The sequence below is a fragment of the Oryza brachyantha genome, chromosome 3 (genome assembly GCF_000231095.2).
Source record: "Oryza brachyantha chromosome 3, ObraRS2, whole genome shotgun sequence".
In the NCBI taxonomy this organism is placed as follows: Eukaryota; Viridiplantae; Streptophyta; class Magnoliopsida; order Poales; family Poaceae; genus Oryza; species Oryza brachyantha.
In genome coordinates this window covers 15297761-15369849 of record NC_023165.2, presented here as the reverse complement: position 1 = coordinate 15369849, position 72089 = coordinate 15297761, and the positions used below count along the sequence as shown (strand labels likewise).

The 72089-nt window shown below is 43.6% G+C and overlaps 1 protein-coding gene, 1 long non-coding RNA gene and 1 pseudogene across 3 annotated transcripts; 2 read left to right on the top strand and 1 right to left on the bottom strand.

Annotated features, from left to right (window-relative positions):
• The first annotated feature begins 2591 nt into the window (after nucleotides 1-2591).
• Nucleotides 2592-15317, top strand: LOC121053874. Its single transcript, XR_005811382.1, has 3 exons — nucleotides 2592-2970; nucleotides 3448-3521; nucleotides 14846-15317. It is a non-coding gene; the product is annotated as an uncharacterized LOC121053874 (long non-coding RNA).
• A 9340-nt stretch (nucleotides 15318-24657) lies between these two features.
• LOC107303774 lies at nucleotides 24658-48025 on the bottom strand (annotated as a pseudogene).
• Nucleotides 48026-57736: 9711 nt separating this feature from the next.
• Nucleotides 57737-64509, top strand: LOC102705327 (pyruvate, phosphate dikinase 2). 2 transcript variants are annotated; one of them, XM_006650159.2, is made up of 18 exons: nucleotides 57737-57909; nucleotides 57993-58361; nucleotides 59270-59432; nucleotides 59551-59786; nucleotides 60067-60195; nucleotides 60600-60779; nucleotides 61053-61190; nucleotides 61311-61475; nucleotides 61626-61787; nucleotides 61937-62026; nucleotides 62110-62248; nucleotides 62463-62640; nucleotides 62822-62951; nucleotides 63215-63343; nucleotides 63445-63582; nucleotides 63742-63819; nucleotides 63950-64041; nucleotides 64172-64509. In XM_006650159.2, exons 1-18 carry the CDS (start codon nucleotides 57808-57810, stop codon nucleotides 64212-64214), a joined length of 2661 nt encoding a protein of 886 aa, XP_006650222.2. In that variant the 5' UTR covers nucleotides 57737-57807; the 3' UTR covers nucleotides 64215-64509. The 2 variants fall into 2 exon arrangements, with proteins under 2 accessions (XP_006650222.2, XP_015690829.1); XM_015835343.2 differs by lacking the exons at nucleotides 57737-57909; nucleotides 57993-58361 and adding an exon at nucleotides 58712-58958.
• Nucleotides 64510-72089: the final 7580 nt, after the last annotated feature.

Genomic DNA, 72089 nt, shown 5'->3' with positions numbered 1-72089 from the left:
CGGGTAAGGGCGTAGGCGGCGGCATGCATAGGCAATGGCACACGGTAGCACATGACATGAGGAGTGAAGGTGGGCACATGTTAGAGGGCGGAAGAGGCGGCTGGTGCCACGCATGAAGGGATCAGAGAGGCGGTGGCCCATTGGGGGGAGAGGTAGCAGAGGCAGGAGGTGGGAGCGGGGAGAGGTGACGGCGAGCTCGGAGAAAGAGTCCCATGAATCCATCCTGTCAAGCTCGAGCTATGTGAGGGCTCCCAGTGTTGGTCGATTTTTTTGTTAGACACCGGATAAAAGAAATTAGAGATAGAGACTGGCTTAAAAAATTCGGAATCCACCATAATTGTTTTTTTACCGTGCCTTAATCCTACTCAAACAAGAATTAGAGATATAATAGGAGTTTGTTTTGGTGATCGGTAGAATCAGACTCTGTACCAAATACGAGATAAGCCCCCGACTCCCACTAGCGATATGAATACAGAGGAGGAGGGGACGCCCAAATCCAACGTACAAAATTCGTAACTCTAATGGCCCGATTGCTTGGAGCGCTAGAAGGGAGTCATGTAGTAATCTCAGGACATCGCAAGTAAAGAGCCAAAGGTCATCGATACCAGATCAAGGAGAGAACTCCTACTGCAAGAAAGATCAGAGAAAAGAAGAGGAGAAAACTGAGCAGGAGGATTAATTCAATCGCAATGACTTCTCAACCAGGTCAGTAAATCGATTTAATTTTGTATGAGCAGAGGTGATCAATATTAGCCTAAGATTAGAAATTAACGTTGGACAAGATAACCCAACACCCACTACCAGTGCCCACGCCGTTTGTCAAGCCAGGTGAGTCGATGGTCGGCAGCGGCGCCAATTATGTCTAGGATCATCGTCGTGCGACATCCACTCGTTTCGGGGTCTGTGTCTGCCGCTACTACCGCATCCACGGTCTTGCTCAACGTCACCCTTTGATTCAGTTCTTTTTCGTTTTTGCTCTTTCCTCTCTTTTGATCAGTTTGTGGTGATGACGATTGTCTTCGCTTCAACTGCAGCTAATGCTCAGGTCAACTTTGTTCTTGACTACTCTTGCTTTGCTTTGCTGACGACGTGTTGCTTACCGTGTGGTGTCTCGCTTCTGCTTATACTTATAAGCTAAAATTTTAATCTTGAATCTAGAATTTAGAGTTGATTTTAGGTTTTTCATTGTAATTTATTTTTAACCTCTGCTTTTATATAGTTAAGAACACTTATATGAAAATTTTATCCACAAATTATTTTTTGTTTACAAATATAATGTTTGACTTTTTTTTAGAGAAAAGGCCAAACAATGCAGGCCTATGTTTTCTGATATGCATTTAAAATTTTTAATAAGTAATTGTAACTTCTTTGAAGCAAATACTAGAATAGTTCTCCATTATGCAAAAAAATGCAAACATTCAGAATATAAGCATAGCGTATGCAAATTAATGCACGGGTTAATAAATTGGTTCAGTGGCGGAGCCACCTCCGAGAAGGTCGGGCAACTGCTCGGGCTGTCACCAGTATTTTCACTGTATTTACGTGATAATAAATGTAAAAATTTATACATTACTAGGACACACCTTGGCCCCGTTCGTTACCTCCCACTAATAACCCATATTTCCTCGTTTTTCGTGCGCATGTATCCCGACTATTAAACGGCGTATTTTTTGAAAGTTTTCTTTAGAAAAATTGCTTTAAAAATTCAAATTAAATATTTTTTAATTTTTCTAGTTAAAAATTAATTAACTATGTACTAATCTATTATCGTGTTTTTCGTGCCGGTTAACAAACGACCAGCAGAACGCAGCCCTAGTCACCCAGACAGCAAGATTTCACTGGCTCCACCACTGATTTGGTTTGTGTAGATATACTCACTCTATTCCAAATTGATCATCGTATAAGGTCTGGGTAAAAAGACTAAGAATCTATGTAATCAGCATTGGAAAAGTTATAGAGTCAAATCTCAAGCTCTACATATACATGCAAAATCAAAATTTGCAAATCACATCAAGATTGATTGGATAGATGCATATAAGTATTTAATGTACCTGTGAATCTGTGGAACCCTGATTTTTTATATCAGAATTACTCATGTTTAATTTTACCAATCCCTGGATCAAGTAGTTGGCACACACGAGTCAAGTTAAAGCATACACCTCCTAGTTCTAGATCTAGATCTAGATCTTGTCATATAAATACGAGAGAATAAAATTTTTAATGTACTAACTTGGCATGTCTGTTTAAAACAAATTAAAGTAATAATATTACGGTTTGTATATTTGTACGTACAATTACTATTTTTATTACAACTACCGTAGACATTTTCAAATTACAAAAATAAACTAAAAAGGATTTTGAAATAAATATATTCACATCTGTAACAATCTTCGTAGACGGATGGACCGTTTATGAAGATAGTTATGCCGTGTAGGGGTTACATCTTCGCAGGCGGACGGACCGCTTGCGAAGATAGTAAAAAATGGTCTTCGCAGGCGGGCGGTCTGCTGTCCGCATGCACAGATAGTTTCCCTATATAAGGCCCCGCCCGCGGCGCCAAAGTTTCTAAGCCCAGGCGGAAACCCTAAAAATTTTGACGCCGTCAGGCTGCCAATTTTTTTCGTCGCCGCATGCCGTCCTCCGCCGCCGCCCGCCTGCGCCATCGCCCTCCGACCGTCGTCCTCCGCCGCCATCCTCTGAGGCACAAGCAAACGACGGTGAGCTTCGGTCAGTGGGGCTTTGGCCGGCGCTCGGCGGTGGTCGAGGCGGCTGCGGCCCCTGCGGGCAGCGGGCAACAGGGGCGAGGTCGCTGTGACCTGTGGGCAGTGGGCATCGGGACAGGCGAGGAGCCGCCGATCGGCCGGTGGCGCCACGACGGCCGAATCCCGAGTTCCTGACTGCGGCGCCAACCGCCCGAATCCCCGAATCCCGTCCCGACGGCCAACAGCGGCGTGCTCCTGAGGAGGCGAGGTCTGCGGGCCTGAGGAGGCTATGGATTTTGCGTTCCTGTTTGGCTGTTTGGTTCTTGTAATCTTGTTTGATCTGTGGTAGTGTAGTGTGTAGGTACTAGGTGTTTGATGAATTGCTTGTGCGTGTGAGGGTAGCAAGCTCGCTTTTTTTCTTCACTGATCGCTACATCCTGTCCTCCTATTGTTTGAACAGGAGAGGAAAAGGAGCGATAGTCCTAGTTTTATGTTATAATTCGTTAGGTTAGCATGTGTTTAGGTTTATCGTTCTCAAATTTTGCACATCCGATCTATTGTTGGAACATTTGACATAAATTATTTAGGATATTTTGATTTTAATATACTGATCAGAGTATCAGTGGATACATGTTTTGTCTCAGCTTTAAGCTATGAGCTCATCATGCAAAGCAGTATTCTGGGTCCTTGTTAGTTGCCACTACTTGTTATTGATGAGTGTTGCATTCCATCTCATGTGTTTCAGGTTTCAAAGTACAAGAAGGGACTGAGGAATGAGCCAAAAGCCTTGAAGCCTGTTGCCGTAATTGTCCGCTGCAGGTAAGCTTCAGCCAATGCGTTTTCTGAAACCCTTTGCTGTTGTTTCATTGCGATAAATTCAATCTATATTCCAATTTAGTAAATTATGATATTGACTTCAATTTGTGTTAGATATGATATATCGTAACATCACTAAATGGTTGATGTTATACAAGTCAATCATTGAGATTTTAGGTATAAAATGTCTTTCTTAATCATTAACATTTCAAATACCCAACCTCTAAATCCTGCACCCGCTACTGCTTGCTTTATTTCATCTTTGTAGTACTAGTAATCGAAGGGCCATCAAGAACCAATATCATGTGGGTAGGAGTTTATATTAAAATGGAGGTCGTGATGCATCTGGTCGAGGCCCTGCAGCACCGTGCACATCCTACCGAAGGTAGGGTCTTGCTCACTCCGGGCAGACCGAAACCTACTGACCATGGAATTGGGTCCACGACCAGCGTGATACCGGTAAGCCGAATGCCGAAATGTCAGGTCGTGCCTAGCCCTGAGCGTTGTCATCAGACTGTAAGCAGCTTCCTGGCAGGCATGCTCATGCGAGGCTCCGGCTCCTTCTGCTTCCAAGTTAGGGAGGAAACCGGGGATTCCATGTAGCTCCAATCTGACTCTGTGGGGAAACTCGCCTTCAAGAGGGTGGATCATGGTGTACTCTGGCTCATAGGGGTATCCTGCCGTGAACGAGACTCTTGCCAACTCTGCCACGAATCCAGCCATTCCAAGTCCACGATGATACAAGGGGTGGTCAGCCATCTAAAGAACACAAGGATTTGGAATCAATAGATGCAAAATTTTGTTTCAAGATAAATAAATCACAAAAGAAACAAAGTAAATAAAGTTTTACCCGTAAATCGATTTACTCACGCTTTTCAACAAAAGGGGTATTGTCTTTTTAAATGACTCACGCTTTTGAAAAGCAATAACCCATTTTCAAAACACTCTAACTTTCGCAAACGATGCACAAACATGAATACAGGTAATTGAATACAGTAAAGGATAAGTAAATAACAGTTGTAAAATACCACAACACTGTCCAACGTTACACCACGTTGCAACAGGCCCAACCACTACTCAACGTTACACCACGTTGCAGTAGTCCCGAGTGAAAACCAGTTTACTCAAGTTATTAAAGGTTCGCTAATCACAGTGAAGCTGGGAGCTCGCCTGTAACCATGAGCACGGCTATTCGAATAGATTATACTCTGATCAGAGGTGCACTACTGTACCCACAAGACACGACTCCACTACACTTGAACGTGCGCCGACATACCACCATGGTATACCGGAAAGGAGACCGTGATAGAACCCGTCACATAATCCTCCCTATTTAATCGCACCACACTTCAGGTCTCACCCCCTCCTTTACACCAAGTCGGGCAGTCCCCGCTTGTGCTTTGGTAGATCCGGAAGCAGCAGAGGCTTTCGTTACACCACGATTGCCCGTCCATACTCCATCACGCCTACCCTTGCCTCGGTACGTCAAATAGTTCGAAGTCATGCTTCAAATCCCACCTTACCCATTTCGGCATGTGGTTAGCACTTAATTACTTCCAGGGTTTCCCGTGGACCAGTCCTTAATTGCCATGGGTGCGACTCTCAAAACCATGCACCCACAGCCCACCATTATCAATATTTTAGTTGACATTAACCTGAACCGGGTGTTGAATCATTATCTCAGCTATTCGGAACTAAGCATGATTAAATGTGATCCCATGAGCTACTTGTTCTAAGCACGGCTAAGCATTAACCTAGGCCTAACATTAATCAAGTTACCCCTGGTCTAGCAATGAATAAAGTTGGATAAACAACGGCATAGTAATAAGGTTTACCCGAAAATAACATTCAGTAAATACTTTAATTAAAACAATGCATATTTGAATAAATAAAGCGGGGAATTTGCAATAATGGGTTCAATATGATCAAAGATGAGTGTCACTTGCCTTGCTCTGGCCCCTGGGGAACTTCGGCGACGATCTCGAAGTAAACCGGCTCTTCGGCAGGGTCCGAATCTAAGAGACAAAGCACAAAAAATAAAAACAGGCACAAACTCTACTGAAACAGCAGAAGAAAGTATTTTTAATGGATTCTTGAAAATTTTATGAATTAAATGAAATTTGAATGGACCTAAACGGAGACTAGATGAATTACTTATGAATTTTAGAAGTTTTCTGGGTTTTTTAGCTAAACAGAAAAGTCCTAAATCAATTATTGCGCAATTAATGGGGCTGCTGACGTCAGCGAGGAGAGAGGAAGCGCTGACGGCTGACAGGTGGGGACCATTTGTCGGTGGGAGAGAGGGGAGAGGAGAGGCTGACACGCGGGCCCCACGGGAGGAGAGAGGGAGGAGGGGCGCGGGGCAACTGACGGGTGGGGCCCGCTCGTCAGCGAGGGGGGAAACAGAGAGGGGGAGGAGAGCGCGGCCGGCGGCGGGAGCTTCGGGCGGTGCGGCGGCGCTAGCGGATGGCGGCGGCGCCACGACGATGGCGACGCGGTGACGACCGCGCACGAATCAGCGACGCAAGGGCGCGGTCGAGAGGGGGAGCGGTGGCCGGCCAACACGACGGCGACGAGCACGCGACGCGCGCACGGCGGCGAGAGGTAGCAATGGGTGCCGGCAGCGGCGGCACGGCGACCGCGTGGTGAAGGCGGCAACGAGGGAAACACAGCAACGGCGGAGAGGTGGCGCACGACGCCCGGCGACGGCGCGGGTGGTCCGGCGGTGACGGCGAGGACAGAGGAGAGGAGGAGAGGGAGGTGGGGACGCTCACCGGCGGAGGCGAACGCGGCAGAGGGTCGGCGAGGAGGCGGGACAGGTGGCGACGTCCGACGGCGCGACGGCGACGACCGGGCGATGGGATCGGGTGGCAGTGGTGAGGTCGGGTGCGGCGGTGCGGCGAACGACGAGGGGATGCGCGGGCGCTGGAGATGCCCACCGTTGACGACGAAGGCGGCAGCAAGTCGGCGACGGCGATGCGGAGGTGATGACGCGGCTGGACGGCGGCGAAGGGCGTCTGGCAGCGAGATCGAACGGCGGCGGCGACGAGGCAGCGTGGCGGCGGCTCGGGCGGAGAGGAAAAGTGGGCGGCGGTGGGAATTTATAGTGCGGGGAGGCCGGCTAGGGCGGGGCCGAGGTTGGAGACCGAGTCGGGCGCGGCGAGGTCTCGGCGGCGGCCGTTGCGGCAGCGGCGGACTCGGACTCGGCCGGCGCGGCGCGGGCGAGCTGGCGAGAGCGCGCTCGCTGACAGGTGGGCCCCACCTGTTAGTGGCGCGAGGGAGGAGGGAGCGGCAACGGACTTCGCGGCGAGCGCGGCACGCGAGCTGGGCCGAGTGGCGGCCCAGGCGGAGGGAGGAGGCGCGCGCGGGAAGAGGCCGGCTCGGCTGGGCCGGCCCGGGAAGGAGGAGAGGAAAAAGGAAAAGGAAAAAGAAAAGGAAGGGAGGAAAATTGGACTTCGGCCCAATTTGAGAAGGAAGATAAAAAGAAAGGAAAAAGGAGGGAAAAAGGAAAACCCCACTTTTGCCGAGTTTTAAATTAACTTGTTTGGCCAAATTTTATACTTCTGAAATTTGAGTTTAAATCCAGTTAATCGATTTGCGAGCCTTGATTTAATTAAATTAAGTTCTTTTAGAGGGATTTCTTCCAGAGTTAATTAAGCCGATTGTTATTTACGAATTTCTTTTTACGATTTAAGGCTTAGGACAAAACTCCGGGTGTGACATAAACGAGTGGACCTGCGCCGATGAAAACATGCAAGCCTACTAACAAGAGGTGTGCAAACTTGAAAATAAGTTCGAAGGACTCGAGCTAGTCCATGTCCTACGGCACAACAACAAAGCCGCCGACGAACTAGCCAATTTCGGCTCAAAGCGGCTACAGGTGCCAACCGACATATTCATCAAACACCTCATAAAGCCTACAGTCGAGAAGAAGGGCGAACCTGAGCCAACCCCGGGTGAAGCAGAAGATGCAGGAGACAACGGCCAACCACCGAACTCCAACGACCGCACGGTCGCAGTCCTCACTTACGATTGGAGAACCCCGGTTATCAAGTTCCTCACAGAGGATGTTCTCCTGACTGATAAAGCTGAAGCTGAATGCGTCGGCCGACGAGACTATTGCTATATCATGTCAGACGGAGAGCTCCTCCGGCGAAGCGCGTCGGGCATTCTTATGCGTTGCATGCTCCCTGACGAGGGTAAACAAATACTCCAGTTGATCCACTCGGGCCTCTGTGGCAACCATGCCTCGGCCAAGACACTAGTCGAAAAGGCTTATAGGCAAGGGTTCTTCTGGCCAACCGCCGTCACAGACGCACAAGAGTTGGTCAGAAAGTGCGAAGGGTGTCAATTCTTCGCAAGGCAGACACACGTGCTAGCACAGGAACTGTAAACTATCCTGATCTCCTGGTCGTTCGCCGTCTGGGGACTCGACATTGTCGGGCCCTTCAAGCAGGCACCAAGAGGGTTCACCCACCTGTTTGTCGCAATCGATAAATTCACCGAGTGGATAGAAACAAAACCGGTCACCACGATCGACTCGGCACATGCGAGGGACTTCATACAAAGCATTATCTACTGCTTCGGCATTTTGAACCGTATCATTACGGACAACGGTAGGCAATTCATCTATGGAATCTTTCAGGATTTTTGCGAGGAGCGTGGGATCAAGATTTGCTACGCCTCCGTAGCACACCCGAAGAGCAATGGGCAGGTCGAGAGAGCTAACGGCATGACCCTTCAAGGAATCAAAACTAGAGTCTTCGACCGACTACATCCCTATGCCGGACGATGGGTGCAAGAGCTACCACCAGTGCTTTCGGCACTCGGCACATCCGTCACCGCGCTACAGGACGATTGCCTTTCTTCCTTGCGTACGAGGCAGAAGCAGTTCTACCCACCGAAATCGATCACGAGTCCTTCCCATACACAACTACAACGAATCCACGGCAGACACGGCCAGGGAAGACGACCTCAATAGGCGGGAAGAAGCCAGAGATATCGCGACCATCCAGTCGGCGCGCTACCTGCAAGGACTCCGCCAATACCACAACAGGAATGTTCGTGGGCGGGCATTCCTAGTCGGCGACCTGGTCTTACGCAAAATACAAACCATCGAGGATCGGTACAAGCTCCCCAATCTAGGAAGGGCCTTACGTCATAGCCCAGGTCACTCAGCCTGGCTCATACTAACTAAGGATGGAAGACGGAAGGCTGTTGGAGAATTCATGGAACATCGAACAGCTACGTCCCTTCCACACATAGTCGATATCGTGTAATTTTTTCTTTTTAAACATTCGACTGCCCTCGCCGAGTGGTCCCCACTCGGGAGACCAGTCGGGGGCCACAATGTACTCTACCTTCGGGTTCTTTTTAATAAAATCTACTGCCAATGAGCTCTCTAACTGTCGATTAATCGAAGTCTGGATGTGGTGGCACATCTACTCGGCCTCACCTTGCTTCCTACCAAACCGGGTAACACTACGCTAAGCTCCGCGCTGGCTAAGTCCGCTCGGGGGCTGTTGGGACAGGCACACGCCGAGAGGATAACTCTTCACATGACGACGAAACACACGATAGCAAAAGACTCTAAAGCAAATAGATCAAATGAAATCACATCACAATAATTCGCTTAGAACATGGTTAACTACTACAAGTTCTCCTACTTCTTTACAGGCCAAGGTCGTCTGCGACCGATTCTGCAGCCTTCTACGCCTCGTTGACGTACTTCATCGCCGTTGCCTCGTCGCAGTCGGCTGCAAACCCGTCGCAGACGGCATCAACCTCCACCCGGGGATACAACGACTTTACGATCGCGAGAGCATGCAGCTAGATGCCATCTTCGCTGTTTCTCGCAACTCAGCGCTGTGAGCCATAGGCATCTTCTCCAGCTGCTGGACTACCCCGTCTATGCTGATAGATGAGGAGGCTTGTGCCAACAGTGGCGTCGCCCTGAGCACATTAAGGGCAACTGTGACGAGACGGTCCCGAGCCAACTCGGCTTCCTGGGTCCTGGCCTCAGCAGCCTCCACCATAGACTTCGCCTGGGACTCTGCCTCTGCTAGTGGCATACGAGTCAGGGATCGCTCGGAAGGGAGAAACGAAGGAGGGGGCAAAGAAAAACTTACCCACAAGCTCGGCGATGGTGGTATCCTTAGCCTTCTTAAGACGAGTGCATTCGGCTTCTAGCACAACCCTCGAGGCCGATAGCCGGGAGCGCTCAGCTTCAAGCTCGGCCTTCACCGCCAGCAGCTTGGAGCACTCGGCCTGCAGCCCACTGTTCGCCTTCTTCAATTCCTTCTAGGCGGCATCTTGGTCTGGCAAAGGAAGATAAACTTCAGTCACGCAATGAAAAACAACAACCAGAGTCAGATCGTCGCACCTTTAATCCGGGTGTGACTCGATACTCACTCCACGTGGAGATCGGCTATCTCACCTTGCAGGCGGTTCTCCAACACCTTCGCTCGTTCCAGGATCTCGTCACGATCCTGACGTAGAGCGTTTATATCTCCCAGCTATGGATCAATCAAGCGAAGGGCCTCTGACTTTGCCTTGGAGCATGCCTCGATTCCCTAAACAGCGTGACATAAGCTAACGGGATCGCACACTTAGGGCAATGGTCGAAGAACATACCTTCATCAGCTTGACTGACTTCTCGATATACCGCTCGATCTTGGCAATGTCCTCCGAGTCATCCGACAGGTTGATCTTGACCTGCTCGGCGCGGCCCTCTCGGGCTCTCGGAGGGAGCACTGCCGGGATCGTCGCCATGACCAGCGTAGCGGAAGCCCCGACACTCGGTTCCACGGAATCTGTGGCCAGTGGCACTGCAACGGCATCCGGCTCCACGGTCGGCGCCGGGGTAGTAGCCGGGACGATCGCTAGTATCGCCTCGATGGGCGGCCCAGCAACAGGGTCAGCTGGCGAAGTGCGGATCGAGCCAGCGACGGCCGCAACAATGGCAGCCGGTGGACCCAGGGGCTGAATGTCCCCGGAGCCGGCCGGTGTGGCCGGGTCAATGTCGCTCGACTTCCTGAAAAAGTCAGGTGATATGATTTCAGCAAGCATAGAAATCCTAACCGGATCACGGCATAAAATTGAGTTGTGTTACCTCGGCCCCGTCTTGAAGGCGGGTCTCCTCAGGCACCTCAATAGAGACGGGCTCGGAGAGCGTGTCGAGGCCGGGGCGTCCTTGTCTGCTGGTGGCCCGGTAGGCTCCGCATCAGGATCAAATGCCAGTCGCTTGGCGGCGGGCTCGTCAGCCGAAGCTTCCGCCCCCCACTTGAGCACGGGTGAGGCCCAGCTTGGGGGGTAGGATAAGTATTGGTGGCGGTCCTGCAAAAAGGAAACATAACTTGAACACGACAAGTTGAAGAAAACATCCAACAAGCTGGAGGCGAACCACCCAGGAGAGACGAAGGACTCACCGGAGGGGGAGCATTCCCAGCATGAAACGGCGACGGGAAGCCGGCAGGGATAGCTGGAATGTTAGTGTTTGGGGCGAACAGCCATCGAGCCCTAGCTTGGATGGCCTCCCACCATACCACCTCTGCTGACTCCCGAGTCGGGTCTTCGCTCCCGGTATAGTCAAAGGCAAACCGGACCCGATCCTTCAGGGGTTGGATCCAGTGCCGAATGAAATGTCGGGTCACCCAGATGCCAGTTAAGCCAACAGACTTCAAGTTCTCAACCAGGTTGAGCAACGAGTTTACTTGCGGCATTTCTTCATTTGTCGGGAGTGACGATAAAAGCCTCCCGAGCAACAGGAGCATGGCCAACAAAGGAAGGAAGGGAGTCAGCAAGGTTAGAGCGATAAAACCAGGCCGCATGCCAGCCCTTAAGGGAGGTTTTCATGGGCAGAGATAGCCAAGCTTTCTTGCTCCCCTCACGGGGCTGAATACCGGCGTCGCCCACCACCGATGGATGATTCTGGTTCGGTTGAGGCTTAACGGTGAACAAATGGCGGAAGAGGTTGAAGTAAGGGGGGATTCCAAGGAAGGCTTCACAGGTATATACAAATACTGCAATCTGAAGAATGGAATTGGGATTCAAATGATGCAGTTCGATCCCATTAAAATCCAACAATCCCTGGAAAAAGGAAGACACCGGTAGCCGAAACCCGCTCAAAGAATGGCACGAATACAACTACTTCCCGTGAGTCGGGAGTAGGTAATTCCTCACTATAAGCGCCTTAGTACCCGGCCACCTCCTTGCTCTAAATCAAGCCAGCTCCAGAGAGGGCGGAGAGGTTCTGGTCGGTGACGATAGAGGATTGCCATGCGTGCAGTGGCAACATCTTCCCTGAATCCGCTGGAGAGGCCATTTGGGACTCTCTTCGGTAGGATTGAAGGGAAGTGTGGGTGCGATGGGCGGAGGAGAGGCTGGAGCTCTGGACGCGGAGGCTAGGGTTAGGTGCGCGAGAGATCGCGGGAGCGAATTAGGGCTACAGTGATTAGCAGGACGGAGAAGAAGATGAACGGACGGGGTAATTGTAAGCTTAAATAGCTGCTAGGCCTAATAGCTAGAAAATTCCGTTACCGGGCTAATTATTGTTATGTTCCCCTGCGGGTAAAGCGGGCCGAGATTTTTTGGTGCTGGCATAACCGATACCATGTTGTTTCTAAGGAGTGTCGTGAGTTTCATAATGGTAATATGAAATTCGTGATTTCCTTCAAAATCGGGAATCAACGGTACACCATACTCAGGCAGGCGTCAGTCGATATCGCCCATGGCACTTAACTGCGCACCTTAGCCTATGCCTAAACTTTGAGTAAGTCCGAATACACTCGGTGCTAACTACTCGGCTGTAACGGTTAAGCTAGTCGGCTAAACCTATCCCATGGGCAGAACATAGCTGAAGGCTATATGTCTGGAGAAACACAGCACAAGATCGTTTCTAAACCACTCAGGCCCGGAAGCATTTGAAACGGTGCAACTCGAGTCGGAAAAAATCTACTAGGTAACAATCCATAGATGACTCTATGTTTAATTCTTACATATTTAAGCATAGTGTCAGGGGCTACACCTATTAGGTGCATCTTAATGTCTTCTTCCGTTCGGAGCCATCCACAGCCTCTACAATCATCACAGAGTACTCGGGATCACTCGGGAAGCACTCGGGGAGCACCTGAAAAGCACTCGGGAAATGTCAAGCATATAGCGTTGGGATACACCTGATGATCAACGATCTGCATGGATGACTTGTGCTCCTCTGGACGACTCCGAGGGCTGCTACGGGATACCTATACCGGGGGTATCCGGAGACTATACAAATACGTACGGTCAATGGGGTACCGAATAGGAAGGAGAATATATCTGTATGGTGTTGGTTAGGAGCCCGGTACGTACCGGATTGCATGTCGTGTACTTCGGACCCGAGCCATAACCGAATTAGGATAGATCTTAGACTTACTAGATTAGGACTCTATCATATCTGTAACCCTTCCCCCACTATATAAGGGGTACGGGGTGCCCCCTTAAGGGCAAGAGAGATCCATCTGCGCAATACAATCGCCAAGCAGGAGTAAAGTATTATCTCAGCACGTCGAGAGCTTGAACCTGGGTAAACCCTCTCCCTCTTCATCATTAACCATCGAATTCGAAGCTTGGTAGCCACCCCCGTAAGATTATTGCCGACCCCGATCATCGACAGATACCAACTCTGTAGAACCTTGATTTTTTTTATACCAAAATTCCTCGTGTTTAATTGTACCAATCCCTGGATCAAGTAGTTGGCACACGCGAGTCGAGTTAAAGCATAGAGTAGCACATACATAACAGAGTCTCACATGACTTCATTACACGGGGCACTTGGCCGAATAAGAGGGTCTGAGCTTGGTAGCACATTATACAGAAGTAGTAGGAAAGCAAGATCTAGACAGTTGGACTCTACAAGCAATGACTGGAGGGCGAGGACCTCTAAGCCTCTTCTCCTTCGGTGAATTCTTCGTAGCACTCGTAAGGATCTACGACTGGTTCATCCTCAAGAGCTGGTGGTTGCTGTTTTAGCAAGAGTGAGTACAGGGTACTCAGCAAATCACCATGGAAATATGCATATGCAAGGCCACAACAAGGAAGGTTGTAGGGTTCTTTGGCATAAAAGTTGCTTTCTCAAATAGTTTTCACAAAATCTATTTCTAGCATTAGGTTCCATACCATGATTGTAACTAAATAGTCACGAAGGTTCCGTCTGTCATCCACTAATGGTTTTCCTTCATGGCATTCATGCTATCTTCAGAATAATTCAACACCTTACCTCTCAAGTGGTGGATTACCCAGACAACACGTATCATCTCTTATTTGCATCAACCATACTCATATTTTGGATTTTCCGGCTTGTTTCTCAGCCGAGAGGGGAGGGCGTTCCGGAGCAGAGGAGGGGGGAGAGGGATACCGGCGGTGACACAGTGGCGGCGGCGTGGCGCAACGGGGAGGCAGCGCGACAAGTGAGGCGAGAGGGGAGGGGCAGTGGCAAATGCTCGACTCGCTCCCCCTTTTATAGGCGAACCAGCGAGGGAGGGACGGTAAAGCAGCGGGGCGGTGAGGTGTCGGTGTTGTGGCGGCAGCAGTGAGGCGACATGGCAGCGGGGATGGAGATGGCTCACGGCGGCGGCTGACGCGGCGCGGGGGTAATCACGGCGGCCGTGGCGTGTGGGAGTGGCCGCGGGGCTGGTGACAGCAACAGCTCACAATAGCAGTTGGTGCGGCGCGGCGGAAATCGTGACGGCCAGGCTGGCGACAGCGATGACTAGTGGCGGCGGTGGCATGCTGGGCACGACGTGCATGTCGGCAGTGAGGCGGTGGCTCGGCGAGCATCGCGGGGTGACGACGGGACGACGGCGTGCACGGGGCCGACGACGCAACGGGTCAGGGCGCCGTGCCGAGGGGGTCGGCGTGGTGGCGTGCGGTGGTGGCAACAATGGCTGGACATCGGCGGCGGCGATGTGATGGTTCGACAGTGTGGCGTGCGGCGGGGGTGGCTGACGTGGTGGCATGCGGGGGTGGCGGCTGGCGTGGTGGTGTGTGGGGGTGCCGGCTGGTTCCCGTGCCGACCAGGGAAGGGGAGAGAAAAGGAAAGAAAAGAGAGGAAAAAAAGACGGAAAATTTTGAATAAATTGAAACAGAGATTTTGAGTTGAAAGGAAAATTTGCAAAATTTTCAGGATGTTAGAGAATCAAAGAGTTGTTCGCACTATAATTAATATATAATAGTCTTAATTCTCTTATATGATAATTGATTTGGGATGGAGAGAGTACATCTTTGTTAGTTTCTTTTGCTACTATCAGCTACTGATCAAGTCAAATCACTTTCTGCGCTAACGCACGAAGCCTCGGTGGCGATGACAATGGGTACTCAAAGATAAGAGGCCACTTGGTGGTGGTGAGTGGAGACCGTGGAATTGCTCATCTCCTCTCTTGCGCTAATTAACAAGATCAAGTATTAGTTCGTGCCAAAAGGGAGTCTAAAAAGGATGATGCTGACGTAGAGTCACTAATAAAAAAAAAAAAAAGGCTGCTTCCCTGGTTCGAATATTGGGGATTTGGGGGCGTTTGTTGGGCCCAACCACGGCACGTCCAGCATACGCGAAAGTTCACCTTTTGAGAGCAACAGATTGTGTAGGTACATGCACACACACACAGCAACAGCTTGCCAAGTTTTGGCTTCAAATTTTGGTCTGCAGATGAATCTAGCTATAGCTACATACTAACCGTACCAATGATGATGCAACTTTTAAGGCTGTTGTTTTCCCATTGCTGTCCTGTAATCCATTTCTTGTATGCTTCCCATGTTATGATGATTAAACATGGCTTTGGAATATATATATTTCTTTTTTTTAAAAGAAAAACTACTTGTATCTTGCACCATGTGGTTTCTTCTTGTTCAACGATTTAACATCGTCATGTTTTATCTATTCCTTAATTGCATGCATACCACTAATAGTAAGTTTATTAGTTGTTTCCACTCTATACCATTAATTCACTAGATATTTTTTTTACCAGAAATTCACAAAATCTTCTTATAGGCATCTAGGGACTGGATTTATTGATGACCTTAATTTTGTGTTCCTCAAAACTATGAAAAAACACCTTCCTATTACTCTCTCAGTTTTTTTAGTTGACGACATTGACTTTTTTATATATCTTTGACCATATTGTTCGTCTTATTCAAATTTTTTGTGTAAATATACAAAATTATAAGTCTTTCTTAATGTTTTTATTAATAAATCAAATCATACCAATGGAGTTGTGATGCAATGAAACTCACTCCTATATACAATGGAGTTATGATAGTATTGTGGTGAACGTGTTTATTGTGATTTAAGTTATTTTGTATCATTTATATATAGTATGGAGTTGTTGGTATGAATTGTTTTCTCATTGCAACGCATGGGCACTCAACTAGTTATAAAAAATTAAATAAGACTAATGATCAAACGTAGACTAACTAAAAAACAAAGGGAGTAGTTAGCAAGTTCTTTGTTTGATGTTGCGAAAGCCATACCCCTCCTGCATTATACTCGAGTGCAAGGGCCTGGGGGGATTCGCATCTCCCACTAGGGCCGCCTTCAGGCCATCCTATAAGTTAACTAACCCTCTATCGTTTTCCGCGCGCACGCTTCCCGAACTGCTAAATGGTGTATTTTTTGCAAAAATATTCTATAGGAAAGTTGTTTTAAAAAATCATATTAGTTTATTTTATATTTTTTTAATAATTAATAATTAATTAATTATGTACTAATCTATTACTGCGTTTTCCGTGCCAGAGCATAAGTTAACTTATACCCCTCTACCGAACGGGGCCTAGATATCAAAAGCAATATATAATGCTTGCATGCGATGGTGGGCTCTTAACCTAGCACTTGCATATATGCATGCTGGACCAGCACAAGAGAGATCGATCTATAGTGGGAGCTCCTTTTTATGTTAGTGCCATATACTAGTATATGCATATATGCATATTTTGTAGAGCTAGGAAGGACAATCCCAATGAAAAAACTAACACGGTTACCATAGTTCCGTAGAAACCATTTTTCACAATGAAGATGTCTTTAAGTAATAATTGTTTTCTCTTTCTCTCTCTTAACTCTATATTATTTCACTAACGGAGAGCGTGACACATGTCTCCTAGAAACTAATGGTTTCTTTCCAATGGTGAATTCATAGTTTCTTGGTGTATTGGGTGAAGATAAGACTTGCTTCTTCATGAGAAAACCATTTCTAAGTTTTTTCCTCTCTTTCTTCATTAATTAAATTATCATGTCATCATTTTGCTTATCTGCCAAACTATTTAATGAGAATAGAAATCATCATTAATATATCAATAGGAGTGCCCTAGCTTATTACTCCCTTCGATAATATAACGTATGTATTCCCCTGTCGACGTGTCCTACTAAAATTTTGCAACTTTTAGCATTTAAAATTTATCTTAAAATATAACTAACTTCTCCTCATACATTGTAGTATTTATTACCAATCAGTCACAATATTTTACCATTTAATTTCTCTAGCTACGTACTTACTTCTCTCCAGCAATCAAAACATTCTTCCATTTAATTGTATCTAGCTACTTTTTATATACCTTTTAATTAATATTGTGTTGAACTCTCAAACTTTTTATATTTTGGGACGGCTGGAGTAACTTTTTTTTTTTTTAAAAAAAAGGACAGATCAAGAAGGAAAAGAGAAAATGCGTTGATGCCCTTATTTGAATGCACGTGCCGTATCTTGATCGGTGTACGTAATGATGATATTTGTGTATAAATTTTAAACGCCACAATGCTAATATACGTATGGACGGACGGAGGGAGTAGCTAGATGCATGCCTGTACATATGCATATGCAGCATATCCATGATTTAATTTTGAGCCGTTGTTATAGAACTTCCAGATTATGCATAAGCTGATCGATTGATCTGCAAGAATCGGCATTTCCATGTTGTGGCCAACCAAATAATTGAGATCTTCAGATGCCTATTGATTTGTTAAGCTATATGTGACGTTTTGAGCAAGAATTTGCTTCCTAGGTTCTCAAGTAGATGATGTACCAATTAAAAAACATCCAATTAAAATTTGATACATTAAATCATAAATAGATATAAAACAATTAGGATTTAATTTATATAATTATATTAGTATAATATATTCGGTTATATATTTTTTATTGTTCTCTTAATTTATATACTTTAAAGAGTAATTATGAAAGAACTGTCATGATAAATCTACTAATATAATAATTATATATATAGATAGATAGATAGATAGATAGATAGATATAGATATAGATATTAAAAAAGGACCAGTAACTATTTTGGCAGGTTAAATTGTTATAATCTGCTATTTTAGTATTAAATCGATCAGTTTATACTGTCCTTTTTTTCTGAACAATCAATATAATAGAGATGCTAAGCTGACTAAAAAAATTATTGTTAAGTTGGCAGAAACAAAGTAGGGGAAAGAAGATGGATATATACTTAATTTAGAGCCAAACTACACATACAAACTAAGAAAAAGTACTACTTAGGAGATAAAAAAAGAGAGGTGATAGGATACATAAAGAATATAATATTATTATCATGATAGAATAAGTAAAAAATTAAAGTCTTTTATTGTACGTGTAAGCTAAAAAATATTTGTATCAAATTGGAGTAGATAACGGATCTTGCTCTAACCGGATTACGATGAATCTCGGTTGAGCAAAAAGTAGGGAATAATGGATGGAATATTATAAAGTTAAAATAGGTGGAGTAGAGAGTACTAGTGCCGGAGGGAGCGCGTGCTAGAAAATCAAATCATGCGTGTCCTGCAGGCGCTCCAATCGATCGATCGATCTGCTCAACCATAGGACATGATGACAAGATGCCCTACTGCCACATTCTCTTTTCCAGCCTTCATTCCATAGCGAGCGAGGTATTCGAGATCTATTCCCCTTCAAATCAAATCAAACCGGTCCCTTAGATACATTCACCTTTGTTGCATGCCACCTGCCTGCTTCGTTTACCAAAGGAATACCAAAATGGGTGCAGCTAGCAAAAGGCCGGCTGTCTGTGTTGATATATATGTTCCATCCATTGATAAATATTTATAAATATAAGGGTATGTTTGATTTAAAGGAATTCCAATAAAATTTTCGAGTAATCTGACATCCAATGTTCAAGTCATTTATCGGCTCACTAGGCACGCACACTTATCGCCGCTACCACAGCCCATGCTAGGAGGTAGCCCGCTCGGAGTCCATGCACTCATGCGTGTTGGCACCCATTGTCAAGAACCACAACCATTGTCATCTTCTTGGGTATTGCATTCCATGTAATGCCTGCCTCCGATCGTTGTTGTGTCGTCATTGTAATCTTGCCGTCGATGGAAGATGGACCGGTAGAGCTCAAACATTCGGCTCCCAAGGTAGTGGTACCAATGTTGCAATGCACAAGCTCCTAGGCACTTCCCATTGCAAGCGGCGGTTATAGTCGCGATGGGGTATGTGCATAATCAGACTCGTGTGTACTATGCCACTTGTTAAGTTTTCGTAACTCCGATGGACTAGTTACATTAGAGCAAGGCTAATGATTTCGCCTACTGCTGGCAAAATACAAGTGTCATGTCACATTAAGCTAGCAATACAATCAACTCATATAATTTCACGCCCAGAAATTTACACCAAATTTCTGAACAATAGCATGTATTAAATCTCGGTCCAGGAATCAGCCCGAGTACACACTATGACAAATTAATACACAGTTGCACGACTTAAAAACAAATGAAAACAATTATCTATCGAAATACAGCGGAAAAAAAAACAAGACTAGACCATCTAATCTTCAGCTTCAGCGGGCGATGACGGCTCCACACCACAGGCAATCTCGATGGCGGACTGAATCTCACTTTAACTTTGTGAACAACCTTCTGACTCAGGCTCTGACACTTGCTCTGGTGGGGGAAAAATTAAGCAAGGCTGAGTACAAACCACCGTACTCAACAAGTAACACCCAAGAGAGGAAGAATAATGAATGCAATAGGGTATCAAGGATAGGCTAAGGTTAAATTGCACAAAGCTGTGGTAATTTAGCAAAACAATAGATAAAATAGACTAAAATAAAAGTAAAGTAACATTTAAAATAAATATCCACTGTCCAACGTTACACCATGTTGCAACAGGCCCAAACCACTGTCCAGCGTTACACCACACCGCAACAGGGTCAACCCTCTGTCCACGTTAAACCACGTTACGATAGACCCAAACCACTGCCAACGTTACACCACGTTACACAGGGTCAAACCAGTTCCAAGATTAATCAAATTATAAAAGGTTCAACTAATCCCGGTGTATCTGTCAGTTCGCCCAATAACCGCGGGCACGACTATTCAAATAGTTTTACTCTGCAGAGGTGTACAACTTTACCCACAAGACATGGCTCCCAAGCATGTTACCATGCCCTAACGTATCACCACGATACCTCAGTACGGAAACCATGATAAGACCTTTCACCTAACCCTCCCTAGACAATCGCACCGCACTTCAGGTTTCACCCCCTTCTTTACACCAAGTCGGGCAGTCCCCTCTTGTGCCTTGGTGAATCCAGAAGCAGCAGAGGCTTTCGTTACACCATGATTGCCCGTCCATACTCCATCACGCTCATCCTTGCCTTGGTATGTCAAATAGGGACAAGATAGATTACGAGTCTCACCGTTGCCCACTGTGGCTTGTGGTTAGTACGTGGAAGACTTCCAGGCTTTCCTGAGAACCGATCCTTAATTGCCATGGGCACGACTCTCAAAACCATGCACCCACAGCCCACCATAAGCAATATTTTAGTTGTCATTAATCCGCATCAGGAAATGAATCATGATCACAACCATTAAAGGTCTATCAAAGTTTAATCAATAATTAAATAATTGGTGAGCTAGTTGAACTAAGCATGGCTAAGCATTGACTAACCCTAATTCTAGTCAAATTAACCCTGGAATGACAATAATAATGAGTGGGAATCAACGGATATATTGGTAATTGTCCAATAGATAAATAAAATAAAGTAAATTTGCATAAAGTAATGCATGTTTGAATGTAAAGCAGGGAATTTTATAAACATAGGTTCAATATGATCAAAGAAGGGTGCCACTTGCCTTGCTTAGACCCACGAGGAACTTCTGCGACGACTTCGAGAACGATCGGCACTTCAAAGGGGTCAAAACCTACGACAAACAAGGAAAAACAAGCAAAAACAGACTATAAAACTACTGAAACAGAGAAAGAAACTATTTTTAATGGATTCTTGGTATTTTTTTTATTTAATGAAACTTGAATGGGCCTAAACGGAGACTAGATGAATTACTTATGAATTTTAGAACTTTTCTGGGTTTTTAAACTAAACAGAAAAACTTGAATTATTGCGCAATTAATAGGGCTGCAGACGTCAGCGGAGGGGGAGGTGGCGGCTGACAGGTGGGGGCCGCTTGTCGGCAGGTGAGAGAGGAAAAGGAGCTGACAGGCGGGCCTAGGAGGAGAGAGGGAGGAGGCCGACGGGTGGGGCCCGTCGGTCAGAGGGAGAGAGTAGGGGAGCGGGAGATCGGCTCGGCCGAGAGAGGAGGGAGGCGACGGCCGGCGGAGCGGGCGACGGAGGGCGACGACAGCGGGGCGGGCGGCGCTGGCAGAGGGTCAGCGACGACGACGGCGACGACCGGCGGTGTGAGGACGACGACGGCGGCGACGAGGGCAACGCCGGGTGCAAGACGACGTGCGGCGGCGCATGGCGTCGAGGACGACGGCGACGGTGCGCTAGAAGGCGGGCCAATCGCGCAGGAAGATGGGCGCGTCACCACTACGGCGTGGCGGCGGCGACGTCAGGCGGTACTCCGGCGGCGACGTCCGGTGGTCCACGACGCCCGACAACGGTGCGGGTAACCCGGCGGCGGCGTTGGGACGAGGGAGAGGAGGAGAGGGAGACGGGGATGCTCACCGGCGGAGGCGAAGTTGGCAGAGGGTCGGCGAGGTGGGGGGACAGGGGATGATGGCCGACGACGCGGACGGCGGCGACCGGGTGGATGGATCGGGCGCGGCAGCGGTGAGGTCGGGTGCGGCGGCCACCGTGTGGTGAGAGGAAGCGCGGGCGCTGGGGATGCCCGCCGGCGACGACGAAGACGTGGTTGCGACGGCGGCGCAACGGGACGCGCGATGACGACCAGCGGTGACCGAAGGCGGCAGCGGCGGCACAGATCGATCGGCGGCGGCGAGGATGCGGCGACGCACGGGCGGGGGAAAAGGGTGGCGGCGGCGCGGCGCGGCACGGGATTTATAAGGGAAGGCGCCGGCTAGGGTGGGGCGGCGGTTGTGGAGTCTGTACCGGCCACAGCGCGGCAAAGGCGGTTTTGCGGGTTCGGCCACGATGCGGCGGCGCGGCGAAGTCGGGGCGGAGCAGACTCGGGCGCGGCCGGCGCAACGGGGTGCGGTCGCTGACAGGCGGGCCCCGCCTATCAGTGGCGCGAGGGAGGAGGGAGGATGAACTCCGCGGGTGGGCGCGGAGGCTGGGCTGAGGCGGCCCGATCGGGAGGAGGGGAGGGCGCGCGGGAGAGGGTCGGCCGGGAGGGAGGTGGGCCGGCTCGGCTGGGCCGGCCTGGGAAGGAGGAGAGGAAAAAGAAAAAGGAAAAAGAAAAGAAAGGGGAGGCAAATTGGACGGGCCCAATTTGGGAAGGAAGGGAAAAAGAAAAGAAAAATGAGGGAAAAAGGAAAGCCCCATTTTTGTCGAATTTTAGATTAATTTGTTTGGCCAAATTTTTACGTCTGCAATTTGAGTTTAAATCCAGTTAATCGATTTGCGAACCTCGATTTAATTAAATTAATTTTCTTTAGAGGGATTTTTCCTGAGTTAATTAAGCCGATTATTATTTATGGATTTCTTTTAGGAATTTAGGCTTGGGATAAACTTAGGGCGTGACATATAATGGCTTAGCTATTAGATTTGCTAAGTGAATAGCAACATTAAATATATAACTATTCAGTGCTTACATCGGGCTGGGAACGGGCGACTGTTGAGTCGCCCACATCAGGCTAGAAACAGGCGATATGTCCTCCTACGCTATGATTTCGCCTAGCGTCTCATACACCGCCCGTTCGGTTCCCTCTCCTATTTTCTTTTCCCTCAACTAGGATTTTATGATGTGGACAACTATTTAGCCTACTGACTAGACCTTATTAGACTTGCTCTTAGCTGTTAAGCACGACGCATGCCTTGCTAACCGTTAGATGGCTTGGACGTTGAATGCGTGCTAAATTGTTTATTGAATGCTCATACCTTCACAGCGCGCAAATGATCTTTATCATTTTGGCTTTTCATATCTGTCCATAAAATATAAGGGATTTTAAATACTAGTTATCTCATCAATCCCTTCTTATTTAGATTTCTTTCCATTTTACTCCCTAGCTATCCTTCTACCCCTTATTCACTCTCATTCAACAGATCATTTCAATATTTTCTTTTCATTGTTAATCTCTCAAAAAAAACATAGATTCTTTTGTATTTGCTGGAGAAGGGATTATATGGTTTAATGTTGTGGGGGCTTACAAAATTCTAGCACCTTAGAACTTACCCCCTCTGCCCCAAAATACATTGATTCCTGAGTTCAGAAATATCTTGTCTCAAAATAAGCTGATTTAGAGCATTCACACAAGCTCATCTGAATTTGATCATCCATATTGTTATTTGGATGATCATCTAAAATAAATATTTTCTTCATATTAGTTATCACTTCAATATAACATACATATTACAACAACCTACTCATATTGTTATTGCTCTCTACTCTTGAGATTGGATGTTGAGATATTGATTGAGAAGAGAGGACGTATCTCTTTCCAATATGGATGATCCTCTATTTTCAGAGGATGGGGTAGTCATATTTTTCCCTCATATATTCTATCTGTAAAATGGAGAATGGGATGGAATATGTGCTGGGATGCTCTTATATCCTAGATCCACAAATCGATAGTTTTATTACTTTAATACACCCTACCTACCTCTCTGACATGGCCAAATAACTATAGCAAAAATACTGTAGCACAAGATCTAGACCGTTGATTCTCAGAATGGACGGGCTAACTTTCGTGCAGTCCTAACTTGCGGTTGCTTTTGTAACTTCAGCTGATCCTAGCTGGACTTTTACCTATCCGATCTCACATTGGAGAAAAACACAGCGAGGCAGAGACCTAGAACAGTGGAGACCCGGGGCCGGAAGAAACAGCACTATGAAAGAGTGGCCATGCATATGGCGGCAACTCGATCGGCCTCGCTATGATTTCCTGCAAAGAACCCGGTGATCTTGGCTATATATATGTAGGAGTACGTGGGTGCAGGTGTGTGTGTGCATTGACATGTCACCTTTCCTAATCATCACCGTACCTTTTTCCTTCCCTTTCCGGTCTGCAATTATGAATCTTCTCCACACTTGACTACGTACCAGCGGTCATGTCTGCCGCCCGTGTTGGAGCGACCATCATCTTTTGGCTTTAAAAAAAACAAACGATATATTTATAAATAAAAAAATAATTTATGAATGAAATTGTCATGTGTGTTTATAGCGATCTAAGAACTAAAATTGAAAAAAACTAAATTTAAAATTAAAAAATTAAATTTTAGTCTACCAGTATAAGTAAAAGCTAAGATATAGATGCATATCTGGTCGGCTGATCCTCCTCCTGGTGGACACGCCAAGTTGACACAAGTTACACATCGATGCTCCTGTCGGCTGGCCCGGCTCTACATGTCTTATGTTTTTGTTCATCACTCAGGTCGGCTGAATGAGAGGTGACAGCCTTCCTTCGTCTTAAAATAAATAACTCATTGATATAAATTTAGATGATTTTGTTTAGATTTGTAAGCAAAAAATGATTTTTTTTTATTTTATGGGACGAAGGAACCACAGCTTCCAGGCAACCCAATCTGAGCAGCTGAGATGGCTTCATGGCGAGACTACTGTGGTCACTGGTTGGGACCCAGGAAGGCACGATAATTGTCCACTGCAACCCGACAACTCAGCCATGCCATGGAGGGGAGATTATTTGATAACCCATCGCTGGTCCATATATGGACATCAGGCAACGATTTGCAGATCATCTATAAGCATTTTGACACTGTTATCATCATCCAGAACAGACCTAAAACTGCTTCCAGTCAGGGACCATGATAACGTGGTCGAATCACAGAATGCACATGCGAGAGCCAACACACACAGAGGTGATCGATCAGCTTTATCTAAGAGTGCTACAGAGGCTGCAGCATATGTACAATATGTTAAACGGCGAGCCCTTTGTGATTTACAGGCCTCATTGCAACGTTGAGGTACATTTGAGGAGGTTCGTCTCCTGAATAGTATCAGCGATGATCAATGCCTCTTAACATAAATAAATATATTACCGATTGCATTTGCTCAAGCGCAAGAAAAAAAAGTAGGCTCAGGTGACAAATCTTCTTAAAGAATCTATTTAAACTTGGATTAGCTGTCAAGATTCCTCTGGTCAGCTCTCTCATGACCATCCTTATCCTTCTCAGTTTCAGAAAGAGAGATGGGGAGGGTTCATTCCATCATCAATTGGCAATGTCCTCTTGGAGCCCTCAAGAGCTAAACCCAGAACAATGTTATCTTTTAAGACAAAGCCTCGCTTCTTAATTTCTTTGAATTAGCCACACACAGATCCATCCCCTTCTAGTTGATGCAACATGATCCACATATTTTTTGACCATGGAGAAGATGGCGATGGCGCTGTCACCTGATCGTTCTTGCTATTCTTCACGCGATCCTGCTTCTCCGAGTTGCTTAAACTAGCATTATCAGGTGAAGTTAACTTAGCATCTGCAGAAGAGGCTGTCTTGACTTTATGTGGGGTTTACACTTGTCATCGCTGATCCTTGCAGAGGTATCAATCAAATGTGGATGGCCACGTACACGACTATAGACTCCCAAAGGAATGCTGTCGGTGTCTGCATATATTGCCATAAGATTTCTGAACTGTTCGAATCTGGGTAGAAAACCTTTGCTCTATGATTACCAACTATTCTAAGAAGGACCAATATAACAGCATCCTGTTGTAATATTGAACAACAGACACAATCAATTGTTTTGCAGCACCACAGAACAGTGCCATCAATTGTTTTAGAATATGCGTAAACATCCTACTGGAATATTGCATGCAAAAAACACCTTCCTAAATAAAATTTCATTTACAAAGAAATGATAACTCTTGTAGGGCTTTCCATAAAGGTGGAAGGAAAAATCTCAGTAAAGAAAGATGTATCAGGTCGACAGCGAGTAAATAAGAGGTTCATTTGCCCATTGTAGTAATCATCAATGACATGTATGGAGTTCATGCCTCGTATGTCTATCTATAATTCCAGGCTGAAGGATCAAACATTAAGATATGAAGAATTGAAGATATGCCATTTAATCCAATTAGTGTGGCCACACTCTTTATACCATTTCATTTATTGTTGTCAGATGGCAACCATGCAAACAGAACGACAATTGAGACTATGCTCCATTACATTGGTAACTGTCAGTTCTGACAAAGTCACACTAAAGTGTCAAATAATCAATAATAATTCCTATAAAACTGGTCCTACCTAGCTTACACAGTTATATTAAAAATATAGCTATCTAGCACACGATTGGACACCACATGGTAGTAGCTACATTTTGGGATAGTAGTATTCTCGACAGAGCATATAATTTCAGCACAGAACAAAAATGTGTTTGTATAAGCCGGTATGTAGATACTACATACAGACACATTACCTGGACGTTGAGGTATTCCTCAAAATGAGATGTCTTCACAAAATATGATATGTAAATCTACAGGAAAACACAACAAAATTATATGAAGTTAGACGATTAGGAGCTCAGGATCAGAGACAAATTGGTATAAGGGCATGAAACTTAAAAGGAAAATCAATAGGTACAAAAACATGTTTTTTGTGCCGAAATTTTAGTGCTGTAAAATGGTTCCTTCTACATTCTAGATTGCTTTCAAAAGTAAATAGTTGTTGAAAAGAATTTGGAGAGATTTCAAACAAAACAAAAACCAGCCCATTATCACAGGGCATTGGTTAGCTCTTAGTGAGGTTGACTAAAAATGGCTCTGGTTCACCAAGCTACATGCAAGGGTGGCTCAAACTGCCTTTTAGGGCAAGCTGAAGTCTATGCTTCACATTTGGGCAAAAAGAAATATTGATGATTTAAACTCAAGTTTATTCAACCTGTATCTTACTTGTACATGTGTATATTCAAGTGTAGTCAAAACATACCTCTCTACACATTTGCATTGTTATTGAGTCAAGCTCCAACTGATCTTCAAGCTCAAACCACAAACAGGCTAGCTAGCTAGCTTGAGCATTAATGTACTGGACTCGAGCCAAACCTACCTGGATCCCTTGAGTTCAATCCATTGATATCCCTAGTTCCTACTAGTTGGCAGCTGTCCCAAAGATTACTATTATCATCTTATGGCATACCAGCTACTGGCGGGAAACAAGAATCAAGTTCAACACCACATAAAGGTAGTGTGCGGCAATTTCGAACAGATTAGACCGCCTTAGTCAGGAAATGCCAACAAGAAATTGCAGAGTAAACCATATAAAAAGCGGCCTAGGGATAGGCAGATCATGAATATTCTAGCTAACCAAAACATGCCATACTGACCATTGGTAAGGAATAACGCCACACAAGTATTCAGATCAAAAGAGGGAATTATTCAATGTAAGAAATTGGAATTTACCGTAAGAGCTTGGACTTTTGGATCAATTTTCTCAAAAACTACTCTCCTATGCAGGCTCTGTTGTTTAATGTGTGGATTGTTTGCCAATAGTTTTCTCATGTCCGCAACGATTACTTACAATGAAACACAGAAAGAAAGGATAAGAAGGTTTGAATACTCTGGGAAAAAAGGGTTTTCAGACATATAAATGTGAATCAATGATTTAATGTTGTGCTGCCACCAATTTTTGCAGCATCCATGTGGCTCGGAGCAAGGTAGGTCCTTAATATACCAATGGGTCCTCGTAGTGTTGTTTCTCAAAATAGAAACTGTGAACTTATGGTCGGGAATGTATATAGCTTCTCTGTCATCACCTCTAAGATTGTTGTAGACAACCAGCCGACATGCTGAAAATATAAAATAGTTTATGCAAGTATCAGGTTAAATTGATGATTCAACAAAATCATATCAGGGATAACATACATACAAATAAAATTCCAAATTATGGTGAAAAAAATGCCATGCTAAATGTTGCTTATGATGTAGCCCATAGGATGGAGCAAACCAAATAGCATAAAGCATTTGTGGCAGTTAAACAATGAAAATGTAACCAAAGCATGCAAAATACTAGCCTCAACAGTACCAGATACTTCAACACCATCTACCTTTGTATTAATCCGTGCATTCACTTTGAACGAACGTGTAAGCATTGGTCATAACACTTAAGAGGAAGTTTGTAAAAATCTGCAAAAGATTTATGATACCTTTTAGTGCTATAACAGAAAAATAATCCTATAAACAGAGGGTTTTGTACTAATACCTCATGACCAGCAAGACTAAGCAATACTGCCCCTAAACCTCTGGTAGTAATTCACTTCTGGGTATTGAAATCCAGCAACTCCATGAAGAAAGATATAGCAGCAAACCAAATACCAATGTAAAGAGCTTTCAGTGTGAAGTCAAATCCCATCTGTATGAAGAAACTTGTATTAGTGATGCAAGAACATGAAAAGAATGGAGAATAAGTACAAGGAGAATAAAAAATTTGGAATAAATAGAATAAATATTAATTTTCAGTGCTGGTTCTTCTGTCTAATATTAACTAACAAAACCAGTTTATGTATCTAACAAAAAATGATGTAACAAGAAGAAATTTTAGATCAACCTAAAGTTAAAACATTTTGTAACCATCAAACATCTGAAATAAACTGGAGAAAATCATGCCCCAGCAAGCTCACATTCTTTTTTTTTTTGGTCAATCCCTATGAAATCTGAAGCATGTCTTGTAGCCAGAATGAAAATATATTTTTACAGCAGAACACAACAGTATACATCTCATCTATATAGAGAAGTGCTGGAATGTCCAGAGCAAGCAAGAACAGATAAAAGGATTCTGTAGTCTCCCTATTGTCCTGAACAGGCCTTATTACAGAAGTAGACGCAGATATAAAATTCAGCAGAATGAACCAAGATAATCACCTTTTTTAACTGAATCATGCATTTCTATGATATAAGAAATATAGTCTTACATTTCTTGAATCATTGGGATTGTGTATGTCCACTAGAGACTTCTGTAAATGCTGAGAAAAAATCTAAATACAAATGAAACCAACTGAACAACATAAAACAAGGAAGTATCAGCAAAAAATGTAACAAAGTTGAAAGTCTATTTTATATCCCTAAACTATCACAGTCAGATACTCCAAGCCCAAAGCTGATTAAAGGCCATTTCGGGAGGGAGACGGAGAGTAGGAAAGGTGAGAAAAGTTGGCATGGCTGTTAGCTCACCTGTAGACATCAATGATGTGCCAGTCGACTAGCCGAATAGTCCAAATCAGCAAAAAAGCTCTAAACTAGTCCTAGGGGGGAGTGTCTGGTTTTGATAGATGAGGGAAATGTTTTTTATGGTTTTGGAATTGAGGTATGAAACATAGACTAAGAAGAGTTAGGCATGGCAGTAGGATAACACATGGCTAGTTATATTTCCAAGTACAAATGCACCAGATGTAAGTAAAGCCCATGACATAAAACTATTTCCTCAGATATATACAAACCATAGTCAATTTGTCAAACAAATATGATACCATCAAGTCATCAATAATTGTACCCATTTCATGACGTAACTTGCATAATCCTGATATCTAGTTTCTAGTCATTAGCAAAATCTAAAATTTTCCCCTTTCACATGAGGTTGAGAATGCCAATAGCCTGAGTTTCAGCTCCAGGAAGTGCTTTGTTTTTACTGTATCAGTAAGCAAACATGATGACCTGAAATAACTAGGTATGTTGAACTACCCAAAAGTAACTTGCATAATTAGAACAATAAGCTATAACTCGAAAGGGTCGATCAATTTTTATTCATTGAAAATGTATAGTGTGCACCTCGTCAGAAATATAGGCAATGGTCAGGACAGTTGACAATGATCTCAGAAAAGTTACAAGGCATGTTTTAACAGCCTGGCTTGCTGCTGAATGCAATATAACTGGATCCAAAGCCCTGCAGAATGTTGCAGAACAAAGACAAATAACAAAAGAAACTAAGAACCAGATGGCGCTTAGAGGATGCAATATCAATAAGATAGGATTGTCATTTCCCCAATTATACTCTGCTATGGCTACTATACCTGCAGATAAGTGTTGCTCCTGTCCGATGTCCATAGAAGTAATGGTTGAAGGTACAAGGTAGAAATTAAATATGTGGGGCTTTTTTTCCCAGTTGCCACAATGTTGTGAGGTACATTTTAAAAGGTTATGATATTTTTAGCAAGTCAAAATATAAAAAGAAAAACTAAGGTCATGCATGTAACAGAACAATACATCAAAACGGTTTCTAATGACCCTCAATAAAGGCAAGAACCCCCAATACCCCATAGAGCAAAGAAAAGTATTCCAATTGCAGGAACCACAAGTGCGGTAGCAGAATTTGCAAGTAAAGTGTCGCATGACTTGTCAAGAAAAAAAATGGAGTTGGTAAAAAAAACCCAAGCAAATTCTATAAAAGTTTTAATTTAAACTGATAGGCATAATCTGCAAATAGACATCTTAAACTAACAGTTAATATTTATTAAGAAAAATGTCTCACTATATTGTTCAATCCTATCCCAAAGCATCTAAGCTAACATAGCCGCACCACCGCAGATAGATTATATTTTATGTTTACAGTTTTACGCTACAAGGTACTAATTGTGTTGAATGGTTTCAAGAGCCAAAGTTCAAAGGGTGTTCCTTTAGCAAGGTAATCCATAATCTTACTATTTTCCTCTTCTATAGTCCCATTTATTTTAGATTTTAAAAAACATAAATATGTATGTACTAGCCGTATCGACGTTTTGATGATTTTAAGAATTCCCGTATCGTTATATCCGTATCACCGTGCATGTATCGTGTATCCATGCAACACAGATAGTCAATGCTGCTGATGTGCTCTTGAACAAAGGGATTTCCTGCAAAGAAACTGGCAAGGCAAGAAATCCAACATCCAAGGCTCTATATTCAGAAGACACATATAGCATGGGCCTGTAGTTCCTTTTCCATATGTTATGGCCCTAGCAATCATGCCCCTAGGAAAAAATCAAACCAGTTTCTCTAAGGTCTATAATTCAAACAAATGTTAAAATAAAAGGAGTCGAATAACCTACTATGACTTGATAACATGGTAAAATGACAAATACAAGCTGTAACAGATGAAAGCAAAAGGAAAAAAGAAACACAGTAAAAGTATACACTGTTTGGCATAATATCTTTCGATATTTGATTGTGTATAATACAAGTATAAATACAGGTTCTGCTCTATATAGTGATGAAGGAAATGTCTGTTCCCTTACAGGCACAACAATCCTCAGCAAGACATGCATAATACAGATTCCTCACCTCAGTATATCGACAAATGATGAACGCGTACAAATTATCAGATATTCCCTCGTCCCAAAATATAAACTATTTTTGGATCTTGATGCGGTCTACAAGATGTTACTTTGACCAATAATATTCAGATAAATAAGTTATTTTAAATAAAAAGTTACATCACAATAGTTTGTTTAATGATAAGTCTAGTAAAATCATTCTTATTTAATCGATCTTTTTTATTTTTTGTTATTAATAGTCCAAAGTTTAAAATGTTTGACTTAGCAGTTAGCATTATTCTAAAAGTAGCTATATTTTGGGATAGAGGGAGTAATCATAAGTTTACTTAATTCTCATTTCGCAATCTATTGACAAAGGCATCTTCTCATAATATGACTAGAATGCTGTTGTGACCTTGCATCACGAACATAAAAATGCAACTGTAGAAAAGTTAGTCGCATGTACACACAAGAAGTTTAAGTAGAAGATGCTCGAAATGCCTCGATTCTATTCATATCATTAACCTCTGTTTTATAGTATAGGGCTACAGACTTTTATAGCCCCGGAGGACCCCTTGTATAAGTACCTAAATACCCGTGGGTAGTTACTAATAGAGCTGCAGGGTACAAGGCTAAAATATTTAGCTTCTTGGGGACCACCCTGCCAGCTGTCTTCCGTACTCGAGTGCACTTGGGTGCTGGTCTACAGTCATCTTGACGAGAATATTCCTTGGAGTTGTGATGATCAAGCCTTCGTACTTCGTCTTGGACCAGATTGCCGAGGGGGTGCTAGTTGTATCTAAGTGTCTTTCTCGAATACCAAGGCATCTTGGTCGAACATGTCGCGGAGGCATGATACTCGAATACCAACAAAGTGCCGAGGCTTGCTTCGGGCGAATAGGATGGGAAGGAGGGGCCCTGTCGACACTGAAAATGACAATCAACAGTCACACACGTAGGCCTAGGAATCAATCTTAGACCACTCCAGTGCACTCCAGTGCAGAACCTAATTCTTAGAAATACTAGGCATGCCAGTCAGTTTGATCCTGTAACTGACAATATATAGCATAGAAAATAGTTAACCCTGAAATCGCTATCGGACGGATAGCCGATACCGTCCCAGGACCCTAGCCGATAGACTATACGATCGGCTTTACAGGAATTTCAGGATAATCATAAATGTGCCTAATCGGCTAGGTCAAAGGCAGGATAAATACTAAATAGACCAACTAGCTAATTAATCTTAAAAGATTGGACTCACCCGAGACGGTCTTAACATTAATCTGACGATCGGACCATGTCAGTACTTATAGCACGTAAAGTTGACAAACTATACGAGACTAAGTACGGAATTAAACATATACTAGAATGCTATACTAATTACCAGCATAAAACAATAATAATTAATGGCATGCATTCCCATACCAGATTTAGAAGATCGAACCTAATCAAGACAGTACAGATCTAGGCATAATTACACACAAGATCAATTAATTATTATAACATGTGAATAATAAGCTAACATACCAACGTAATATGTCCACCAAGTTACTAAACCGAGCCGATCGGACAAACTTCTATGAGTATACCATACCAAGTATACATAGATCAGACCTAACCGATACAGTATGCAATCTAGTACGATATAATCATAGAAATATGAAGATCGACGAGCTTAATGAGCCAATCAACAGATTACTTAGGGTAATGCTGCCTAAAACTCCAGCGATAAGCCCTTACGAGCCTTCGATCCAATCTAGTAACGTGAACCCGACAAGCCAAATTGATCGGACTGAACCGAGACAGAATCAGGCTAACTAGAAACCACGTTTACCAAATTGAACAGAAGAACTCATGAGGACTTGATCGAGAACTAATACTACTTCAAGCTAAAACAGATTAAAGCAATAATAGAACTCAGCCCGCCGATTAACTAGGCAGGAGATCGGACTTAACCGAGACAGTCCTTTTCTTGTTGATCGACGAGTTTTGACGAGCAGGAACTCACATTGCGAAGCTGACAAACCCCGCGCCGAGAGCTCAAGCAAGTCGAAGGTTTGAGACGATGCGCCAAGTTAGATTGATCTGGAGATATTTTACAAGTACCCCGGGCACTTATATTTATAGCCCTGGGTATTAACTAACCTAACCGGATAATAATCCGTTACTATCTACCCTGCCAGGTTCGGACTCTAACTAAATATAAAAATCCTAGCCAAACTCTAAGATAGAGTCTAATTAATTTACACGGACTCACAACTAACACCGAATCTATCTCTAAGCCTTGGGCCCAATCGGACTCCAATTCCCGTCCGATTCAGACTCTATCGGCTGCAACCACTCTGCATCTAGTCTCTCGCCTCCAACCGATTCCCCCTTTCTTGCCCGACTCGGTCTTTAGCTGTGTTTCAATTCATAACGACGATTTGCCAAAATCTGGCGTTAACACATGCCCCCAATTTTGGAATAATTCATTGTTCCGAAATTTCCTCTCTTGTAACCGATTTCCGCCATCGGCTCTTACTGTCGCAATGGTACAGTGTAACGACTCCCCTGTTTTGGCGCACTGTGCTAACGGTCACTTCCCGGTTGCTTGCGTTATAAGCTTTCACCCTTTCTGGACTTAGCCATTTCTCACTACTGCGTTCCTCTCCTTCCTCGAGCTCTTGCAATCCATACCCCTGCCTTCACCACATCCATTCCATTCCCCGAGCCCATACTTCCCGCGCGAGGTCGCCAGATACCTCGTTGTCGCACCGCGGAGAAGCGTTGATCAACCCCGTTGAATCAAGCCTCCACCCCAGCAGCAATGGTGTCACGTCCAGAAATTCCTCACACGAATTTCTGAACTTAATTGTGTATTAAATCCCTGTCCAGGACCAGCCAGGGTACACAAAAAGACAATGTTGATTACATAACCATCGTTCTTAGAAACAACTGAAAATTACACTTATTCTAGCGGAAATGCAGCGGAAAAAAAGGTAGACTAGCTCCAGCGGGTACGGCTCCAGTCCACAGGCAAAGCTCGCCCGTAACCGTGGGCACGGCTATTCGAATAGTTTATACTCTGATCAGAGGTGTACTACTGTACCCACAAGACACGACTCCACTACACTTGAACGTACGCCGACATACCACCATGGTATACCGGAAAGGAGACCGTGATAGGACCCGTCACATAACCCTCCCTATTTAATCGTACCACACTTCAGGTTTCATCCCCTCCTTTACACCAAGTCGGGTAGTCCCCTCTTGTGCCTTGGCAGATCCGGAAGCAGCAGAGGCTTTCGTTACACCACGGTTGCCCATCCATACTCCATCACGGACCGAGCAAGGCAGCGACAGCGGACTGGCGCGATGACGATGACCAGGCGACGAGCGCGGACATGGACGGGCGCAGGCAGCGGCGGTTAGACGACGGCGTCGCGAAGGCGACGACGACAGCAGCGGGCGGCGGCGAGGACGTGCTCCGCACGCGTCCGGCGACGGCGTGCGGCTCGATGGCGGTCGGCCGGGAAGGGAGAGAGAGAGGGGAGGAGGAAGGAGGCTCTCACCGGCAGCGGCGACCGTGCGGACGAGTCGGCGAGATCGAGGCGGAGGTGGTGATGCGGGTAGGAGCGGAAGATCGGCGGTGGCGGCGGAGATCGGTTGGCGACGGCGAGGAGGCCGGACGTGGCGGCGACCGGGTGGCGAAGGGATGCGCGGCGCTGGGGAGGCTCCCTGGCGGCGACGAAGGCGGCAGCAAGTCGGCAACAGCGAGGTGGAGGCGGTGACGCAGCTGGACGACGACGACCGGCGGCTGGCGGCGAGATCAACCGGCGGCAGCGAACGACGACAGCGCGGCGGTTACTCGGGCGGAGGCGGAAAGTGGGCGACGGCGCGCAGCGGATCGGGATTTATAGGGTGGCGGCGCCGGCTATGGCGTGGCGGAGGTTGGAGACCGAGTCGGGCGCGACGCGGTCCCGGCGGCAGCGGCGGCGGCGGTTGCGGCGGCGGCGCAGAGTCGGACTCGGCGCGGCGTGGCGCGGGCGCGGGCGCTGGCACTAGCGGGGAGGCGGTCACTGACAGGTGGGCCCCACCTGTCAGTGGCGCGAGGGAGGAGGGAGGCGGCGCGGACTCGCGGGCGAGCGCGGCGCGGCGAACTGGGCCGGGGCAGCGGCCCAAGCGGAGGCGCGCGCGGGGCGGGGGAGCGGCCGGTCGGCTGGGCCGGCCGAGGGGGAGTGGGCCGGCTCGGCTGGGCCGGCCCGGGGAGGAAGAAAAAGAAAAAGGAAAAAGAAAAAGGGAGGGAGGAAAATTGGACTTTGGCCCAATTTGAGAAGGAAGGGAAAAAGAAAGGAAAAAGGAGGGAAAAAGGAAAACCCCACTTTTGCCGAGTTTTAACTTAATTTGTTTGGCCGAATTTTATACTTCTGCAATTTGAATTTAAATCCAGTTAGTCGATTTGCGAACCTCGATTAAATTAAATTAATTCCTTTTAGAGGGATTCTTCCTGAGTTAATTAAGTCAATTGTTATTTACGGATATTTCTTTTTACGATTTTAGGCTTAGGACGAAACTCCGGGAGTGACAAACCTACCCCCCTTAAACGGAATCTCAACCCTGAGATTCGGAGGCGCTGGCGAAGAGGTGCGGATGGGCGGCCTTAAGCTCATCTTCCCTTTCCCGTGTCGCTTCTTCTTCTGAGTGGTGACTCCACTGAACTCTGCAGAATTTGATCACACGGTTCCGAGAATTCCTTTCACTGGTTTCTAGAATCCGTGCTGGTATCTCCACATACGTTAGATCTTCCTGTAGATCGATGTGCTCGGAGTTGGTCTGTTCTTCAGGCACACGTAGGCACTTCTTGAGCTGCGACACATGGAACACGTCATGGATTCCGGCCATGTTAGCAGGGAGCTCTAACTGATACGCAACTTCTCCCCTGCGTTCCACTATTCGGAATGGTCCCACAAAACGTGGTGCCAACTTTCCTTTGGTCTGAAACCGTTGTACTCCTCGCAAAGGTGTGACGCGGAGGTACACATAGTCTCCTGCTTCGAAGGCTAAGTCCCTTCGACGATTGTCTGCATAACTCTTCTGTCTGGTTTGGGCTATTTTCAACCCTTCACGGATTATTCTGACTTTTTCCTCCGCCTGACTCAAAGCTTCAGTCCCAAAAACCTGACGTTCTCCTGTTTGATCCCAGAAGAAGGGTGTACGACACTTCCGCCCATACAATGCTTCAAAAGGTGCCATCTGCAAACTGGCTTGATAACTGTTGTTGTACGAGAACTCTGCATACAGTAGATTCTTATCCCAAGTTCCACCAAAGTCGAGAGCGCAAGCTCTGAGCATGTCTTCAAGAATCTGATTCACTCTTTCCGTCTGACCATCTGTCTGTGGATGATAAGCCGTACTGAAATTCAGTCGGGTTCCCAATTCTTCCTGCAGCTTCTGCCAAAACTTTGAAGTAAACTGACTTCCTCGGTCAGAAACGATCTTCTTCGGTACTCCATGTAGACACATGATCCTAGCCAAGTAAATCTCAGCTAATCTTTTCCCCGAGTAGGTAGTGTGAACTGGTATGAAATGAGCGACCTTTGTCAATCGATCAACAATTACCCAAATCGAGTCATGACCGGCAGCGGTCCTTGGTAAACCAGTGATGAAATCCATCCCGATTTCTTCCCATTTCCATTCTGGAATCTGGAGAGGTTGCAACAGTCTTGCTGGCCTTTGGTGTTCTGCTTTGACTCGTTGACAAACATAACACAAGGCGACATATTCTGCAATTTCTCTCTTCATACTAACCCACCAAAACTTTTCTTTGAGGTCCTGATACATCTTGGTACTCCCGGGGTGAATAGAGTACTGGGTTTGATGAGCTTCTTGGAGTATCAACTCCTTTACCTCCTTGTTATCTGGTACGCACAACCTGTTTCCCATCCAGATTGTCCCATGTTCATCTTCTGAAAAATCCCGAGCTTTACCGACTCGCATATTTTTCTTTAGCTCGGTTATCTCCGGATCATTTGCTTGGGATTGGCGAACTTGATCCACCAAAGTGGGTTGCGCTTCTAGGGCTGCCACAAAACCTTCTTCAACTAAACCCAAATTTAGTCGTTCAAACTCCTGTTGTAACTGCTCACAAACTTCCGTTGATACCGTAGCATTGCAGTAATTCTTCCGGCTCAAAGCATCTGCAACTACATTTGCTTTGCCTGGGTGGTAATGGATACTTAAATCATAATCCTTGATCAATTCCAACCATCTTCGCTGGCGGAGGTTCAAATCCGGTTGTGTAAAGATATACTTTAAACTCTTATGATCCGTATACACTTCACACTTGTTACCAATTAAGTAGTGTCGCCAAATTTTTAGGGCATGCACTACAGCTGCTAGTTCCATATCATGAGTCGGGTAGTTACCCTCATGTGGTCTCAACTAACGAGAGGCGTAAGCAACCACCTTTCCTTCTTGCATTAGCACACATCCAAGTCCTGATCTGGATGCATCACAGTAAACCTGGAAGTCTTTCATTTGATCTGGCAAAACCAACACGGGTGCCGAAACCAACCTTTGCTTGAGCTCTTCAAAACTCTTATCGCACTCTTTTGACCATTTGAACTTCTCTTCCTTTTTCAACAACTATGTCATTGGCTTGGCTATCTTTGAAAAATTTTTAATGAACCGGCGGTAATAGCCCGCAAGTCCTAAGAAACTCCTGATTTGGGAAACCGTCTTAGGCGGAGTCCACTTTATTACTGACTCCACATTACTAGGGTCCACTGCTACACCTTGCACATTGATCACATGGCCAAGGAACTTCACTTCACGCAGCCAGAAATCACACCTGTTGAACTTAGCATACAACTGGTGTTCTCTTAGCTTCTCTAGCACAATCCGCAAATGTTGCTCGTGCTCTTCTTCTGACTTGGAGTAGATAAGAATGTCATCAATGAAGACAACCACAAACTTATCCCGGTATTCCATGAACACCTTATTCATGAGATTCATGAAGAATGCCGGGGCATTAGTAAGTCCAAACGACATTACTGTACATTCATACAAGCCATAGCGAGTAGTGAATGCCGTCTTGGGAGTATCTTCTTCCCGAATTCTCAACTGGTGATACCCTGATCTCAAATCGATCTTGGAGAAAACTTTGGCTCCCTTCAACTGATCAAATAGATCATCAATCCTTGGCAGAGGGTACTTATTCTTGATGGTAACATCGTTCAAAGCACGATAGTCCACACACATTCTCTTAGTTTTGTCCTTCTTCTCAACAAAAATAACCGGGGCACCCCAAGGCGAGGTACTCGGTCGGATGTAACCTTTCTGAAGCTGTTCATCCACTTGCTTCTTCACTTCTGCCATCTCGTTAGCGGCCATCCTGTAGGATCTCTTATAGATCGGTGCAGTCCCTGATACCAAATTGATACGGAACTCGATCTCTCTTTTTGGCGGCATTGTTGTGGGATCATCTGGAAACACCTCCGGATACTCACAAACCACTGGTATGTCTTCCAACTTCTTCGGATCTTTGACTGTTTCCGAGGGTTGCTCTTCGGCTTCCATCTGATTCAAACAAGTCCTGACTGTTACTAACTCCGGCGACTGATATGTCACTACTTCACCACCTTCACTGGTCAAGGTGACCGTACGCTTGGCACAATCAATCACTCCTTGATGCTTGGCACAATCAATGACATCTAGGTCTTTAGATTCGAGAAGGATGAGATTGGCTAGAAAGGATGTCCCTTGGATTTCTATGGGCACATTAGGGCTATAAAGGTCCGAAAACATACTATGCCCTAGAGTACTAACCCGCATCGGGTTTCTTAACTTTTCCCTTCTTAACCCAAGCAATCCCACAAACTTTCTTGAAATAAAATAGTGTGTAGCACCAGAATCAAAAAGTACTGTAGCAGGTACGGAGTTGACAGGAAACGTACCCAGTATTACTTCTGGCGCAGCCTGTGCTTCTTCGGCGGTGACATGATTCACACGAGCCTGCATGAACCTCTGCCCGCTGCGCTTCGGCTTCGGGCACTTGTCGGCAAAGTGACCTGGGTCGCCACAGTTGTAGCACACTCCAGGCTTTGCACTTGCATCCTTCCTGGCTGGAGGAGGTTGAGCTGTTGGTGGAGGAGCGTTCTGTTGCCGGGGAGCTGGTGCAGGGAGAGCACGTTGAGGTGGAACACGCTGGGACGAGCCACCACTATAGAAGTTGTTGGGATTGTAGGGACGATGTTGGCGGACAATAAAGGTCGATTGCCCGTGCTGCTGATTCGGAGGGTGGGGGCTGGTGTGGAACCGGGGCTTCTGAGGAGGCGGCTGGTTAGACCTGAACTGCGAGGCCTTCCTCTTCCTATCCATCTGGAGGTGCTGGTCCTCCTGACGGATGGCCTTGTCCACTAGTCTTTCAAAGTCAGCATAGTCACCCGAAAGCAACTGCTTCTTCAACTCATCATCCAAACCTCCGAGGAATTTTTCTTGTCTTTTGGCATCAGTGCGAACATCCTCGGGGGCATATCGCGCTAGGCGATTAAACTCATGAAGATACTTTGTCACCGTCTTGGTACCTTGCTGCAAAGCGCGGAACTCACGCTTCTTCTGTGTGACTATCCCATCAGGGATATGGGCCTTGCGGAAGTTAAGACAGAACTCCGCCCAAGTTACTTCCGTGGTAGCAGTGCGGGTAACCAGGAAATTATCCCACCAAGCAGAGGCGGGACCCATCAGTTGGTGCGCGATGAAAGAGACTTTCTCTTGGTCGGTGCACTGCAGTAGATTGAGCTTCTTCTCGATAGCATGGAGCCAATCACTTGCCTCCATGGGGTTGGTAGTGCTTGAGAAGGTCGGGGGACGGACACGGAGAAACTCTGGCAACTTGGACTGAACTGGGGGTGGTCCATGCTGTTGCTGGTTGTTCTGATTCTGGTTTAAGAGCTGCTGTAGCACTTGTTGGTGTTGGTGTTGCTGCTGCTGCATCTGCTGCATCATCCAAGCAAGCATCTGTGTGTGGCTAGCAAGAATCTGAGCAAGCGACGGGTTCTCTGGTGGAGGCGGTGGGGGCGGTCCTCCGGTGTTGGACTGGTCGGTGTCGCGGTTGCCGTGGCGGGTGTTCACCATCTGCAGGAGTGGGAGGAACAGAAAGAGAAAGAAGAAAAAGAAACGGCTAAGCAAACAGGGGCTTTATTTAATTAGTGAACTGTAATTGTCTTGCTTAAGAAACACACTTAAAACCACACAACTCCTGGTGGTACAACCATAACCCCACTACTGCTATGGTTCACCACTAGCCCCAAGCGAAGCAAACCTAACACCAAAACTAGCACACAATGACTAAAAACGAAGCTAAAGGCGACGTCTAGGGCACGGAAGGAGAGCGACGATCGACGACCGGGGACGGATCTTCTTCCTCGTCTTTAGAGCGGCTCCTAGAGTTGCTGAGGAGGCCATCTTCATCTTCACCAGAAGCGGACTCGCTGCTGCTAGAGACTGCGACGATCCTGTTGCGGTTCCTTGCCGCGTTGAAAGGGGAGACACCTTCCTCGGGCACTGGGGTCGGAGAGGTTGGCACCATCTGCATCAGTGGTCTTGGTTCATCCGGGGCACCGGGGTAAGATTGAACTCTTGGCGGCCCACGGGTTCGCTTCCTTGCCGTAGTGCGAAGCCTTGCACCACCGGGCTCTGGGAGTCCTTTGAGCCTGGCGTTCTCCTTCTTCAATCGGTCGATCTCATCTTGCAGGCGGACGATCTGAGTGAGCTTGGCGTCGTTCAAGGCCTTGGACGCTTCGTGGAGATCGTGATGCATCTGGTCGAGGCCCTGCAGCACCGTGCACATCCTACCGAAGGTAGGGTCTTGCTCACTCCGGGCAGACCGAAACCTACTGACCATGGAATTGGGTCCACGACCAGGGTGATACCGGAAAGCCGAATGCCGAAACGTCAGGTCATGCCTGGCCCTGAGCGTTGTCATCAGACTGTAAGCGGCTTCCTGGCAGGCGTGCTCATGCGAGCCTCCGGCTCCTTCTGCTTCCAAGTTAGGGAGGAAACCGGGGATTCCGTGTAGCTCCAATCTGACTCGGTGGGGAAACTCGCCTTCAAGAGGGTGGATCGTGGTGTACTCCGGCTCATAGGGGAATCCTGCCGTGAACGAGACTCTTGCCAACTCTACCACGAATCCAGCCATTCCGTTTCCACGATGATATAAGGGGTGGTCAGCCATCTAAAGAACACAAGGATTTGGAATCAATAGATGCAAAATTTTATTTCAAGATAAATAAATCATAAAAGAAATAAAGTAAATAAAGTTTTACCCCTAAATCGATTTACTCACGCTTTTCAACCAAAGGGGTTTTGTCTTTTCAAATGACTCACGCTTTTGAAAAGCACTAACCCATTTTCAAAGCAACTCTAACTTTCACAAACTATGCACAAACATGAAAAGCATAGGGCTCTTAGGGTTTCCATTGGGCAGATCCTACGGTCAAAGGAGGCTTTGATACCAACTTGTCACGTCCAGAAATTTCTCACACGAATTTCTGAACTTAATTGTGTATTAAATCCCTGTCCAGCACCAGCCAGGGTACACAAAAAGACAATGTTGATTACATAACCATCGTTCTTAGAAACAACCACTACTCAACGTTACACCACGTTGCAGTAGTCCCGAGTGAAAAACCAATTACTCAAGTTATTAAAGGTTCACTAATCACAGTGAGGCTGGGAGCTCGCCCGTAACCGTGGATACGGCTATTCGAATAGTTTATACTCTGATCAGAGGTGTACTACTGTACCCACAAGACACGACTCCACTACACTTGAACGTGCGCTGACATACCACCATGGTATACCGGAAAGGAGACCGTGATAAGACCCGTCACATAACCCTCCCTATTTAATCGTACCACACTTCAGGTTTCACCCCCTCCTTTACACCAAGTCGGGTAGTCCCCTCTTGTGCCTTGGCAGATCCGGAAGCAGCAGAGGCTTTCGTTACACCACGATTGCTCGTCCATACTCCATCACGCCTACCCTTGCCACGGTACGTCAAACAGTTCGAAGTCAATTAAGCCAATTTATATATTTTAGAGGGATTCTTCCTAAGTTAATTAAGCCAATTGTTATTTACGGATTTCTTTTTACGATTTTAGGCTTAGGACGAAACTCCGGGTGTGACAAATGGCATCCACAAGTTCATCGCCGGACACCCCATTTGAGATCCCCGAGGTAAGTTTTCGCCCTGGCCTCATTTTCGCCTTCCGCCATTGAATACCCTGTTTTCTGAATCTAGGGTTTACTGTTAGCAAATTTTCCCCATATCATGCCATTAATCGGCATGCCAGTTGATTTCTCTTTCTGCACTGTTTTCTTTCCCAGCAACTTAAAAACCAGATCACGATTCCTAGCCCAAACTATAGGTTTTACTTTCTCGGACCAATGGGAAATCCCGATCCCACAAAAATCATCTATTCTGAAGCCAATCGGATCCCTTCAAGAATGTCCAATTGAACACCTCCGATTGGACATAGCTGTTTAGATCTTTCCCCACCCCCTTGACCGGCTGGAGAAACTAGTACAACCGGATGTTCAAAAGTTATGGTACCCAATGGGAAGAACTGGACATCGGCCACTGTATAGGCCTTAGCCTCTCCGAGATGGAGAAGGATGAGCCACTTCTGGCAACTACTTCCTATTTCTGGTCTGATGCCCTAAATGCTTTTGTATTCGGCCATGGAATGGAATTCTCACCCCACCCTTATGGACATAGTGATGCTGACAGGTTTAAACATTATGGCCCCATAAACCCATTAAACCTGTGTTGACGCTGAAAATAATAATCAACGGTCACACATGTAGGCCTAAGAATCAATCTTAGACCATTCCAGTGCAGGACCTAATTCTTAGAAATACTGGGCGTGCCAGTCAGTTTGATCCTGTAACTGACAAAATATAACATGGAAAACAGTTAACCTGAAATCGCTATCGGCCAGGTAGCCGATACCGTCCCAGGACCCTAGCAGACAGACTAGACGATGGCTTTACAGGAATTTTATGATAAAAGCTATAAATATGCCCAATTGGCTGAATTAGAAGCAGGATAAACACTAAACAGGCCATCCAACCGATTAATCTCAGAAGATCGGACCTAACCGAGACAGTCTTGAGATTAATCAGCTGAGCAGACCACTTCAGTACTTTTCGTACATAAAGCAATCAGCCGATACGAGACTAAACATGGAATTAAGTGTAAACCGGAATGCTATGCTAATTATTTAACATAAAACAATAATAACCAACTACATGAATACTCATGCCAGACCTAGAAGATCGAACCTAATTGAGACAATACAGAACTAGGCATAATCATACATGATATCAGCTAAAAATTATAATATGTAAATAACCAGACGGCAAACCAGCGTAATTCACCGACCGATTCATCAGGCTCGACCGATCAGACAGGCTTCTATAGACAGATCATACGAAACATACATAGATCAGACCTAACCGAGACAGTATGCAATCTAGCACGATATAACAACAGAAACATGAAGATCCACGAGACTAACAAGCCAACCAGCGGATTACTTAAGATGGCTAATGCTGGCTAGAACTCCAGCGATAAGCCCCCCGCAAGCCATCAATCTAATCTGATGACATGAACTCGGTAAACCAGATTGATCGGACTAAACTGAGACAGAATCAGGTCCACCAAAATCATGCTAACGGATCAAATGGAAGGACTTGTGAGGCCTTGATCGAGAACTACTACTACCTCAAGCTAAACAGATTAAAGCAATAATAGAACTCAACCCGCCGATCAACCAGACAGGAGATCGAACTTAACCGAGACAGTCCTGTTCTAGTTGATTGACGAGTTTTGACGAACTTAGAACTTACATTGCTGTTGACACTAAAAATAGCAATCAACGGTCACACACGTAGGCCTAGGAATCAATCTTAGACCATTCCAGTGCAAGACCTAATTCTTAGAAATATTGGGCATGCCAGTCAGTTTGATCCTGTAACTGACAAGATATAACATGGAAAACAATTAACCCTAAAATCAGACAAGATATAACTGCCAGTAAGATAAAGACTGAATCAGACGACTGAATCAGACAACCAGCAGGTTAATCTTAAAAGATCAGACTTAACTGAGACAGTCTTAAGATTAACCGGCCGATCGGACCGCTTCAATATTTATCGCACATGAAATTATCAGCCGACACAGGACTAAACATGTAATCATACACGAACTGGAATGCTACACTAATTACTGGCATAGAACAATAAACACCAATAACATACGTGCCCAATCCAGACCTAGGAGATCGAACTTAATCGAGACAGTACAGATCTCATAGCCACGCATGTCATCAGATAAATATTATAGCATGCAAATAACGAGAGAGCAAAGCAGCGTAATCCACTAACTAGCTTGTTAATCTCAGCCGATCAGACATATTTCTATGGACAGATTGCACCAAACATACATAGATCAGACCTAACCGAGACAGTATGCAGTCTAATACGATATGACCACAAGAATATGAAGATCTATGAGGCTAACAAATCAATCAATAGATTACTCGAGATAATGTCAGCTAGAACTCCAGCAATAAGCCCTCGTAAGCCCCCAGTCCAATCTGATAACACAAACCCAGCAAACCTAATTGATCGGACCGAACCGAGACAGAATTAGGTCAACCGGACTCGTGCGAACAAATTGAATAGAAAAACTTACGATGACTTGATCGAGAACTACCACTACCTCAAGCTAAAACAGATTAAAGTAATAGTAGAACTCAGCCCGCCGATCAACTAGGCAGGGATCGGACTCAACCGAGACAGTCCCTTTCTAGTTGATCGACGGGTTTTGACAGGCGAGAACTTACATTGCGAAGCTGACAAACCCCGCGCCAAAAGCTCAAGCAAGTCGAAGATTTGAGGCGATGCGCCAAGTTAGATTGATATGGAGATCTTTTACAAGAACCCCGGGCACTTATATTTATAGACTCGGGAAATAACTAACATAATCGGATAAGAATCCGCTATTAACTAACTTTACATTGTCTGGAGTCTATTTAAATAACAGAATCCTAAACATACTTTGAGATAAATCCTAATTAATTTACACGGACTCACAGTTAAACACCGAACCTATCTCCAAGCTTCGAGCCCAATCGGACTCCCATCCTTGTCCGATTTGGACTCCATCGGCTGCAATCCCTTTGCGTCCAGCTTCCTGTCCTCAGCCGATTCGAGCCTTCTTATCCGATTCGGTCTTTAACCGTGTTTCATTCAATAACGACTATTTGCCAAAATCCGGCGTTAACAATTGCAAAGCTGACAAACCTCGCACCGAAAGCTCAAGCAAGTCGAAGATTTGAGGCGATGCGCCAAATTAGATTGATCTGGAGATGATTTACAAAGACCCCGGGCACTCATATTTATAGCCCCGGGAAATAACTAACCTATCCGGATAAAAATTCATTACTAACTAACTTTACATTGTCCAGACTCTAATTAAATACCAAAATCCTAAACGAACTTCGAAATAAAACCTAATTAAACTACACGGACTTACGATTAAATACCGAACCTCGGACTTATGATTAAATACCGAACCTATATCCAAGCTCTAGGCCAATCGGACTCTTATCCCTATCCGATTCAGACTCTATCGGCTGCAATCGCACCGCATCCAGTTCCCTGCCTCCAGCCGATTCGAGCCTTCTTATCCGATTCGGTCCTCAACCGTGTTTCAATCCATAATGACTATTTGCCAAACTCTGGCGTTAACAACCTAAGAGAAACCTATCAGCATCGGCTGCAGACCAAAAACGTGGGAGGTTGGTCAGGGTATATTGCCTCACATTTCAAAGACTCTGGGACAGTCGATCACGGAGAGCACAGCGCTTTCCTCAACCTCTGGCTGGAGAGATTTGTATTATGCGGACAAACTTTAGGTCCCACAACCAACTTGGAGAACATAGCAGAACGCTTGGCCGATGGAAATCCCATGCCTCTAGGCTAGTATCTGCTTGGAGCGGTCTACCACATGCTGCACTCAAGTATCTTCAAAGCTTTCTGTCAGCCAACCAGTTGGCCATATAGCCGGACCATGGTGGTTCTTCCAGCTGTGGTTGCGACTATACCTCTCCAAGGTCGTAGAGCTATCAGCCTTCAACTAGCATAGCTTCCCTTCCTTATCATACCTAGAGTCGGAGCCAGCCGTAACCCGGAGGTGCATGTCATACGGAGAGGTGGCGTCATCCTTCCTGGGTCACCGGATGTCAGCTGTCCAACTAGCACACATCTTCAAGCTCTGCTACTTAGGACCTGAGCCCAATGCACAGACCTGGTTTGCTTACCCGGATTCTCGAGAATACGAAGCCCCAAGCACACTCAGGCTGGAAGAAGTATTGACAGATAAGTGCTCGTCGGAGAACCTTGCTTTTGCCCTCACCCCATGTCTGTTGCCAGTGAGTTTTCATGCTGGACGATCGACCAGTCCGTCTTACGAGTTCTACCACCCAGCACTCGGATGCGGTCAGTTACCGGTCGATTTGTTCTTTCTTGGCAAGATCGAAATGAGGGGCCACGTGACTTCAGCCTTGGAATTTCACATAATTAGCAAGATAGCCGAAGTTATCCCATTTGGATGATAACATCCTTTTCCTTTGGAAACACGGTGTTGGACCTCTACATCGACTGGTGGGAAGAGTTACATCAGCATCTTTTCTCGGCGGCGGTAGGCTTGGCAATCCGATCAACTCCGATTATGAGTACTCCGACTCCGAGGTAAGTATTAAACCTACCAATTTACTATTTGGGCGTCTCTAGTTATCATGTGACATTAACCCTTTTGCTTTGCAGCCCACTCTCGCAGTTCCCGCTGTTAGCCGGAGCGGCAAGCCGATCGAGTACTCAACATTGATGCTGCCAGCTCTGGGCCATGGTGCTCCTTCTCCGAGCGAGTTTGTCAAGAAATTCTCGGGACCACTGTGTTCATTGAGAAGACCCAAGCGTAGCAAGAAATGCGAACGGGCCCCAAATTTCCTATGTATTTTTAGTACATCAAGTTTCCTATCTCTTAATTTATTAAAGGGGCAATTGTGTTCTTGCCCCTACTTTGAGTTGCAATTGTGATTTTTTTACCTCAAAAAAAATTGTGATTTTAGCCATGTTTTTTAGCGTTTGTGCTGTTGCCCACGCTTTTTTAATCGAAGTTTCGGTTTGCCCCTGATCTATTAACGATGTTAGTTCGTGATGAAAAGACATGTACACCCAGTGTGAACTTGGTTTTCATCAATGAATGGGCAAACTATAATCAGCAATGAAAAGAGACCAAGCGGGGATTAATTCATCCATTGTTCATCGTAGGAATTCCAGAAGTGATAACAATAGTAAGAATGTACACATTCAGGCATGCAACTAGCCGGCGACGAGCAAATTAATCATAGGTCGACCACTTACGGTTACGGAACGGTGAGGTCCCGGCGAGCCTCCCGCCCAGCTCGCCATACGCGTGGGCGTGGCAGCGCTGCGCTCGAACTTGTGGGCCGCCCAGCACCTGGGAGAAGTAGAACTTGCCGCGGTAGGTGCAGCTGGAGAAGCCCCACCAGCTCCTTCTTGTGCAGCCGCCCGATTGCCGCCGCCTGCGCATCGCCATTAGGCCGCTCGTGCGCCGCCGCCCGCGCATCGGCTCTGGGCCGCGCCCATGGGGGAACGCGCCGAGCGGCAGAAGTGGGACGACGAGCTGGGGGCTGACCCGATGAACGCGGCGCGGGACGTGGGCACTGCACGCCGCCGCCGAGCCAGTCGCTCGCGCGCGCGCGCGCGCGGTGGAGGACGGCGACGCCGCACGCCGCCGCTCGGGATGTGAGAGGGGATGGACCATTTGCCATCAGCCAAAATGCCAGATAGTGCTAGACTGCTAGTGTTAATCGATCCAGCGGGGTATCTTGCTCCATTTACCTTTTCTTAGCAATCCTATTTTCTAAAAAATTTTATTTGAGATCTATTATTGTACGTATCGCATTTGATTAAGTTGATATACCATATCATAGTACCTCAATGACATCAAGTGACGTCAGTATCATATCTAATACGTAGTATTTAAGATAGATACCTATTGATATATGTTGGTATCAGGTTGATTTTCATTGAGGCTAGATCAGTACACATTTTGCCACTAGTAGAGGTATCATGACTTTTTTTTAAAACCTAATTAGTTAATTACTCTGGTATAAGACATGGTCCTAATGATTAAACACAAACTAAAATAGCAATTATGCTAATTACAATATTTATTATTACTATTATGTATGGTGTTAGTTACATAGCTAAGGTGTCCTACCTTACCTAGAAGTCAAAGTCTGTTTAGCAGTTTCAATAAGAGAACGCCACCTAGAGTGGATAGTCATGAGTTGCACCGCATGCCCTCTACTACCGTCGATGAAGAAGTCGAAGCTATAGTCACATGAAGAAACAGTGGCTTCACCTCCAGTAAATGAAGGGAGCAAAAGGATGATAAGGCATGGGAAGCAATCAATCACCCTGTGTTGAGCTAGCTAGTTGGTGCTTACCAGATTAATCACGAATGTGATTAGTTAGCATAGTATTAATTAGCCATATTTCTACATATGAGAGTGCTATAGGTACCGTACGCAAGGGGTATAATGGTACAGTTCCTAGTTTTTTCCTTTTTTTAACTTGATTAATCTAGTCACACAAAAACAAACATTCAAAATAAGGGTAAATAGGAGCTTTGGTTCGAAAAAACGAGGGCAAAATCTCAATCCTAAAAGGAAAGGTATAAAATCGCAATTGCATTTGACTATACTTGCCAGAGTTATCATGTTTTGTTTATGTATCTTGTGATGTTAGGATCATCTATACATGTTGGTCAACAGTGAGTATTGTTTTTCGTTTGAAGGGAATGATTGTCTGGTTTTGGTAGAGGGTCTCTTTTTCGGCGGTAAGCCTTGGTCACATCAGTTCATCACACTCATGTGACTAAGTTTTTGGACCCCAACGTTGTTTAGGTGATTAGGGTATAGCTCCAGAAATGACATTTTATAAGTTTGAAATATTTGACCCTTGTTCAGTTAGGGTTATATATGCACACCTTCGATTAGATTAAAAACTATTCGAATACCTATGTCTACCATTATGGATGACACTTAATGTGTTTTCTCAGTCATGTTAGGCTCAAAGATGGATTATAGGACATTAATTGAGCACCGGTTCTGCTTCTCTATTGAATAAATTTGAGGTTTACATGTTTGGTGTCTAGTTATTTAAATATATTGAACAAATCCCATTTAATTTTTATAACTCGATCCCGTTGCTCCAAATGGATAAGACAAGTATTTCCGCTCAGCTCAATTTCTCACTTTTTCCTTCTGTTTGGGCAAGAAGAGAGAAAACATATGACTAAGATGGGAGCTTTTCTTAGCAGCAAAGAGAGAATGTGGGGAAGAATTATGAGTTTTAATGGGCAAAGTTTGTCTAAAGCGGGTAAAGAAGTGTTGATTAAATCGGTCCTTACAACAATACCAACGTACTCGATGAGTGTTTTCAGATTGCCTAAAGGTCTATGTGTCCAACTGAAAGCTATGATTGCAAATTTCTTTTGGGGAGCTAAGGCAGGAGAGAGGAAAACACACTGGACAAGCTGGAAACGGTTATGTATCTCAAAAAAAGAGGGTGGTTTGGGTTTGAGAGAGCTCGAACGCTTTAACCAGGCAATGCTAGCGAGGCAGGGATGGAGATTACTCACAAATCATGAGTCGCTGTGCTCAAAAGTTCTCAAAATGAGGTACTTGAGGAATTGTTCTTTCTTGGAGGCAAATTGTACGAAGAGAGCTTCGTACACTTGGCGCGGTATCTTACATGGGAGGGAGCTGCTCAAAAAGGGGATTATCTGGAGGGTAGTGGATGGGAGATCAATTGACATTCAGAAAGATAACTAGATCCCACGGGAGGGACTAACTAGGCCTTTTGGTTGGAAAACACAGTCAGATGCTAGGTTTGTTTGTGACCTACTAATACCAGGAACCAAAAGATGGGATTCTGAAAAAGTTAATGATGTACTTTATGAGGAAGATGCGAAGGATGTGATGCAGATCCAAGTTGCTGATTGGGAGGGGGATGATTTTGTGGCCTGGAACTATACAAAGACAGGGGTTTTTTAGTAAGGTCAGCTTATCATTTGCAATCCACACTCACTGGTGACTTTGCTGCATCGTTATCTTTAAGTTTTCGGTCCCACAGGGGATGGCAAAAATTGTGGACAGTGGATGTACAGCACAGAATGAAGGTACATACTTGGCAAGTCATCCAGAATGCGCTCGCACTAGGCTCAGAGCTTCAAAAAAGGAAAATTAAACAAGGAGTAAGATGTTTGTTTTGTAATAGGGAAGAAAATGCTATGCACATATTTTGGACTTGCCCATTTTCTATTTGGGTGTGGCGCGGTGTAGAGGAGAGGTTGAAGTATGAATTTCTAGTCCCGGGAGTGGAATGCAATAACCCGAAATTATTAGTGTTTTGGATCTTGGATAGGATGGTGGACCAAGAGGACCAAATTATCGAAGGAATGATTGTTACGTTTTATAATTTGTGGGCAGCAAGGAATGATGGCAAACATGTGGAGATTCCACAAGACCCATCTAAAGTGGCGGCGAGAATTATCTTCCATTTGGAGGAATGGTCGAGTCTAAAGGACCAGAAAATTGTTTCTTTTCATTGTCCGACACAGCGGTGGACAAAACCTCCAGTGGGTTGGGTGAAACTCAACATAGATGGCGGCTTTATGTCACAGGAAAAGGAAGGAGCTACAGGAGTGGTGATGAGAAATGATAGAGGGGAGTTCATGGCGGGAGAAGCTCACTTCATTTCACATGTTAATGATGCCGCAATGGTGTAAGTCCTGGCTTGCCGAAGGGCGATTGCAGTAGCAAAGGAAATGGGTGCTACTAATGTTATCATAGAAACTGATTCTCAAGTAGTGGTGAATATGCTAATGGAGAAGGAATTTAATCGATCAATCTACGGCGTGCTAATTCAGGAAATAAAAGCCGGTTTGGGTGGCTTTCTAGGGGTGAAAACTATCTGGAAGCGACGTTCGGCGAACATGGTGGCACATCGGCTAGCGAAGGAAGGAATTACCAATAAGTTTTCTTGTAATTGGGTGTTTGATGCCCCTGAGTTCTTAGCTCTTCTTCTAGAGGAAGATTGTAAACCGTTAATCTTAGATGAATAAATTGCTAGCGATGTTTACCCTAAAAAAAAGATTGGATTTCTTAGCAAATTTCTACAATTCAATTTTGTTGCTTGCTTAATAAAATTAGCACCATCTAAATGCGAAATATTAATTAGCCATTCCTTTAAGTAGAAGCTTGTATACTTCTATGTATTAATTATCGGCATGTTTTGGAGAGCTTCTTCCGGCTGCAGCTTTTCCCAAAAGCTGCTTCTGTCAGAAGCTGCCCCAAATGGTCCACAGCTTTCGAGAATCTATAATTAAAGATTCTGGAAAATGAACTAAGAATCCAGAAGTTGGACATGCTGGGTTCAGAAGCTTTTCTAGATTCTTAGAAACTGACTACCAAGCAGCTACTTCTCAAAATCTAAAGGTCCCCCAACAGGCCCTATATTAGGTAAATCTTGCAACTACCATCTATAATCCAGTTGTTTTTTAGGGCGAGAATGGCAGTGATGATGTGTGCTTTTCCAATTCTGCCCAGGGCAGCTAGGTTAATCTAGTTTTGCTATCATTCCTATCTTTTTTTTCATTTTTACTTATGCTTATAAGTCAGAATTTAAATTTCAATATTAAATTTAGAGCTGATTTTGAGATTTTTTTTAGCATAGCTTATTTTTTAGCATTGTCTATTATATCGCTAAGAACATATATAAAAGATTTATATATATTATTTTTAATTTACAAATATATCGTTTGACCTTTTTCTTAAGAAACCAAACAAATCAGCTCGTATTTGTCTAGCTAGTTGGTTGGAAATGTGCAAAGCAGATCTAACTGGGGAGAGAGAGGGCTCATTGCCTTATTCTTACTCTAGCCCTATATCTTCTTGAATGTGCATCTGCTCCTTACGTGGTTTCTGGGATTATTGATGATAAATGAAAGGGACTAATATCTTTAATGAGTTGATAAGCAGAAGATTAGTCCGATGAAGATGGAAGATGGAGTATCAAGTGTTATCATTGTGATACAATACAAGGAGTGACACGATTTATATAATCATTTAATTAATTAATTTCGTCAGGTTATTTTGAGCATTTCTCATGTAACAAAAAATACACAAACGGCGAGAATGCCCAAAACACATGAAAGAAACGTACGCAACACGCACATACAAAATTCTAACAGTTTATTTTTAGTATTTAAAATTTTGCAGGTGCTACATAATCGCTTCCATAATTAATATGCGAGAACTGCTAGACATAAATTAAAAGGCTTAAAGGATTTTTATAAGCAGTGAAAAGTAGTTTAAAGTTATCAATTTTCCGATTACATGGAAGATGCATAATCACACACGCCAGAACATAAATTCTTCAACTCACACGCAGCACCTAATAATATTTTATTCTTCCCAACATATAAGTATTAGTAGGTTGTTTAGCAAAGATTAATAGTGTGAAGAAAAGAGTACAATGTCTTTAATTAAATGAAGAACAAATGAGTTGAAATTGTATGAGGATAAGATGAAAATAACTTGAAAGAAAAAGTGATTGATGTGATAAGTAGTATTACAAACCATGTTAAAAACACTTATATTTTGGTATAAAATTTAAATATCAGAAATATTTATATTTTTTGAACAAAGTGAGTATATTAATCGGTTAATAGACAACTTACGGTGAAAAATCCAACATCTCACCAAATAATTACTCAAAGCGTGGGCGCCTACCTTGTTCTATTGAATATTTAATTATCATACTATTGTATTCATCTTTTTGTTTCTCTTCCATTCTTTGATGTTACCTTGTGAATGAATAATTTAATATAGTTATCAAATTATCTCTACATCACACTTAATTATTGGATGTACCATCTAAATTTATTGATCCATCTGTTTAACTTTGTTACCAATTGTCTTTTCTAATCAGTCCATACACGTATCGTTAGTTGAGGTTATAATCGTAGTCGAAAGTTGACGCTGACACTATCGGCAATGCCCCCGGTTTCGTAACAGCTTGCACACAGGTTAAGTAAGTGCCTGTTCATCCATCTATCTACCGCTACAAAACACAGTCCCAGAGAAGTAAAGCGATCTAGCTGTTTAAATTTTATATCATAATAATATAAGTATTAATTTATAAACTTATATTTTTGATTTCAATCAATCTAATAACTCTATAACCAACTAAATGTGTAGAGATGGAATCTAATCATTTCAAAATTTAAAAACTAATTGATTAAAAGAGAACTTTTAATATCTCATTAATCTATAGTAAATAACCTAAAAGTACTATATTTTAAAATAGAGTTATGACACATATTAGGCTGTGATTAGGAGAGCTTTTGATAGACATAATTTCTGCTAGAAGACTTTTACCTCGATTCCAATAAACTGCAACAGTAGAATACACAAACTAAACTAACAGTTAGAAGAAAAAAAATCTTAGCCTTATCAGAGTCTCATTGGATGGTTTCTTACCCTATATTGCTTCCCGTATTCTTAAGGACATGTACAGTATACAAGTGGTCTCTACAAGTGGTACTCTTAAGTGTCACGTGGTTGTCACATAAACTTAAAACCACATGTTTAAAAAAATTTGCTATAATGGAAAGTGGTCTCATGAGTATCCATAACTTTTTATTTCAGCCCTCATCCTTTTGTTTTAGTCCTCATATTATTTTTATCTCCATACAAGTCCAAACTTTTACAGTAAACTTTACTAACTATAAATCAAAATAATATCAGTACATGGACTTATACAACATTAATCTATCCTTCTTTGGTTCTCCATCTATACCTTCATGATATGAGAAGGGGCGGATTGATGCGGGAGTGGTGCAGATCGGGGCTGCGGTGGCCGACGGTGCTTGGGATGTCACGGATCGAGACTGCGACAACCGACGGTGCTTGGGTTCCGATATGACGTTCATAGGTGGCTGCTCTCTACCGTCCGGCCTATCTCCTCTTCTCCCCACCCTAATCCCACTGCTCTGGTATCGTGCTTGTGCAGGACGGGGCACCTCACTTTCCCACGCGCTGCTAGCGCCATGGCCCAGACATTTTTTTGGTAAGACCATCGTTCCTTCCGTAGGACATGAGAACCTTACGGAGGCCTCTCATCCCTAACTCACCTCTTCTCCACATAGGTGCTGTTTTCATGTGATGAGTTGAGACCACTCGCCGCGTATAAGCACAGTAAATACTAAACTATCGAGGAAAAATATTACATATCATTCTATTCATTTTCAAATATAAATATTTGTTGGCGTTTACCACGCATGAATAACTAGTGGTGCTACCGCTGGTAGGTTCAATATTTGTTGGCGTTTATCACGTATGAATAACTAGTGGTGCTACTACTGGTAGGTTCGTGCAAACCGTGCAGCGGCGCCGTCCGCCTCACCCGCGGGCGCATTTCGGCGCCGTACGCGACAGCGACAGTAACCGGGCGTGGCCGAGACAGCGACGCCCGCGCGCCGCCAACGCAGTTAAACTAGGGTAAAAGAGAAGCACGTCTTCTTCTAATTAAGCTAATCTAAAGCTCACTGATCAGCCATTTTTATATGTGCGAGAGGCCAATTAGAGACAGAGTTGCATACCGTTTGGTTACCTCGGAGGACCGTGACAGCTGACATGACAGGATAGGATGTGATGACAGTGATCTTCGATCTCTAGCTAGCGGCGGTCTAAGCTGCTGGTAACATCACATCTTGGTTAAACTAGTCCAATGATGATAATCTAACTTGAAACCGGCTTGGGTGTTACTAATGAGGAAGCTAGAGTTAAATTAATTAACCGATCCGCCTCCTCGCTAGCTCTCGCCTGTCCGTCCTGCCCACCAGCTGAGAGGGAGAGTTTAATTAATTTTTGTCAGCGATCGATTCGCACGTCGATCGCACGCGGCGCGCGTCTGCGGATGCGGTCGACGGCCGGCACGTCAGTCGATCACCCCGGCCTCCCTCCTGACGACCTGATGTCTGCTGCCTGCCTGCACCGGCTGAAGCTTATCCAAAGTGCGTGTGGGTGCATCAGCGGCGCGAGCGAGCGATAATCCAGCCGCGCGCGTGCAAGTAGGTAGCTAGCAGTCTCGTCTCGTCGCACGTACGCACCGCCCCCCGCCGCTGGCGCGCCAAACCGCGGCTACTACCTTCTTATCTCAAACCTAATATTGCTATGCCACACCGGCACTCTCTCGTCCGAAGGCTGATTGTTTATCGATATATTTATAAATAAAATATAATCTTATATATATATATATATATATTCTCGACGATGTAAAAACTAAAGCTAAAAAATAAAATACGGTGAAAATAATTACTAAAATTAATTTTAAATTTAAGACTAAAAATTTAGATTTTGGTTTATAAGTATAATTAAAAGTGAAAAAATAAGAGCGGTACTCGATCCATCCATGGCAATCTCAGTGTTCGACGTTTCTGCTTATGTTCGATCCAAATTTAAACTCCAAGTTATATTTTAGGCTACGCTAGTGTAGGTGCACAAACTCCACGGGTTATACACTGTTTGATTTGTTTCCTCTTGAGCAGCTTATTAAGTAGTACAACACTTTTGACATGCATGATGCTTTTTTTTTCTCACAATAATCTAAATGAGAAAAATGCTGCCGCATTTGAGAGCATACAAGAATTCGTAGCAGTTGACTGTCAAGCAAGATGTATAAGGGTATTCCCAATCCATAACACTAGATATGATTTCTATAAACTTTCAAACTTCCTATCATCAAAAAACTAGTACTAGACACTATTCTTCTAATACAAGCACCACTATTCCACACTTAAATTTAATGCTACTTATCTCACATGATATCTTGGATGTTGTATAGAAACCATGTCTCATGCAAGACATGGTTTCATTCTCTTTCCTCATTTATTCACTTGCCACGTCATTTTTTTATCCTATGTGGCAACTTATTTAATGCTATGGACACCATCCTAGCTATTGGGTTGGGAATGCCCTAAGCAATAATGCACCATTACCAAGCTATTTTTTTTCAATGAAGACAAATGAGGAAATGTTTAAGTGCGATATATCTAGCAACAATATAAAAATAAAATATAAAGAAAAATCCTCTATTTTGTTCTGGGTGACTGTTTAGACTTTAATTAATGCCAAAAAGATCAAATAAATCAAGACTCCACAAGAATTCCATATATAACCAACATCTGTACTCCAAAGTTGAATTAGTAAATTAACGTAGTGTGCACTTTTAATGAAATATTCACTGATAGAGCAAGATTATAAAGTTGTTCTCGACTTCTTACACTGAGTGAGTGAGTGAGGTTTAGGTGTGTACATGTAGTACGAGGGGGAATGGATTTTGGATAACATATAAAAGATCCAGTGGTACCTACCGCATGGATTCTTCTTAATTACTCTCTATTTTTAATTTCTAAATGTAATTGAAACATTTCACTGCAAAGGCAACAGTTTTACCACATAAATATATACAATCCTCATCGATTTGTGATTCCGGTCAGCATTATCTTTGCAAGTAAGAACGATATGCGGCCGAGCGGCACCAGGCCATTTCCAGTCGCAGTTCCGGACCAAAAAAAAAAAAAAAACAAACAAAACAACAGATATAATATTATATAGTTACACTCGAGCTCAAATCCTCAAAATATGATCGTAAACAAAGAACTCCGGTTTAATACATCCATCAACAATTTAACACAATCAGATTCTATATATATCACAGGCCAAAGCTAGCGGCCCAGCTTGATTGAGTTGGAGGCAAAAAATAAAAATCGACAAACCGATCGGTACATGATACTGCAATGCCTAGCTACATGCATGGATGGAGATGAGAGAGCCATCGATCGATCGATCGATCTCTTGTACTGTACAAAATATTCAGAGGAATGTAGTTGTAGCTATATTAGCTAGTGAGTGAGCCTCAAATGGATAGGGTTGAACTGATTAACTAAACATTCACCGGCCGGCCGGTGCGTGCAGCAGCGGTCTAGCTTAGCTAGCACAACGTATGTATACTATACTACCAGCGGTCTAGCTCACAACGTATGAGTCCACCGCATGGACACGGATTTCGCATATTGAACTGGTACGGACGCTGTCAGCTGATGCAGGAGAGACTCATACTAAGGCTTTAATTTTGGCCTTCCGTTGGCTGTCGACGTCGACGTCGTCGTGGTGTCGTGCATGCAGAGATGGATGGATCGGTGCAGTCGCCGTCGCCGTCGCCGTCGCCGTCCGTGGGATATCCTAGTGCGGCCCAACTCGATCACGCAAGCAACGGTACACAGATACCGGGTGAGGAAGAAAAAAACACCGGCTGTTAGTTACTGCTACGTGGGCCCCACCGCCGACGCTTAATTAATTACTGTTAAGTGTGTGTGTGTGTATATATACGTGCCACTGCCCCGTCGAGCGAGCTCGAAAAAAAAGCTGGCAAGGCTAGCTGAAAGTGAAACTGAGATCAGGGCCAATTTAAAGCATCAGGGAGGTAATTGAGGTAGAGAGAGCAATGGCGCCGGCCGCTCATCGGGATGGCGCGCCGGAGGCGGAGAAGAGGGTGTTCCACTTCGGCAAGGGCAGGAGCGACGGCAACAAGACCATGAAAGACCTGGTGCGTACTATCAGATTTTTGATGTCGCGTGGATTGAACGAGAATAACTAACATGTGTATGTGGATGGATTGGTGGCATGCAGCTGGGAGGGAAGGGGGCGAACCTGGCGGAGATGGCGAGCATCGGGCTGTCGGTGCCGCCGGGGTTCACGGTGTCGACGGAGGCGTGCCAGCAGTACCAGGCGCAGAAGGCGATGCCGGCGGGGCTGTGGGACGAGATCCTGGCGGCGCTGGCGTGGGTGGAGGGCAACATGGGCGCCGTGCTCGGCGACCCGCGCCGCCCGCTGCTGCTCTCCGTCCGCTCCGGCGCCGCCGTCTCCATGCCCGGCATGATGGACACCGTCCTCAACCTCGGCCTCAACGACCACGTCGTCGCCGGCCTCGCCCACCGCAGCGGCGAGCGCTTCGCCTACGACTCCTACCGCCGCTTCCTCGACATGTTCGGCAACGTCGTACGTATCCATCCATCATCTTTGTCTATTATTTTTTTATATATTTTTTCTTGTTACCATATGACATTCCAATTTTCTGCTGCATATGTACATGCTTTTGTTGTCTTCCTATGTATACATGTTTTTTTTCAATTCATTTCTAAACAGATAAGTATCAAAAACAATATATTTATAAAGTTGAGTACTCTGTTTTTAGAGGGAGGGAAAAAAAAAAAAGAGTTCTCCCTGCATTTATGGGCCGCAACTAGGTGAAAGGAAGCCCGGTCCACCCCGGCCCATTTATTTATTTGTCTTCGTCGTCTTCTTCCTTTGTCCAGTTCTCGTTCTCTCCGTTTGCTCGGAAAATCTCTCTCTCTCTCTCTCTCTCGCCACAACTCCGGTGAGCGAGCCGCCTGGATGGACGCGCCTTCCTTGGCTGTGCCATCGGATCGCCCGTTGTGGATCATTTGCCGAAACGCGGGCTCCAGCGATGTGTCGCGCTGGTGGAGCAGCAGCCGCAGCCCCCTCGTCGATGGGGGTGCCATCCCCGGAGATGGCTCACTGCGGCCGCGCTGAACCGGCGTACGGCGGCGCGACGCGTTTTGGGTTGCGTCCGAGGTCTCTCCGTTCTTTCTTTTACTAGATTCTCTACAGACGCAGGGATGGATTTAGGTTTATGCCCCCAACCTATGTGTATTTTTATTTTTTTTTGTTGTAACTGTACATTTCTTTTTAGGGATCTGATTTAATTTTCATGTTGCAACGCATGGAAAATTGACATAAATTCAGCTTAATTTAGTTTTCAATAATAAAAAATTTTGTACAATTTGCGAGTTACTTCGCATGCTTGCGATAGTTATCAGTAAAATTTCTTTCGCAATTTTATTTTGTACCGAATTCAATGTTTTGATAGTGAAGAATCTTGTCAGGTTATGGACATACCGCATTCACTATTCGAGGAGAAAATTGAGGCCATGAAAGCAGCTTTAGGGTTGCGGAACGACACCGAGCTGACTGCCAGGGATTTGAAAGAACTTGTAGCCCAATATAAGAATGTTTATGTGGAGGCCAAAGGTGAACAATTTCCCTCAGGTATGTATGTTCATATCTATACACATGCAAAGTTAAGTTTGTCATATGCTTTGTTTGGTGATGCTACATCTAGAAAGCTGATTTATCTGTTCTTTGTTTGGCCCCTAAATGTATGTAGATCCAAAGAAGCAGTTGCATCTATCTGTGTTGGCTGTTTTTAACTCATGGGATAGCGCGAGGGCAAAGAAGTACAGAAGCATTAACCAGATCACTGGGTTAAAGGGTACTGCTGTGAATGTTCAGTGTATGGTCTTTGGCAACATGGGTGACACTTCAGGCACCGGGGTTCTCTTCACGAGGAACCCTAGTACTGGAGAGAAAAAACTTTATGGTGAATTCCTTGTCAATGCTCAGGTACAGATATGCAGGGTAACTGGTCCAAGCCCTTCTCTGTTTTGCTTATTACTTGACCCCTCTTTTTTGGCAAAACACTGAACTAACAAGGAGAGTTATCAGCTATCACATGATCTTTTTATATTGTTTTATGCTGTTAGTTTTAGTCTTAACTCTTCATAGGTACTGTAGGATCAAAGGTTGCATCAGGCAAAATATTTTGTTTGAATCATCTTATGTATTTCTTGGATCGATAGATAAATGGATTATGAGCAATTAACGTATTTTTTTTCTTTTGTAGGGTGAGGATGTGGTTGCTGGAATTAGAACTCCACAAGATCTTGATACCATGAAGGAGTGCATGCCACAGCCTTATGCAGAACTGGTCGAGAATTGCAAAATCTTGGAAAGCCACTATAAAGAAATGATGGTACAATATACAATTTTATCTAATTCCTTTTCATGGCCATTGCATTCTAGTGTCTTTTGTATGATTAGAGCAGAATTAAAATACCTTGTCTTTAAAAGTTATCTATAATGATGAATGAGTTGGTACAATTTTTTTAAATAAAACTTAAATTTAGAGAGAGTTAATACCGTTGTTATTATGTTCACCTTGCCAAGGTAACTAGGAAGATTACAAAATTACAATTAACTCTCAGATGCCTTGCATGAGGATGAACTTATTAAAACTTTTTTCTGTGCTTTCCATAAACAGGATTGTTTTTCATGTGACTGATATTACAATCAAAGCTTGCTTATAATGAGTTTACTGTTTTTCTGGTAATTGATTTTTGCTCGCCTCAAATGAACTTGTTTTCTCATGTAACACAGGATATTGAGTTCACTGTTCAAGAAAATAGACTTTGGATGCTGCAATGCAGAACAGGGAAGCGCACAGGCAAAGGTGCTGTGAAGATTGCTGTTGACATGGTCGATGAGGGACTGGTTGACCGCCGTTCAGCCATTAAGATGGTGGAACCACGGCACTTGGACCAGCTTCTTCATCCGCAGGTACCACTTGTTCTATCTGTTGTATTGCATACTTTGTACACGATTAATTTATTGATGGCAATATGTTGCCAAGCTTCATTTCAAGTTCCATGAACAAAATAGAATACAACTTTAGCATGTAGTGAGTGATACATTTATATGTCTTCCTCTAAATCAATATGATCCTGAAGGTTGGTTGCATAGTACATTTTTTATGCTTCGGTAAGATTTGTAATGACAAATCAAACTGATGGTGATCTAATCTACACTCTTTCTCTGCCTTTGTTAATCTAGTTTGAGAACCCGGCATCATATGGAGACAAAGTTATTGCTACAGGTTTGCCTGCATCACCAGGAGCTGCTGTAGGCCAGATTGTATTCACAGCTGATGATGCCGAAGCATGGCATGCACAAGGAAAATCTGTCATTCTGGTATTTACCTTTGCTATTTGGATTTATTGTTCAGTCTGTTATAGGTTAACTTGGAAACTATGAGGTCAAATTATTTGCCTCCTGATCATAGTATTAACATTCTCCTATCTAAAACTCAAGGTGAGGACTGAAACAAGCCCAGAGGATGTTGGTGGCATGAATGCGGCTGCTGGAATTCTTACAGCCAGAGGTGGTATGACATCTCATGCAGCAGTCGTAGCCCGTGGATGGGGAAAATGTTGTGTGGCAGGATGCTCGGGTATCCGTGTAAATGATGCTGAAAAGGTGATTAACGTTAAAACCATGGATTCTATTATGCTTTTGCTTGCCATAATGGAAGCAGTTGGAATGTGTTGGTATGAATGAAGCTTATTTGACCCTTTTGAATTGTTTGGGAGGAGTTTGTTTACATTTGTATAAATTTTGTATATGCAGGTGGTACTGGTTGGCGACAAGGTGCTTTGTGAGGGTGAATGGATGTCACTGAATGGTTCGACTGGAGAGGTCATTTTGGGCAAGCTGCCTCTATCCCCACCAGCACTTAGCGGTGATTTGGGAACATTCATGGCTTGGGTGGATGAAGTTAAGAAACTCAAGGTAAAAAAACCCCAACAAAATTATTTTAAAAGAACTTTTTGAGCCAACATTGCCAACTTCATCGTTCCTTGGCCGTTCAAATCTGACTAAAAGCATGTAGTTATTCATCCATATATTATTCTTATTTTCATGTATACCTGATGTTCCAGGTCAAGGCTAATGCTGACACTCCTGCGGATGCATTGACTGCAAGAAATAACGGTGCTGAAGGGATTGGGTTGTGCAGAACAGAACACATGGTTGGTACACTGCTTTTTCTTTAATTCAAGGCATGTGCGATGGATTCATTCTGACTGCTGTGTCTGCTACACATGTTCTTTAGTTCTTTTCTTCTGATGAAAGGATAAAGGCCATGAGACAAATGATAATGGCAGAAACAATTGAACAGAGACAAGTAGCACTAGATCGCCTCTTGCCATATCAGAGACTTGACTTCGAAGGAATTTTCCGTGCAATGGATGGTATGTGATATCATTTCATTCAGTCTTAATTTATTATCCAACTTCCTAAATATCATTACTGGCTTCCATTGAGTGCTTAATGCATACGTTATAATCATAGGATTTTTTACATTACAATTTCACATTTTCATCTTTGTTAATATGAGTGCAAACTTGTAATATTTATAGTCTCATCATCTGATCATGGACTATTGGATCAATGTTTGTGTTTCAGGACTTCCTGTGACTATTCGGCTCTTGGATCCTCCACTTCATGAATTCCTTCCAGAGGGTAACGTTGAGGATATGGTGCGTTTGTTGTCTTCTGGCAACGTATATACTCAGGAGGAAATTCTTACAAGGATAGAAAAACTTTCTGAAGTAAATCCAATGCTGGGTTTCCGTGGGTGCAGGTCAGTTCTTTTTGTTGTGCTCACTTCACTTTCATCATGCATTTGTGTTGCAATAAATTACTAAAAAAGGAAGTACCATCCTTGTTTATTGAAATTAGCAAGAAAGTGAATGACTTACCTGACCTTTATTTTATGTTTTTTTACCAGAGATTCTGATTTACAATATGCTTGACATTTTCAGGCTTGGGATATCATACCCAGAATTGACGGCAATGCAAGCCCGTGCTATCTTTGAAGCTGCTATTTCTATGACTGAGCAAGGTGTTCAAGTTTTCCCAGAGATAATGGTGCCTCTCATTGGAACACCTCAGGTATAGAAGTTTATTGTCTGGCATTGCGTGGCTCTATGACATGCTTCACCTGCTCTATGACATTTATATCAGGAGTTTGATAGCACTTGAATGCTACTGAACTCCCACTATTAGGATGTATTGTTATTAATTTCTGTAGACAATAAAGGTTTGCTTATTGAGAATTTTGTAGTCGTCGCTTATTCCAGGCTGTTCAGATTTTAGAATATTTTTAGCATAACTTTGATTGAGCTTGAAGCAACTAATATTGTGTTACTTCTTAGGAACTTGCCCAACAAGTAGAAGTAATTCGTGAAGTTGCCGAAAAGGTGTTCGCAAATGCAGAGACAACCATTAACTACAAAATTGGATCCATGATTGAGGTTCCCAGGGCTGCTCTTATAGCTGATGAGGTAAGTTGGTATCGACTTTGCTGTTTATTTACCATGTTTTTCTACTATAATTTGTTAATACTGTTTTATGTTTTTCTCTACTTGATTATAATGAATGACAGATAGCAGAACAAGCGGAATTCTTCTCTTTTGGGACGAACGACCTGACTCAGATGACATTTGGTTATAGTAGGGATGATGTTGGCAAGTTTCTGCCAACTTACTTGTCAAAGGGTATCCTCCAGAACGACCCTTTCGAGGTAAGCTCACTCCTGATCAAGCTTTCAATATGAAAACTTCTCAGTTGGGTTACAAATACCTGACAGAAACCTAAAGCGGCTCCCCCATATTATTATTTTTTTCCTTATGTGAGACCTCATTTAGCTAATCGTTGTCTGGATGAACGTATTTATCTGCAGGTGTTTGACCAGAAGGGAGTTGGGGAGCTTGTTAAGATCGCCACAGAGAGGGGCCGCAAGGCAAGGCCTGATTTAGAGGTAACTAATCAGCTAAGACATAAGGAATACTGTAATCTTTTATGCGTGTGTGTATATATTATATAATTAAAGCGAAGAACTTTGATTATTATCAATTCGATTGATGTTTGTCATTGCTTTTTTTTAATAGGTGGGCATTTGTGGTGAGCATGGTGGTGAGCCTTCTTCAGTTGCATTTTTCGCGAAGGTTGGGCTGAACTACGTTTCTTGCTCCCCTTTCAGGTCAGCTGCCGCTTTCAAATTTTCCGTGAATCAACATACTGATAAATGTTGATCCCAGTATTTTCAAACAACTGCGAAAACTACTGCTGATTCATCTGGACTTTGACATCCTTAACGATTTGTGATCCAGGGTTCCAATTGCAAGGCTAGCAGCAGCACAGGTTATGCTGTGATCGGCGCGTACTAATGAAGCAACCGTTGGTGCATCTTGTATATACGAAGAGTAAATAATGCTTAAATAATTTATGTTTCGATGGACACTCGCGACATGTTTCGCTTGACGAAATGTATGATAACCTGCAAATGGAGGTTTGCATGTGTGCATAAATAATATTTTTTGGATGTGTGCCCACGGGGATTGCTACAATAAGCATCAAACAGAGCCATCAGAGGTGGCATGTTAAGGCACCTGAAATAATTGTAATTTATTTCGAGAATTACTCAAATGATTGAAATAGTATGTTTTTTGTTTGATCACTGGGATATTTCTACTATCCAAAATAAAATTATTTATATGTTGTTCAGTTGGAATTAATATTGTGAGGAAATTTCTCGTCCAAATGAGGAATGTATGAGAGGGGTGTTGGTGATAAAATAGAAAAAAAAAATAAAGGAGAAATGATTGATGCTATGAACAGTAGGGCAAAAAGTAGTTATATTGTGATATAAGATTTGTATTCTAATAATATTTATATTTTAGAACGAAAATTAGAAACGAAAGAAGTAATAATTATCATATAACTGTATTTTATTTTATTTAATTGGGTTGTGGATGTTCTTATATTACCCTGTGTAGTTTTTAAATTTTTTTTCAAAAACATCACATTAAATCTTTAGACACTACCTAAATAAAGTATTAAATATATATGAATATTAAAATTAATTATACAGTTTTTTCGGAAATCGTAAGACAAATCTTTTAAATATATGCTAATGATTGATTAATTAGACTCAAAAAATTATTCTCACAGTTTTCAGGTGGAATCTAAAATTTGTTTTTTATTCGTATGCAAAAGTGGTCAAACATTCGATGTGATATTTTTGCCAAAAAGATTTTGGAAACTAAACATCACCTTAGGTGCTTTGGTAGTCATTTCCAGAGCTGATTGTGTTGTGGGAATGCGAAGGGCGTCGTGAAGCGGCAAGGTCAACAACGTCGCCGTTGATAACACGAGAGGACGGACTCTGGCGCGGCGTCGTGCTGACCTTGCACCTAAAGGTGAAAAATGGTCACGCAAATTACTGATCGGAGTGGTTGTCATATATATTTATAAATAAAAAATAATTTATAAATAAAAATTACATATTCTTAGCAGCGATGCAAGAGTTAAAAATGGGAAATAAATTTTGACGAGAAATCTCAATAATTTTGATTAAAATTTTAAAGTTTAGCTTAGGAATATAAGAAAAACAAAAAGATAAATATGTTGTTTTCTAATCGATTTCATTTTAATTATATATAGAACTCGATTGTCTTAGTTTAAATATAAATACGATTGATTCTCACCCCTGATCGATTTCGGATGCTGTTTTCATAGACAAGCTACCGGATCAGACCGTCTTCACCCCTACACATGCAAACTTGCGCCGCCGCCGCCATACGTGAATGACCGGCCGTTGACTTCACCGTGCGCAGACCCGCGATGCATTGTTTTCTGCTGTCTGTGACCTGAGCACTGATATATGTGCCACTGTCATCAATGGAAATAACAAATTGAAAGATAAAGCAACGGTATACGCTACCATAATTTGAAATGACAAATTCAAATTATTGGATCTCTCATGTATTTGGCTAGTGCTACAAGACCCGATATCTCATATGTTATTAGCAAGTTGAGTCGATTTACTTCTAATCGAGGAGATAATCACGGGGAAGCACTTGAGCGTGTGCTAAGATGCTTGAGAGGTACAATATCATATGGAATTCACTATACTTGGTACCTCGCTGTGCTTGAAGGGTATAAGGGTATAGTGATTTAAATTGGATCTCGGACGCCGACGAGATCAAGGCCACGAGTGGATACTTATTTACTCTTGGTGATGCTGCAGTTTCATAGAAATCTTTTAAACAAATACTTTTGACAAGATTAACTATGAAGGATGAACTTGTAGCACTTGACACAACCACTGTTGAGGCGGAGCGGCTGCGTGAGCTCTTGATAGACTTACTAGTAGGTGAAAAACCTATCCCAGCTATCCTTTTGCCTGCGACAATCAAACTGTTCTAATCAAGGTTAAGAGTACAAATGATAATATGAAGTCCTCAAGACATGTTAAAAGGTTCCTAAAGTCCGTTAGAAGTTTGAGAAACCGTGGAGTAATCGTTGTGGACTACGTCCAAACGGCGAAAAATCTAGTAGATACTTTTACAGAAGGGTTGTCACGTAATGTGATAGAAAATACATCGAGGGAAATGGGATTGAGACCCATGTGAGACGACAGTGCTAACCCAACCTATTTGATCGGAGATCTCGTGAATTAGGCAATGGGTAAAAACAAATTGACGGGTAACCGGAGAGTACACAACTTTCTTCCTGTTCCCGTCGGAGATGCAGTACTCTCATCCTGTATGGTAGGATGATACATGTATTAATGTGCTTTCAGGTTCTTCTAAAGACGAGGTAGTACTGTCCTACAAGGTATACTCGGAAAAGCACACCTATATGAATCAATTGTGGGGTCGCAATTTATGAGACGTGAGAACTCTCTAAAAAACTCATGAAAGACACTGGGGTATGACCGTTAAACGCCCCAACCATAGGTTTGGTTCCTAGTGGACTTGTACTAGCAAAGACGTCAAGGGAAACCTATCTACAGAAAACTAGCAATTCAAGATTTGTCCATTGTCTAGTTGTAGATCAGTGGAACTTCATGCTCTAGACAGTATGATCAACCCTTACAGGTCTGCTATCGAAACACCAGTATATAAACAACACGGTGGCAGTTTATTCTACTAATCAAGAATTTAGTATATGGCTTTGACATTGGTGGGGATTGATAGAAATAATGTGCTGTTAAAGTTTAATTATTTCACCAATTTCAAACTCTAATGCTAGTCACACAGTACATGTGTGCTGGATGGTTGTATAGATAACTGATGAGAGAAAATACTACCGTTTTATGTTAAGCTCTATATATAGGAGTCAAGGAGACGTCCTTGAATATACACAGAACTATAGTCTCTGCTTCACTCTACTTTCTCCACTGTCATCGTGCTTCGTCGCCGTAGGTTCCAAACTGGCCGTGGTGCTCGTTGTGCAACGAGCATCCCGGTGAGTGGTGTCTCCGAGCCTTCGTCGCGTACACACTACACAGTGATGTTGTAAAGGTTTTTGGGCAGCGTAAATATACACGGCCGCTCAACATCGTCGACGATTCGGTTTTCTTCTTAGTTTTGCAGCACCTGTGCGTGAGGCGAAACACTCTTTTGTTCATCTTCATGTTCATCTTCGTCGAATCACTCGAGTGACTGCACTGCATCGAGAGGTTGATTTGCATCCATCTGTTCAGTGAGTATGGCCCCGTTTGGGGCTCTTAACTCCAGATTCTAGCTCCAAACTCCAACTCCAGTGAGAGCTGCTCCTGTGGGAGCTGAAGAGCAGATCAAAACTGTTTGGTTAGCTTTGTCTGCTCTAGGACTCCTAAAATTAAATGACCATTTAGGTATATCTATATGCACAATAATGGTATATCAAATAATGTGATGTATTGTTAAGTAAAAATTATAGGCAATATTATTTTATATGTATAAACAAATAATCAAACAATCAAATAATGCAATCATGAAATCATTTAATAGGTACTTAGGTTGCAGTTTGCATATAGAAAAAATCAGAAAAAAGGTAGAGAATATCTTGTACGATGTTTCTGCTGTTGCCGCCGCCCCTGCCGTGCCGTGCAGGCTAGTGCTGCCGCCGCCCGGCCGCGTAGATGTAGCCTGCGCACCGCTCGCCAACCGCGCACTGCCGCGCCGATGCATGCTGCGCGCCGCCCGCCGCAGCGCCCTGCACACCGCTACTGCCGCCTGCGAGTGCCGCCGGCTGAGAACGTGTCGCCGCTACGAATATATACGGAGAGAGACGAGAATAGATTAGCGTATATGAACGATAGATTCGAGTAATTATAATAAAAAAAATAAAGGGTAGTGAGTCTTTTGGTATGGAGTGAAGCTGTGGAGCATAAAAACCTAGCTCCATCCCTGTAGTTTATTTTTTAGGAGCAGTTCCACCAACTCCACTCTTAAAAAATTAGAATTTGTATTATTTGGCATATCTCTGGCTCCAGTTAAGTTAGAGTTGGAAGTTGTAGTTGTGCCAAACGGGCCCTATATATGTGTTGAATCCTTAAATCCATCTCACTGAACCCTTTTTTATCTAGTCCAGAATTGTTATGTACTACCTCCGTTTCATAATGTAAGATGTTTAATTTTTTTGATTGTAACATTTGACCATTTGTCTTATTAAAAAAAATTAGTACAAATATAAAAATGATAAGTCGTGCTTAAAGTTCTTTTGATAATAAAGTAAGTCACAAGCAAAATAAATGATACTTTCATAATTTTTTGAATAAAACAAATGGTCAAATAAGTAAAAAAAATCAAACATCTTACTGTCACTCTAGATTAAAATATTACGGCTAGATTACTGCTAGATAGCCTAATTACTTGCATGCTGGTTTGCCTATGTGTTACATATTCACTAGCTAGCATGATAGCCGGCGGAGCCACTGATGTGGCGGTGGTGTCAGTTGACACCAATGGATATTTATTAGCCTAAGTATCACCTTAATTCTACCATGCGTGACACCACTAGCTTAATTGCTGAGTCTATGACACCATCCATCCAGCATCCTGGCTCCGTCCCATGATAGGCAATATGAATGTACACTGCAATGACTGTGAAGTTTTGGTTTGTTAAGTCTATTAGCTAATCTTGTCGTAGAATTAATTCTTGTTAATTCTGTTATGCAAATGATTATGTTTGGAATTAAATTAGTTGCTAAGTATGTCTTAATTCCAACATGCCCCGTTGGCAAGTCTAGAGCAGTGTCCTCCCTTTAGTCTTTATTTATTTAGGGATAAATATGCATCTGCATCCTATCAAAGCTGCATGGTGAAAGCCTCTGAAGCTGTGCATGGTATTTTGCACAATCAAGTTTTTTTTTAGCTAATTAAGGTTGGCACATGTTGACAACTCCTGTGTTCCTTATGTCTTGGCTTGTCTTTTTTGTTTCTTATCTATTTAATCTTGGTTTGTCCCTTTACTTCTTATCTTGTAACTGACCACAGCCATCCATCAAACCCATTTACTTCCATTACATATTTTGTAATTAATCTCTTCAACTTTAATATCTATAAACAACCAAACCTAAGTAATATTTTTATTTGTTTTTAGATAATACTATAATACATTTTCTTTTATGCGGAAGAAGAATGAGTTTAGCTAGTTTAGAAAAAGATAGAGATCTAAAGTGGATAAGGCAAGTGATGCACGGATGTCCGACCGAAAACCTTGTCGCTGTTCTTGAATGTAAGAACCAGAGTTGTACGCTTGAACGATTAGTATCTAGAAAATTGAACGCTCCCCAATAGAATGGCCCTTCTAGAATCTAGACTTCATAGCACTATGAGGAGAGGTCTTCTTTTCACCCATTCCCCATCAACTATTTCCTGGCCTCTACATTGGTTCAAATTTGTGTAGAGGAAAAAACAAAATGTTACTCATTATTACAAAGGTAATATCTCTAGGCGTGTAGGTCTATTGGCATGGCAAGGGTACATTTTATTTGAGGATTAAAAGCAGATAAGATGATAGAAATATTGCACTATAACTTCAGTCGTCCCTCTGCTCCCTATTGCTTGAACTATGGATAAAAAAATTTAAGGGGTTGAAAAAAACCGTTGGATTGATTACTTAAATTTAATTCACACTCTCAACTCATCCTCAGCTACATGGATGAGAATAGGTTAGGTCGAGCATAGATAAAGCAAATCCATATCCGACCCACAACCCGACTTCGTCTACTCAATTTTTATCCGATAGGGTCGTGTGTTAAACATCGCGCGTGCACCCATATCTAGCGGCCACAGTATACTAGTGGGTACCCAATATAATAATATCTCCATACATAAGTAATTTAACAGAGAGTAACATAATCAATAATTTATAAAGTTATCTATAATGGTTCAAAGAGCAATTAACATAAATTACCACCAAGGTGGCATAACTTCGATTCATCAAAGTTAAAAGCATCCATGGGCCAAGTAGGAAGGGGTACAAGAAATAGACAAAAAAACAACTAATACATATACGTCGGATAAGTATGATTTATCTACGAATAAAATATAAAACCTGGTTATTGTCTGCTAAAAATATGATCACATACTTACAACTTTTAGACCATTAGATGTGTTGTTAAATTTGTGCTATAGCAAGTGAAAAATTTCAGATGGCACCGTTGGGGGATCAAACATGGGACCTCATGCAGAAAAGCTGTCGCTGCTAATAAGCTACACCACCGATGTTTCCCAAATTATGTAGCCAAGGTACACTATAATATAATTTAGTTACAATGTAATTATATTTACAAGTTTATCATAAAAAGAACCGTCAACCTATGCTCGTGTCTATCAGATGTAGAACCGGCGGATAGCCGCACCTTGGGTAAAATTACCCTCCCTACCGCTATATTGGCATAAGTAGTTGAGAAAATATTATTCTATGTTTAAAATGCAAACATTTAAAGTATCTGAATTTTGTATTACAGTATAAGAATTTTTTTATAAATCATACAATTACTTTTTATTCAATTTTTTCTCATTTCATCCCCACGTACCATCTCACCTATATTTATTTCTTATTTATTAAGAGGCAACATAATCTTTTCTTTTCAGCATTAATCTCTTAAACAATATTAATTCCCCTTAAAAATATAAAAATAACTATATTTTAGCACGGAACTAGTAGCCGCTAAAAATAATTTCGTTCTCGGTGGAGGCAGTATGTACCAACCTGCGGATGTCAATTGTCAAAGTACCGGTAGATTTTGGATTCAGGTATTTTTTTCCTTATCACATCAGATGTTTAGACGTTAATTATAAGTATTAAATATAGACCGATAAAAAACTAATTTCATAAATAAAGACTATTTCATTAGATAAATTTTTTAAGCCTAATTAATTCATGATTAGCAAATATTTACTGTAGCATCACATTCGCTAATCATGGATTAATTAGGGTTAACAGATTCGTCTCGCGAAATAGTACAACCTATGTGGTAAGTTTTATTAATAGTTTATATTTAATACTTTTAATTATATCATATGACGTGAGTTAAAAAAAAGTAAGTGGATCAAACACCTCTGGAAGTCAAGTCGTGTGTTAATGCGTCCAAGCTGGTCACGGAAAAGCTGGGGCGCCGGCCGCGCAAGAATGGTCGCGTCTCACGACCGGCCGGAATTAATTCATGGATTGTTTTTTTTTTCCCGTCGGTATGAACGTACTGCAGCTCAGGCTTGGTTAGTTAAAAACGTCCCATCAAATTTTTGGATATCTAAATAAAATATTAAATATACATAAACATTAAAACTAATTATACAGTCATGGGAGAAATCATAAGACGAATCTTTTGAGCCTAATTAATATATGATTAGCTATAAGTGCTACAGTAACCAATATGTGCTAATAACTGGTTAATTAGACTCAAAAGATTCGTCTCATGGTTTTTGGGCGGAATCTGAAATTTGTTTTGTAACTAGACTATATTTAATACTTCAAATATGTAATTATACGTGTTGATACGGCCTATCTCCTAAAAATTTTTCTTGGATGAACGGGGCCGTGTCCAATAGTTTCTCTACGATGCACACACGTGAGTCCTGCATAGGTAGTGTTGAACTTCTAGAGTAAATAATTGGCACTTTCACTCCATTAAATGCTTTCCCGCTGGCTGTGCGGCCGTCAAATTTGACAACTAAGGGCAAGTACAACAGTATAGATGTAACAGTATAGATGGTTATTATCTATTTGACATACACAGACAACTAAATA

Coding starts and splice junctions, on each gene's coding strand:
- LOC102705327 (XM_006650159.2), top strand. CDS start 57,808: ATGGCGCCGGCCGCTCATCGGGATGGCGCGCCGGAGGCGGAGAAGAGG. Junction 58,362..59,269: donor TCGACATGTTCGGCAACGTC/GTACGTATCCAT, acceptor GAATCTTGTCAG/GTTATGGACATACCGCATTC. Junction 63,820..63,949: donor AGGCAAGGCCTGATTTAGAG/GTAACTAATCAG, acceptor TTTTTTTAATAG/GTGGGCATTTGTGGTGAGCA.